Source organism: Anoplophora glabripennis, unplaced genomic scaffold, assembly GCF_000390285.2.
Source record: "Anoplophora glabripennis isolate ALB-LARVAE unplaced genomic scaffold, Agla_2.0 scaffold42, whole genome shotgun sequence".
NCBI lineage: Eukaryota > Metazoa > Arthropoda > Insecta > Coleoptera > Cerambycidae > Anoplophora > Anoplophora glabripennis.
In genome coordinates this window covers 149,021-221,109 of record NW_019416219.1, presented here as the reverse complement: position 1 = coordinate 221,109, position 72,089 = coordinate 149,021, and the positions used below count along the sequence as shown (strand labels likewise).

The 72,089-nt window shown below is 33.4% G+C and overlaps 1 protein-coding gene across 1 annotated transcript; it reads right to left on the bottom strand.

Moving 5' to 3' along the window:
• Positions 1-27,150: 27,150 nt before the first annotated feature.
• Positions 27,151-58,145, bottom strand: LOC108905399. The gene is made up of 2 exons (XM_018708235.2): positions 57,397-58,145; positions 27,151-27,957 (listed from the first exon to the last, which is right to left on the bottom strand). Exons 1-2 carry the CDS (start codon positions 57,848-57,850, stop codon positions 27,848-27,850), a joined length of 564 nt encoding a protein of 187 aa, XP_018563751.1. The 5' UTR covers positions 57,851-58,145; the 3' UTR covers positions 27,151-27,847.
• Between the last annotated feature and the right edge of the window lie 13,944 nt (positions 58,146-72,089).

Below are 72,089 nucleotides of genomic sequence, written 5' to 3'. Positions count from 1 at the left end.
ATGCTGCGAAATACATAATTTTGACCAAATATAATTAATTAAGTGTGATGGAAATGTAATAAATTTTTGTATCGCACTGTACTCCAAGCAATCTTGATTCACATTGTTTTACAGCTGCAAAAGGGACGAGCTAATGAGACTACCGAGTCGTTGAAGTCAAACTGTTATACAGGGAAAGTAAAAAGAGTTACAATTTTTTAATGACCACCTAAAAGACTCCTTTTTTATGTTCTAATGACCACTGTGAGAGTGACGATAGGAAATCTTTGTGGCAGCATCCGCTAGACCTCATAGAAATAGTACAACCATCGTTTACAACTCCATACAATTGAGAAATGCCGTTAGGACTTCCGCTGGAACTAGTTCTAGACTGCAAAATAATATTAAAAGCGATGGGAAATATCGTTATAATGAATTATTTATAATAAATCTTATAGAAATAATTTCGCATTGTTATTAAATATTTTAAATTGTATGTCATGTGGAATTTGTAATATACGCGTATATTGTAACGAATTTGAAATGTTAATGTAGAAACTCAGATGAAAATATTGCCTGACCGAACTTAAAGTCGTATAAAAATTTTAATTATTCACACAAATGTCAAAGCTAAAGGTGACCTTGTAGGAATACCCGGAGATGACCTAAAAAAATATAAAATAAAGAATATTTCAGTAAATAATTTATAGAATTGTAAATAAAAGTAAAAGGACATTTGTTAAAAATGTGTTAGTTATAAGTAGTGGTGTGAAAAAGTGTTTGAAAAGGACATCCAAAGACTGAAAATTTCTGTGCATGGACCTTAAGCAAAGCTAGGAACAGAATAATCAGGAAGGTCAAGAAAAACAAAGAAATTATTGATTGGTTACGGCTTGGGTTTTACAAGATGTTGGGGACGCAGCTCCCGAAAAATTAAAAATAAAACAAGAAGAGAGAGTCCAAGGAAGAAAATGAAATACTTACCAGTAAATCTATAGTTTGGCCAGAGTCCAGATAAGGTTATATTAGCAGCCCATGAGCAGTTTCCAGTGGCCCCATAAATAGTCTGCAAGGCTTCTACGTAGTTTCCAGCGAAGAAAACTACAAATTTCACAACGTAACAGGTACCTTAAAACATAGTGCACTAAAATATCGCCAGCTATTCCAAATAAATCATGCTTTATATCGCATCAAATCTTTGCAAAGTATAAATAACAAACCACAAGACTTACCTGTACAAAAATAAGCCGAATCCAATCACTAATAACTTAAATAATTCACTATTTCGAAGAGCTCAAACAAAATCTGTCAAACGAACAGCCATTTTATTTAAATTCTGACTAATTTTCATTCTTGTTTAGATGTAAGGATGCCCCTGAATGATAGGCAACAAATAATATAAGGAAATCTACTCCAGATTGCATAGATAAAATTAATTAATAGAAATTTTTTAATAAGTCCTTATATTATTTGTAAGCTTAGCAGAAAAAGGCAAATTTTGTTGTTAAAAATATTCTTTATTGTGGAAAACATATTCTATTTTGAAAAGGTATTCATAAATTTGAGTTTATAAAGTCTTCAAGTCAAAATTAATATAACAAAATTTTGAATAAACAATTTATTAAATTTCAAACTCTATTCATTCCAAAGTGTGTTGCATTGTACTAGTTTGTGATAACCGACTCCTGAGAATTTTCTGATATTGTCTATATAACAAGTGTCTACCAACAACTAGCCAGGGATAAAGTATAAGGTAAGACATAAAAAAATATAGAAGAGATTTGTGTGATACTATTTACAATTTAATTAAAAAATACAATCTGAACCAAACCAAAAACACACACACATACAAAATTTATATTCAAAAAAGTTCACGCTCTTATTATTTTTTATAGCATACTGAATATCATGCATGGTTTTTGTCACTCGTTCACGTGTCTTCAATATGTATTAGGAAAAATATATAGAGGGTAACCACAAAACACGAACATTTTCCCAATTTGTTCTGAAATTTATAATACCAATTTACATATAAAAAATAATTCAATTTTCATAAATGGTTCAAAAGCTATAGACAAAATATGTTTTTCCAATAATTCAGGGATCACTAGAAAACTGCAAGGTACCAAAGTCGACGTTCAGACACCTCCCATGACGGCTCCGCAGAGGTCTTGCAACGATCTTCGCCATAGATTTGACTTCGAAGTGGAGCGAAATTTTCAAATTAAATTTATAACTGTTTCTATTGGTACAATGACTCTACTTCAAGAATCTACATTTTTAGGCACATAAAAGACAAAAAATACACAAAAAACTGTTTGTAAATATACTAAAGCGCTGTTAAAAGAAACAACTTGTCAAGGAACTGCCACAAACGACACTGAAAGGCTTCTCTCAATCATACTGACGTATACACAATTAATCTCTGTTCTATTTACTTATCCTCGTGGTACATATTAGATAGAGTAGAATATTATTCTGTAAAAAAACACACATCAGCCACCCCTTAGTACGCTATAATAGTGACATTATCTCGATTACCCACCATGAAGTAACCCTTTCAAAAATTAATAAATAAATAAATAATAACACTTGCGTTTCGTTCACGCTCTTACAATAGACCCACTTATTCCTTATCTCCGTATATTCGAAGCACTTCACAGTTAAGCCTACACAGACATAAATTTTTCGAAGTGGTTGTTTTTGAACTTCGTTACGATGCCCTACTTGAATGGAATGAATGAAAGAAGCGTTCAAAGGAGTCGAACAAGGAAATCGCTGCTTCCTAGGAACCTATTTTTCTGTTTTGTCATGGTTAACATATAGTCTGTCTTTTACGACAAAATATTTTCTTTTACACAAAATGAGCACAAAATAAGTAGTTTCTAAGATCGCCAAAATTTCAAAGGAGTAACGTTTATAATAAAGCATGTTTGGAGCTTGATCATCCTATTTCGAAGTGAAGTATCCCATTCTTTATGAAACACGCTATATATTTGATTAACATTCCTGTCGTCGTTCCGTGTATCGATATTTCGATTTCTCGTGTCTTCTGAAGAGAATCTCGAGATATAAAAAAGAAACAAACGGCAGTGAGAATATTGTAATATCCCAGTGGTAAGGTCATTAGACACATCGCAATTTGAATACAGAAAATATCTACATTTTGCCGTCTCGCTTGTAACCTATTCTATGAATATTTTTACATACATGTTTTAATAAATGATTGTCGTTAGAGTGTACCAATAAACGACAAGTCGTAACAAGAAAATAGATTACCTATGTCGCTGTCTAAGTTTAAAAGTAGTTATATATGCAAGGGCATTTAAAAATTTGGCGCGATATAAAAATATTTCCTATACATACAACAAATTTGAATAACATTCGCGCAATGTAAATGACTAATGTGGAATAACCAAAAATAGGTGACAGAAAAGATAAATGCTTACCAAAAAAAAAATGTTTACCAAATTAGTGTTGTGTTTTGTTTGTTACATTATTCATAAGCTCACAAAATTTAGCACCTTTTATGATAGTGGAAGTGATACATTAACGCAACTGTCATGTAGAATAAAATATTACAGTATTTCCGTAACTGATAAATTTTGACACAATTTTTTTATATGCATGTAGTTTGTGATTAACAATTTATCTGGGTTTTAATCATATAATATTTTAAATTAAGAATATTTCTTTCTATATACGATGAATTCAATAAAAATTGTCATAACCTTAGCAAATATTTACTAACGTTAGTTTTCTTGAAAAATCATTAATTATATTGTTTATATAGGTGGACTTTCACATAAAAATATCGAAGCTGCACAACGCACTAAAATCACTCCGATCGGACTATCCCTGCGCCCAGCGGTCGTGCCCAAATATATGTTATACTTATATTAATTTATATCCTCTATACAACACTAATGCAAACAATTAAAGGGTCAAAAGAATTTTCAAAATTTTTCCGCGATTTTTGACTGCATTTAGGTGAAAAATGGTCGTATCGGGAATTTAAAAAAAAGTATTATGAAGCTCTAAGATTCTAGTTTTTAAATCTTTCGGTCGAAATTATTTAGGAGCTACGGTTATCATGCAATTCTGAGAAATAGAGCGACAAAAAAATAGGCAGAAAGAATGTTGTCCACATGACCAAGACCAGAAAGAGATATTTTTGGCTTTGCCTTGAAAGAGGAATGCAACACTTCCCGTTACCCCCAAATGTTCATCCTAGTTTTCAACATACCTCTCGAAGAACGCCACTGGGCTATCTATTTATTCCAAGTATTTACACTAGAGTTTGCTCTAGTAGGGGAGAACAGAAAAGGACTTAAACGTTGTTCGGTACACAATGACGACAAGCCTCGATAAAACACCTTAATCTATTTCGAGTGGACTCAGGTGCAATTTTAACACCTTTCTGCACAAAGAAAAAGAATGGACGTCGTCTTTACCAGTTCCACAAACACCCCGTCTTTATGTGTCACCCTAGGTAGTCGCGAAATTGGTCCACGTAACCGTATAAACTGTTGTTGGGGGTATCGCATTTCTGGACATACTAGTCCCATCTCCCCTGTTTCGCACATATATTTACTAGCATCCCCACAATAGATACGTGTGAAATTGGCTTTGTGGTCAACTAAATAGCTGTAGTTCGCTACGCGATACCTACGGGGACATGGGAACGGAATTCTTCGATCTGCTCTTTGCTTTTAAAGAAATCCACAGAACATAATATTTCTCTGACAATGTGTACTGTGGGGTTGCCTTTTATTTGGCGTATGTGACGTCACTACTAGAAGGTATAGTTTGTTCTACAAGAATAATGACTGCACGGCAGTGAAGATTTTTAATGATTGTCATCCTGACAAAAACACTTCGCATCGGTACGTCCTGGATTTAGTGCTGTCCTGGGTCACATGACAAAGCTTTGCCAGAAGAGGATGTGTGGTTTCAGCAAGATGGTGCTCCACCTCATTATGCTGTAGCTGTGCGTGATTTTTTTAATCAAATCACTGAATAGAACACAGAGGTTCAATTGAGTGGCCTCCCAAATCGCCAGATATAACACCCTTAGACTTTTTTCTATGGGGACACTTAAAGTCGAAAAATGCAACACGACCGAACTCTCTTGAGGTGCTTCGACCAAAATTTAGAAAGTCGTATGTCGTCGTGAGCAGAATTAAAAAAGCTTTAAAATGAGGTGTCACTCAATATAGGGTGCCCTTTACAGTTTTTTTACACCCCCGAAAAGAAAATAGACTTATCTTAGGTTTTTTTTTAATTCCAATATTTTCCAGGTGGAAAGTTTTAATTGGAATATCCTGTATAATCTCAAAAGATGAGAAAGCAGCGGTTACACTAGTTTTAAGTTTGTCCAGACATACGAAATTTAAACAAACATTTATTAAACCAAATTTATTAGCAAAGCCGCTACAGGTTGAAAAAAATAAACCTACTCTGCAGAAGTAATTTTTATGCAGATGACACATACTTGTACTTTTCACATCCTGTTTTTGAGGAACTAATGCTTCTTAAAAAATAAATACTGATTTGTCATAGTTGGCTCACATAGCTGCAGGGCATTATTTGAATCTGAATAGCGTCAGGTCATCGTTTTTACTTATTGATTCAAAAATATACTTAACTAGGGCTATTAATTCAATGCATGTCCATATTAATATTTATGAACTTGCTATTGGTATAATGAGGCTAAAAATTTTGTTATATTAGTCTCAAATATAAGATAGAAATCATATATTAATTTGTTCTTGAGCATATTTCAATCTAAAACTTTTAATGTACTGGAAGCACGCCACTGGCCTGTTTGGTATTTACCGTTTAAGCATAGATACGTTCCCCTTGCTGGGGTACAACTAGTAGAGAAATTATTACCTCTAATAGCCTAGGGCCTAGGGAAAGAAAATATAAAGGGAAGAAAATAGTCGTACGCTCTATTTGACATTCTATTATTTCCTATTGTTGCTTTCAACAAGAAACGTGCACCTCTGCTCCTTTGTTGACTAGTTTTTGATGTTTAAATCATAGACTTTAAGGGTGTTCCCCTTTGACAGTGCGTTTCATGGTAATTCGATTGTTTTTCCGAGCGTTTGCCACTTATAAACTGTGAATACTGATGAATTGGAACATGTAAAATACCTTGGGAAAACAGTTAAATTTAATTATTTGACAGAAATTGTTCCTACATATGTAAACGGTCAGAAAATTGAGTAGGTTTAAAAAATTATTAACGGAAATTCATTTCATTTTCACACTCGCACAAGATTCTATTTTTGTCATTTATTGCAACTGAAATGTAAACATTGTAATATTTGTACGCTTATGACGCGCACGGACGCGCTCTTATAGAAGCTGAGGGAAAACCGGATTTCAAGAAGTAAATTCACGTAGCCTTTAGTCCTCTCTTTTTGTATAAGACAAGCAGATAGAAATAGCCGCGTTCCAATAAGCACAAGCTGAATACGTTATTATCGGAACTCTATGCAGAATGAACAGCAATATTAAAATACACAAACGTATTTTATTAGATTCCGAAATAGTAAGAATTGTGGTTTTATTTATTTACGCCACTACTGGCCATTATTGTGCTGGTGGTGTATAGAATTGTTGCTGTTTTAGAAACCCGTAATATCACTTAACCACACGCTGTATACCATAAATATAATTTCGTTCAGTTAGCTCATGTTCTGAACCGCTGGTTTTGATATATCCGTTGAGAAATCTTCAGTAATTCGCTTATCAGCTAAACAAAGGCGGTAATTTCTAAGAAATTACTCCAGTGTCTCGGCTAACTCATTTTTAATTGCCTTGGCCACTCGTAACACAGTGCTAACGGTTAACTGTGTTGTTTACTGCTATATAGTGGCTTCGTTCGAAATAATAAATGGCGAGAAAGGCTTGCAAATTCTAATTAGTACGCGGCATTACTCAGATTAAAGAGAGCAAAAAATGTATCTTCAAATAATCGTGACGACGAATAAGAGGATTTAATAAATAAGAGATGTAAAGTATATACAGGGCGTCCCTTAACGCGACATCCAAATTTTTATAGGGTGTTCCTTGGCCAAAATGAACAAGACCTGAATTCCGACAAATATCTTCAATAGCAGTATTTCTTCTAGATTTGGTATCTTTTATAGTCACTTTAATAAAATGTAATTTTTTTACTTTTTTAAAAAATTGTAGTTTACTTAATTCAAAATTATACAGGGTGTTTAGGTTTTGCCCTATAAAAATTTTTGATAGGACGCTTCCCTGCGGAGATACAGGGTGTTAAATGTTTCAAATATTTATATTATTTTTCCTGCGCCTTCACTGGCATAAAAGATTGAGTGATAAAATTTGGGGGATGACATTTTTTTAGTAGGAACTATTTTTCATGGATAACTTATTCCAAAATACACTCCAGTGGCGTAGTTATTGAGGGTAGAAGACCTTTTTTGAAAAAACTAGTTTTTTAAATAACTTTAAATGTTTTTATAATGCACAATCAATTTGTGGCATCAAAGTATTCGTAAAATTTACTGGTCTTTAGATAATTAGGAACTCAAATAAGAAACCTAAAATAAGGAAAACGTTTAGATTTAAATTAAAATTAATTTTCCGACAACTGTATCATCAAACAAAGTCACGTGCATTAACTAGTTGTCTCTTCTCTCTCGCTCTCCAGCAACAAATCTTGCAAGAAGTGTACGTGGGCTGATGTTTGGTGTGGCGCGACACACCCTATTCGACCTTTAAACTTGCCATGCCTTTTAAATAATAATAGCTCATAGAGAATTATAAACTAGACGACGTGAAACACGATCTATTTACACCACATGGTGTAAATTTTGCAAGTCACAGCCTCTACAATTTATTATGGACGTTTAATGGTCCCCTGATTATTTTAATATGTTGCCAGATAGGAACTCACTATACCAGCGTTATAAAAAATATCTTAATTGTGCGCTAATGGCTCAATAAAACAACACGAGAAGGCAATAATTTAAGTTTTCCGTGTTGTTTCTATCAAAGAACGACATTATTTATTACACCGATGATGGCTGATAAGTGCGAAACGTCAGCTTGCCACTGGATGATCGTTAATTTGAGAAATCGGAATAACATATTTATTTTCTGAAACCGAAAACTACTTTAAGTTATTGCCTGTAATATTATTTATTTGTGGCATTTCTTATTTGATTCACTCCTACAAAAGTTGAAATTCTTATTGGCAATAATTGCAGATACCACAATTGATCTGATTTAAAACATTGGCTGACTGAAATACTGATGAACTCATTTCATTTAACGCAATGAGATGGTTTAATTTAGCCGAATTGCAAAAGAATGTTTGGAAAAATCTTTAACATTGACAGAAAGAGGTATTTTTATTTCAGGCATTACATCAAATTTTACTAATCTTTCGAAAATAATTTTTATAATACATATACATAATTTACTAATTCTATGGATGTTGTTTCGAGCCCCAATACCTCTGGAGTTATTCCGTTATGTAGTTAAATTGGTTCAGCGTCATTAAGTGGGGCTAGAAAAATGCGATCTACGAAAGTGACATGGGAAAGTGGTAGCGTAAGGTAATTTGACTTTGTGAAATATTTTAGTGCCCATTGTCCGAGGGTATACGTTTAGTCGTAAATAAGATAGAAGTACTCCATGTACCGTAAGGTAGCCTCGCATTCGAGTGATGGACGGGAATAAGGACCGGATTTGGCTGAATCATAGCTTGAATTTCGTTAGAATATATTTCGAGCGTAAAAGTTCTATAGTCGCCACCTAAAAATAATACATGTCTAATAACAAACACAAATTCATCAAAGAATTGTGCGCAGAAACGTGTTTTTTTATATTACCAAACATTCAAATTAGCTTCACGATGGTTCAAAACACTAGAAACAACTTCAAAATCAATGAATATTTCTTAAAACGGTCTTAAAGTACTTAAAAATTTGTGGAATCAGCTTCAAAATCTTCTGAAGAAAAAAGATGTAAATAAAACAGACGTAAATTGCGTTAAAGTATGTATAGTCTTTCCGAGTCAGTTGAACATGTATAAAAACGCCTGGCAATAAAATTTAACGAGTTTCATAGGCGTCCCTAAAAAAAAGTTTTCTGCTAAAGGTAAAAAATTATAATAATAATTTGTATATAATGTGTAGATAATTTCTGTTACTTATATGTTTATTTGGCTAACAACATATTTTAATTATTTATGTCCTCGAACAATTTTATTATGTTGATGGTAAATTTTGGTTATGCGATATCAAAAAACATTTACAGTTTCATTAAAATATATTACAGTTCGGCAAGAGCCAAGGGGAAGGCATGAAAATATGCTTGCCAGGAAAGGATGAGGAATGGTTGTCAATTTAGGTTAGTAAAGTTATTAAATAAAAATAATCAACAATAAAATAATTCCGTATTGCTGCACTGCACTGCTAGGCAATTTGTCAACAACTGAAATGTATGGCCCAGTCGCCCAGTGCGGCGGTGTTTGTGCTCCGTTTGCTCGCGCGCACATTCTTCAACTGGGTGTACACATTTCTACCACCTTCACTTTTAGTTTGATCAGACCTGTATATGGGTATGGCTAAATAAATATAGGAACAATTTTTTTTAAATATTTCAATGCAGAATTGCTGCATCAGCGACCGAACCCGGTACATACTGCCTACCCCTTTTGATCAGAAAGACTATATAAGCTATGTTACGAGAAAGCGAAACTAAGATAACATTTGTGCTATGCAAAAACCTCGAAAAAAAGGTATTAGGACTCGAGAAATAACGCAAATAAAAAGAAATATGCTGTTTTCATCCATCCATTTTAATATTTTTGAACCCTTAAAGACTGCTTTGGGAGGACAAAGATTTAGAAACAATGACGCGGTTGAAGGAATGGTGTATTTTTGTCTCGAAATTAAACTAAAATCATTTCTTTCTCATTTAGTAAGTTAAAGCAAATGTGTAATTTATGTAAATGACTATTTTTTGTAACTAAATGCTTCATGTAAAATTTTTTGATCGAGAGTTTTATGCAACTGGATTTTTCTAGAATTTGGTACTGCACATTGACCATCAGCAAACATTAAAATCATAGATTTTCGGGTAGTGCGGCTCTGCTCAAAGCCCATCATCCTTTAGATGGCTTCCCATCCTCGCGAAGCTCAGGTGTGTGTGTTTGTGTGTGCACCACAATTTACCATACCTGTTTGGCGTCAACGGACAAATTTCGGCATTGGACCAGCTCTCTTTGCAAAACCTGCTTTTTTCACTTCTTTATTTCGCAAATAGCCGTACTGACACTTGCGCTTATTCAGATGAGATCAAGAGATAAATGCTCTATCTACCGGACTTTTGAATTTCGTAGTAGGGACCGGTTCGACAGGAACCGATGCACGTATTCGCCAATTGAATGGTCCTAATTGTTAAATGAAGTTATCCAGAGCTGATTGTGAGTTTCCTTTATGCTTCATTTGTTTCACCATTTGAAACTTTCTATATATCTTCTAACTACACTGAAAGAAATGCGCTTTACTATTTATTATAATTCTAAATACCATTATAAGAACATTGTATATGTTCCAGAAAAACAGGTCGTATATACTCTTTACGAAATGGTTGCTATAGCTGTTATTTAGTGTTCCATACTCGTTATTCGAACATCAGTGCTAATTAGAAGTTTTATAATAATAAATGTATTAAACTATTGTATACTCTGTATGAGTTAAAAAAAAACGACATTAAATTTTCGGAAATTTTATTGTGAAACTACAATTATAAGCTGATATTCTAATATAACAAACATTCAAGTATTAGTGATGACAAATCGCTCCCGAAACTGTCCAGCTTATCTTCTTAGTAGCGGTGCACCCGTCATCTTGTATTAGACCAGGGAAATAAGGCAAAAAAATCCTTGTTCGGGACAAAAAATTATCCAGGTATCTGACAAGTGTTTTAGGTAATATTGACCTATAGGAAGAAATCACTTTCCTGCCTGAGATTAGTTGAAGTTTTTTATTTATTAACAATTAAGTGCAAAAGATGCAAATTTTCGCTATTTTTGCCTACCATTGCAAAAGTTTATATCCGATTGAAAATATAAAGTAATCATTACTTGAAACATAAATCAAGCTTTAAAATGGCGGTTTATAAAAGTTGATAAATTATTGCTTAGAAATTTGCAAAATAAGGGAAAAATTAAAATTGACAGTAAGTCTTGTAAAAATTCACCTACAAATATGTTATATACATGAAAAGTTGGGTCTTGTGATACTTTACAAACCCTCTAAATTTCAGACCAATCAATCAAATAGTTTAAATTTCCCAGAGACCCTTATTTTGCAATAACATTAGTCAGAAAATAATGAAGATACAGCAATTCTACGGGTACCATAAGAAAGGAGAAGAGCTAAACTATCATTATTAAAAATTCTTTTTTTATTGAAAATTTATGTTTCAAAAATGGTAACATTTTTAATTTATAAATAAATTGAATAACTTTTTCCCTATTGCTCGGAGATAATATTTTATCATATTCGGAAAGCTGGCATTTTTAGACGAATTTAAACAAAAATAATTGTCCTAGGCCAATTTGGGCCAAAGTTAGCTTTTTTTAAAATTAATTCGTAACTAATTTTTTTATAACAATTTTGAAGTTAAAGGTTCAAAGTTTAATTACAAGAATTTTTAAAATTAATGCTCTATAACGAGAACTTCGGTGAAGCTTTAAAAATGATGCGAAAATGAAAACTAGTCGGAGGGTGTGGTGTTGGAACCTAAAAATTGGATGGATTTCAATGTTTCTTTTTTTCATTTGTATGTACTCTTCGCGTACATTACAAATATACAATTCGTTTATAATGTTATTAATAAATGAATGGTCTAATTTGTTTAAACAAATAAAAAAAATTTTTTCCAAAAAATTAATATTTTTTTTATGATTTTTTTTCCTTATCATAAGAATAGGTTTCTAGCACTTTCATTCATAAATACATTGACGCAGCACAACATCGAAAAAAACAATAAAACATTTCTTAGAACTAGAAATTGCCAAGACTAAACAAAAGAAGAGAAAATACGCTACAGACGATAGCGATGACGTATCAACAAGATCTTACCTGCTTATGAGGCTATCCCGTTCGAACATGCGCATTAGGAATATCACGGCTAATGTAAAATTTTTTCTTTAGTTAAATTTAAGAATATTCTATCATATCGTTTTGTAAGTTTTAAGCAGATTGGTGTATCTATTTTACCAAACACGTGTTAGTTGTTTTAAATATTTCTAAATCCTTGCAAAAATAAATTTATTTGAAGTTGTTCATTTTATAGTATCTATGTAAATAGTACACAAGGGTCAGATTCGATCTGTACAATTTCAACTATGATAATTTGTTGCGGGTTGCCTAAATATGTGACGTCACACTAAAAGAGTCTATTTGCACCTTAATAATGAAGCATCCCCTGAAAGGTTGAGTTTCTTTTCTTCTAATTGCATTTGCTCTGGTTGATAGACTTTACTCGTGCTCCTCATTGTCACCGTTAACCTTCTGTTCCTACATAAAGCTTAACATCAGCGCTTTCTAATAGAGCACACAAGATAATAATTTTTAATATTTACACAAGATTCAAATATGAAAAAAAAAAACAATTACAAACCATAAAACAGTTAGCTACTTACATAATATTCCATTTCACAGGGTATGATTATGTATCCCACAAGTGTGTATACTGTCCATCCTCATCCAACTAGAAGAAGCATAATAATCGGTGTCGGAAATTTTATGATCATAACCGATTATGCACCGAGAGGACCATTATAATACACGTTTTACACGTTAAAAACGGAAACATAATCATTAAGAAAACTTATAATTATGATAATACAGCTGTTATACAAGTATATAGATGCGGATATTAGTATTTATACAACAAGTAATTTATTATAATCTTTATTTCATAGATACACAAGGTGTATCTATGAAATAGAAAGTTACACTCATTGAATAATGAATACGAAGTGTTTTTTTTAAATAAAAGTCGTATATTTGTTATAAAAATTTTAATAAGCTTTATACAAATTATACTAAAGACACAGTTTAATAAGCACATTTGTTTCAGTGCAGTTTTAGAGTATAATTGTTGAAACAAACATCTAAGTTCGCAGAGTGAAATTATTGGTATTTATGTATTACAAAAGCTCGTAAAAATGAAAACGCTTATCTCTTTTTTTTTAAAAATATTTCGAGAACCAGAAAAGCTTTTAAATATTTCCCCACTTAAAATTCTCTAATAGTTTCCGAAATGTCAATATTTGCATCAAAATTACGCATCCGGAATGTACAAAAATACCATTTTTTTAAATTAAGAAAAGATCTAAAATTATTAGGTTTTTCTATTCTTGAACCCAAGGTCTTGCCGTCACAATAAATAAATTATGTATATTTGTGGCCATCCTTTTTCTATTTACTTTATGATACGTAATAGAGTGTGCAGATATGCAAATCCAACGTGCGACAGGTACGGAATACATTCCGCGGGACAGACAAAATTCGTTACCTACCCGGCGAAGCTGTCAGCCTTTTGCAAAAAATTGGCCGGCATTCAACCAGGTGTTATAATTTATTTATACTACGCTCATTCTGAATTAATGAGAGAACCGGCCAATGGCGTCGGTTGGCGGGAAACCGAACGAGGTCACACAGTCACTAGGCAAACAAAATGCAAAATTCCATTCAAGTCAAAGCAGGCGGATTTCTTTAGAGATGTAATAGAATTTTAAAGCACCATTCAGTCTTTCACTAACCTACTTCTTTCAAGCGAGGACAAAGAGTTGTATAAAAAAGGTGTGCTGAAAGACGTATCCGTTTTTATTATTTTAGTGGGAAATAATGCACAAGTTGCACCGACGCTACGGTTGTCGCCTCAATGCTCGAACTTTCTTAAAATGAGGTGTTTTCGTTACTGGAATAAGAACTACTAAAAAAAATATTTGTTATATGAATTATTTCAGCCATTATGTACAACTTTCTTTGAAAAAATAGTTAAACACTACAGGGCGAATCTAAAATGTCAGTATGACACTAACAAAAATTAAGGGATATTAAAAAAATACAAAATTCGTTAGCTGTAACTTGGAGGAAATGGTCGTAGAATAAATAAAACGAAATTGAAGCTTCCAAATTTCTAGTTTTCGGATCTGGGTTCTAAAATTTTTTAGAGTAAGCGGTTTTTGAGTAATCATAAAAAAGCCAACAAAAAATTTACAAATTTGCAAAAGGTCTATGGGCTTCAATAATTTGTTTTTGGTAATTCCACCGAAAAGCTCTTTTAGATAATTTAATTCCCTTCAATTTGAGCGGTTCCGGAGCCCTGTACGATGATTTGTCGTTGAGATATCGTCGATCAAAGCAAAAGTCATTTTTGACTTTGACAATCGGGCAATTACACGGGAAATAATGAAAACTGCGAAGTATTCTCTACAAGTCGTAATTATTGGTTTTTGATATAAAAATTTTTTTCAGTGTTGGTTCGAAAAAAGGTAAAAAATTAAGGATATTGACTGCAAATTTTCAACCTCAAAGTGCCCCAAAGAAACCCTGATAGTTTCCAAGGCACGGCGTTTTTTTTCCTACACTAAAAAAATTTCACTCAAATTTCACTCAATTTTACTCAATAATGTATCAACAATATCCATTGTTAATTTCAAAAAGGTAAATACATATTAATAAGGACTAATATTTTTTCTTTTGGCCTAAAACGGATTTAAACGGATGCAAACTAACGCTCATGTTTACCCCCAAAAATAATATTTCCGTAATAACTCGGGTTGTAATCAATATTTTGGAATGAAACAAAATGGAAATTACTTATAAAAAAAACATTTATGGGTTTATGTAATGCGTCAGTTAAATGAACAGTATGACGATATTCCACCAAATAGAGATACGCTTTGGGCACGTATACAAAATATTTGGAACGCTATAGACGTAAATTGGCGCCTTGTTACATTCATGCCAAACAGATTACAAGCCGTTATTGGTTCGGATGGTGGTTGGACACGTTATTAGACTGTTTTGTTTTTCATTGTTTATAAAATTATGTCAAAATAAGTAAATAAGTTCATAACATTATGGGCCCGGAAATGCTTCCTTTCTGATAGATGTAAAATTTAAAAAAATCCTGTTTTTCTAAATATTTCGAAAACGATTTAAGATATTACACTGAGCTTTGGTGTGTAGTACAGTGGCAGTGTAATATCTTAAATCGTTTTCGAGATATTTAGAAAAAACCGGATTTTAAATTTTTTTCGACATCTATCTCAGAAAGGAAACATTTCCGGCCCTTTAATGTCACGAACTTATTTAGTTATTTTCGTAATACGTAATATGTAATTATACAGGGTGGTCCCGAGGTAATGGGCCAAAATTCATAGGTAGATTCCCGAAACAAAAATATTGCGATTTAGCCGAACTTACCTTAGTCCAAAAGTTGATAGTTAAAGAGATATAGGGTGTTAAATGTAAAATATTATTTCAGTTTTTTTTAATTTATTCCTTAACAAATGCAAATATCTACACAAGATTTTGGGGTTTGGGGCTCTTTGGATAGAACTATTGAAATTTGTTCACATTTTGGTTATAGTTCATAGAGGGCGCCAGCTGCCGTAGATTGAAGGTGTTGCAAACGACATATAAATTTAAAAATTCGTATGTATGTTGAGAACCTCTACCTAAATCTAGAGTTAGGTGAACATTCTAGTTTTCAGCAATCTTCCATTGTCATTTATAACTTCTGCGGTGTTTAAAATTTGTAGCTTTGAAATTACATCGATTCGTTTGCATTTTCTGCTGTTGATGGCTTTAAACCTTCGAGGTGACTTATCTTGAAACTCCCAAATCCATAGTGAAGAAACTAGGCTACCTCTAAGTACATATAGCAAAATCCACGTGACCTTAAACCGAATTAATTCAGCCATCGTTCGCAAAAAGATCCGGTACAAAACGGACCGGTTCCGGTTTTTTATCCGCACTGACCCGTGATATAGAATTGCAAGAAGATTCCCAGAGATGGTCGATGGTGAAATTTGCATGTGCCATTGTGTAATCCGCAGGATCGTGAATAGGACACGGCGTAGCACGGATCGAGGGCAAGTCGTTCCCGACCGAGTACAATTGAGAAGTTACGCAATTTCAAGCGGAGCGATGATGTTATCTGGCGCAATCGCCTGCAATTTGGGGTTGCGATTCGCAAATTCATTTTCGGTTTACGAGGTGTCGAGAAAATAGGGGGTGCATTAGATTAAGTTTTGCACGGTAATATGCAAAGGGGGGTAGCTTTTTGAATTGTAATGGAGGGATTTGCGGATGTTTCGCATGGTTTTGCTAAACGAACACTTTTTATTAGTAGTCCAGCATTTTGGCTACCAATTTTTTCGGATGGAATGGATTGACGTGAAATTTGAATTGTAGCTAGGGAATATCCCAAGAAACAAAAGTTATATAGTGCCGATGTGTGCTTTTACCCTAGGGGTGGATGCCACCCCTTCTGGAGGGTGGGATTTTATTTTTATTAAAAATAACCTCACGATTCGATAGAGGGACGAATTCTAAGTAAAAAATGTTCTGTAAGAATTTTTTGTACAGTCAATACTTTTTGAGTTATTTGCGCCTAAACATGTTCGTTTTTGCCCCAAAAAAAGCATGTTTTTGAGCCATTTTTCGCGAATATCTCAAAAACTACAAGTTTTATCAAAAAAATGATCATAAGCAAAAATGAAGGTAATTAAATAGCAAAGAGATTGCTTTTTTATTTTTGTAGGTGGTATAGAACCCGAGTTATGACTCCCAGAAGTTGAAGTCAATTTCGAAGGTAGCTATAATCGAAACGTTCCACGTCCTGTAGCGGAAAAATTAAAGGTTTTTCGAGGAAAACATATATAACACTTATAAAGCTCTTGAAAAGACCTTTAAATTGAGTGGTAAAAGTCGTTAGCATGAAAACTAATGAAGTTACAATCAAAATAAAATTATTGTCTTGGTTCTTGAGAAAAAAAAATCGGTATTAAAATTAATGACTTGACGGAAAAATAAAATTAAACGTATTTCTTCTGCGATTTACTTTATTTATATATTAACAGTAGATTCTGGGAATTTGAACGATTTTAGAAGCTTAAATTTAAAAAATATTTCATTTACTTTTGAATAAAATGTTTCAATTTTTTAAAAAATCGTCTTTTTTCAAAATATTTCAAAAACTAACAAAGTTATAAAAAAAAGTGATAGAATAAGAAATTGTAGGTTTTTTTCTTACAAAACAATTTGCTTTTTTTAAATTTTTGTAGGACAAAATTTGACTGAGTTATGACCGTTGCTTAAAACCAAGCTCCAAGACTGCCTTTCCCGAGCCCTTTTAGCTTACAAATCTAAAAACGAAGGGCTCAAAAAAACTGCAACTTAAGTGCTTTAAATTCCTTACAAAATGTTTTTTTGAGTAAATTTATAACTTTAAAATTCCAAAAGTTATGGTAAAAAAATTAATCGCATTTTTTCGGTAAAATTTTTGGAGCGGGTAAATTACCATCATCTTTGTGTATATATTTTGGAGCACTTGTGAACTGATTTGAGTAAGTATTTTAATAATATACATACACACACGTTTCTGTGTTCACATGTATATGTATGTGTACATTCGGAAAGTGGCCGAGGCCTCGAATTTAAGTTGGCACCAAACGAGAAATTCTGTATACGCACAGGTTGGCAGCATTACTTAGATACTATGTAGGCATGCGCTACATAGGTTTTTTGGATGGCTGAAAAGTTGTAATATATCATAGATCATTTGAAAACCAATAATAAGTTTATAATTCAACACATGCGTACCATTAAAACATCTCAAGCTTTCAATAACATTTTTTTGTTTATTTTATTATAAGGGATGATTTTTAAGGGTTGCAACTTTGTAATGAGTCGTAAGCTTTCTAATGAATAACAAAAGAAATGCAATACATTGTGAATGCACCAAAAGAATATTTTAAACTGTTAAAAACTTTTTCTTTCTATTTTTTGGCCATGGAAGGGTAGTTTTAAGGATTTTTAAGGGTTGAAAAGTAATTAAATATCATAAATTATATTAAAAAACACGAAAAGAACTTTATCCAACATATGAACATGAATTGAATCTATAAAATACGTAAATCTGCGATTTTCGCATTTTTTTCGTACAAGGGTAGTTTTCAACCCCAAATAGAAAAAAATACACATCTAGACAATATAACTTTTGAAGTGGAGGGTCAGATGAGCTTGTATGCAAAATTTCATGAAAATCCATGCTATCCGAAAAAATTTGAAGCTTTTACCTTATTTCCGCCTTAAGTGACTGGACTATAGAGCTACAATTAGGAAAGAATAAACAATCAGCAAAAAAATAAGGGGGCAGAAAAACAAAATGCCTTTGCAATTAATCTAGCAATAAGTCACACTGCGTAAATCTCGTATAACATAGTACTACAACTTGCAACTACGATAAAACTAATTGTATTAGCATTAATTTCCAGTCTGTAATTTTATTCTAACAGCAACCTGGCTTGTGTGTAAACGAGAGGTCGTTCAAGGTTCCAGAAAACAAAATTTGGAACCTGTTGACCTTAAGCGAACCCCATTCCGCCACACTGCATCTAGACATCACAATAATACGCGTACAGCATTTTGGCGCCAAACTACTTTAGATGTGACTTTCGCTTTTAGCAGGCTGCATACCGAAACAACGGCGCAAGATAATATTTCACTTAAAAGCTCACTACTCCATTAAAGCATTAAGATACTCACTGCGTCGTTATGGGGGTTATTAACTTTTTGTGGTTTCGCAGGATTTACATTTCCGTTGCCGATAACTGAGCTATGTGGAAAGCTGTTAAATTCAAAATTATTTGTATCGCCGAAAATGGCACATTTAAGAAGAGAAATATTACTCACTGCTTTGAAAAATAGCCAATCGTCCTTCTTTCTCCAATCTGTTCATAACTATATCAAAATTTTTAAGACTGGATCTTTTCGAAACAAAACTATGATGACTATTGAGGTAATTAGCTAATAAAAATGATAATACAAGTAGTTCTATGATCTTTTTTTCGAATATATACAGGGTGTCTCATAATTAGTGTTCAATAATTTACCTCTTGATTTTATTGCCAAAAATAAGAATATTTTTTCCTATAAACTTTGGTCGAGAAATGCTTCCTAAGGGAGCTACGCTCCCATAATTGGGGCCTCAAAAAATTATTTTTTTTAAAATATATCCGATATGGGTTGAAGGAAAATTATGAATTTTGATACCATGAACGCTCATTAAAAGTCAAAATAAATCATCATTAGGGGCGTCTCAATTGGGGGGGTCGTCGGCTAAAATTTGCCCCAATTCTTTTGCTTGTCGAAATTTTCAAATTCAGAGGCCAACATATGGTAGACCTTCATCTCCTCTACAAAAAGATACTTTTTATTTCTTTCGATAAAATACTCCATTTCCAATAAAAACGGATTTAAATGCTTAGAAAAACACACTTTGGAAACAGTTATAACATATTTAAACCGATTTTTCTTGAAAACGGATTACTTTTTCGATATAAAACAACACTACCATATTTAATAGAAAACTCAGATCTATCAGATCTAAATTTGAAAATACCAACATGTGAAAAATTTGGGGCAAATTTTACCCCCCTTGCTTGGGACGCCCATAACAGGCTTTTCTAAAAACTTTTCACGTTGTTTTATTACAATGTATAATGCTTAGATTGGTTTTTTTCGAAAATGGAGCATTTTATCGAAAGACATAAAGAGTACCTTTTTTGTACAGGAAATGAGGGTCTATCATATGTTGGGATCAAAATTTAAAAATTTCGATAAGCAAAAAAATTGGGGCAAATTTTAGCCGACGACTCCCCCAATTGAGACGCCCCTGATTAAAATTTTTGAAAAATTCTATGATGATCTATTTCGATTTTTAATTATTCACGATGTCAAAATTCATAATTTTCCTTCAATCCATTTCGGAAATATTAAAAAAAGGAATGAATTTTTTCTTGAGGCCCCATTTAGGGGGGCGTAGCTCCCTTAGGAAGCGTTTGTCGACCTATGTTTATATGAAAAAATATTCTTATTTTTTGGCAATAGAATCAAGTGGTAAATTATTGGACACTAATTATGAGACACCCTGTATATTGTCTTATGTAGCAGTCTAGTCCTTCAGCTGTTATTTATGACTTGACCTGTGTATTAAGTTACATTTTCCCGTCAGAAAGGAGCCTTTTACTATGTAAATGGACAGTTTATCTCTCCGCGATGTTATAATAGCGTAAATAATTTGCCTTTGACACTTAACTTTATAAAATCGCACTAAAGTAGAGGCGCTATTACAACCAGTCGTATTCTCTTTATTTGACAACAAAAGCAAATTATACCTGAGCTGCAGTTTATGAATGTGTATTTTAATGGGTTAATTTCTGGATAACCTGTAAATTTACTTTTGTCAAGTTTAATGATTAGAAACATTCCCCAATAATAGCTGGATATTTCGGCGTTACATTATATTTGAAGATTTAACACCGCTGATATTGTTATCTCCAGTTAATTTCTAGGAAAAGATGTTCAGAAGTAGGATACGGTATGTCTAGATTCCAGATAATTCCTGATATCAGCAATATTTCCTATTGCGGTTGATGTCTCCCTAACCACAACTCTGATGAAAGGTGATGCTGATACCGCCATTCGCGTTATGTGGAAAATCAATTAAATATAAAATAATATTTCTTAAGAATAACTGAATAAATATTTCGGGACATTTTACTCAAACATTGTACATTACTAAATAATTAAAGGATGTAGGAAAAACAAATGCAAATCGAAGTAGAACATCGTAGCGGCTAAAGAAGAGGTTGAATTTATCAGATTACGTCGTTTCAGTAATTACACTTTCTACTTTAAATATGTTAATAATACAGGATGCTGCAATTGGCGTTTTTCAAAGGCATAAATATGTAATTTCGAGAAATTTCCTGCTCAGGTGCCCCTGAAATAGCGGGCTAATATTTTTTTAATTGTTAATTGTACATGTTTACTCAAAGATAAGAATTAAGTTAATATTAAGCAAAGCAGAAATTTTAATGTGCCAAGTGTCAAACACCACAAGGATTAAAAATTAGATCGCTTATATCATAAATTCCTTTTAAACAATAAATAAGACAGATGGAAGGAATTAAACAAAAGAAAATTATCTCCGTATATGTAATTAAAGTACCCAAAGATTCACGTCGTCCAAATCATCATACGTATTAAAAATAATTTAGGTAGTTACCAAATAGCAAAATTCTATTTAAACGCACAAGTACAAAACAACCTACAACATATGCTCAAAATGTCCACCACCATCTTCGATGCACGAAGAGAAGAAGAGGAAATAGTAGTACGCAAGAAACACTCCGACACGGTCGAATCCAGATACCAACTGAATTGCGTATTGGTGGTTGCTGGACACATTAGTATCTCGTTTCAATAAACCGCCGCGACGTTGTCACATTGCTCGATATGAATTTTATCGAATTTTAAATTTATTACAACAATATTCCTTAATTATTGGAACTTTTGTACATCAAGACTGATAATTTTTTTCTCGGAAATGGTTGAGTTTAAGACCCATGTCATAGTAGGTTTTTTTTGTTTATTTTAATGCATTCTATCGTCTGTTAAAATTAAGGCAGTCAAACTTCGAACACCCTATATACCTATTTTTAAAATCAATATGGATTTAGTAAAGGCTCAAAATACTTGAAGTCGATCCTGGATATTGATGTTGATATGAAAATTAGTGTTCATTTAGCTGTTTAGAAAGAGCAATCATCGTCAATTTCAAAATTTGTATATGGTGAAAGAACCTATCACTATCATCATAGCTGTCTTCGACTATATAATCTACGGGCTCATAAAGATGTCATAAAACTCTAAGTGAAGTTAAGTTGTAACCTACGATATAACCCTACAAAGACTCCTTAGTTGGCAGCGAACTATTCATATTACTACCATAGCAAATATTGCACCATAATGCTATAAAACCATCAAATATCATTTAGTTCTCTACTGAAATATCTGAATTTTTTGTTGTACATATTTACTAAAAATTAATATTCTTTACTTTTGTATTAAAAAGAAAAACCGAATGTACCCAATTTTAAAAAATTTCTTTGTGATTTCAAAACAGTATATGCAAAAAACGATGAATTTGGATATTTTGTTTTTTTTTTATTGAACACCTTGTACATTTTTACATACAACTTGCCAGAATTCATTTTTTCCGCGCGTTTCAGATGCAACTGAACAAAATGAATTTGGTAAAACAGTATTTGGACATAATGTTTTATCAGGATTACAATGATACAAAGTTTTTTAGATCTATCTCCAATAATAAAGGAGTTGTAACCAAAACAGCCTCTTTTAAACGAATTGAGTTTGTGGTTGATTTCTTGATAAATTGAGTTAAGAAAGATGACAAATTCGTTAATGAACGAACATTGAACACCATTTTCCTAAAAATATTGTAACGTACTTTGGTTAACGTAGCGAATTTCCAACGACACAATACATCCCTAATACTAGCCTTGATTGTCGGCCTCGTTAAAATCTTTAACAATAGAACAACCGCCAGACGATAACTACACGCTCTCGTAAGCATAAGTGGTCCAAGTGGCCGTAGTGGTTGTTGGCTTTATGGAGCTCTCCATCAGAAACGGTCAGGTGACGCGTCCTTGAGGGTCACTTTGGTGTCACATTGGTTGTGGAAACAATGGCCCATAAAGTAAAACAACACCTGTAACCGACTGAGTGTGAACTGTTTGGAGGATATGCGTGCGTATACCGCTTCGTCTGGATTTATTTGCCATTAAATTCTTATAAACATTGCATTTGATTCGTTCCAAGCCACCATAAGTCACGATATCGTACAGCCTTCAGGGATCAGCGTAAACAAATGCGGTTTAAGGACGTCTTTGTTGTGGCAAAATTTGCGTTTGCAATTTTATTGTTTTCGGTTTATCTCAAGTAAATGGAGTTTCATCCTAGGATATTGCCTTTTTGATCGATTTCCCTTAGTGCACCTACCTGGACCAAGTGTGATAATATTTAGATAGAAGTCATGATTAATCCTGCTTTGATTTAACTGAACATAGTAATAAAAGTTGGAACCATCCTGTTCAATGTCAATATTTCAGAAATGTTGGGCGCGTAAGTTAGTAGGTACTACGTAAATTTTATTAACTGACAACTATAGGTGTGTTGACCTTTAAACTTGCACTATAGTCCGCATTATTTTGTTATGAAATTTGTTTATATAACCGATAATAAAAATATAAACAGCTAATTCAAGGCAAAAAGTACGGTAAAGGAAGAAGGCGAACTTGTTTCAGTCTGAATAATTTGAATAATACAATAATGTCCGTTAAAAGTATTATAAATACAATTATCTTTAAAATGAACTGCAAGTTATATTGGTTCTGGTTGGTAGTTTAATTGGATTGGATTTAAGTTGTTCGTTTGCGTATCAAGTCCATCAGTAATTGCTGGGACTGGTTCCTTATTCTTCTTATTAACGAGAATGATTAATGAAGCAGTAGCCCGACAGTTTTTGGTAATTTTGGAAAGGAGCCATCATAATTTGGAAGACAAATTGCTGAAGCTGCCGATATTGAACCACATCCTTCCACATTTTAAAATTAGTGTACATCTTTTCTCATGACACTACCTGAACTTATTTTCATCGGTTGCTACTTCAAAATAATTTCGTAAATCGTTTTTAGTATATATTTTTCGCAATGAGATGGTTTAAATTAGTAAAAAGATTGAAACTTTCCAGTTGTGTTAAAATAAGATCGAGAATAATTACTTCTTGTGCTTTAGTATTTTTAATGATCTTGATACTGTAACAAAAATTTAAAATTAAGTTCTAGCGATCAGGGACACATCATGTACTAACCAGAGATAAAATCCTTGTGCTGTTATCTAATGCCCCCTCCAGATTATGCGTGATTTAATTTATAGTTCGTCAGTAAGTGTCAATTAGATCAGGAAGATATGCGGGATATCCACTAAGAATGGATGCAAAGTAATAATGATTGATTGGATAAAGCTTTTAGACACAAAAAGACCAGTCAGAACCACTTCAAAATTAATTGGAGAAAGCTTTGTGTAATGGGCGTTGGTTCGTTGTTTTGTGATGGGCGAAAGGGTACGAAATGAAACGAAAGAGTATACTAACAAAACGAAGCTATATTTCAATTGCTCCTCATATATTTTTATGTTATTTTTACAACAAATTTACAGTATTTATTTTATCATTAAATCTATAGTTACTCTAGCGCAGAAGAGTTTTGTACTGGGCAAATGTGATATACTGAGCATTCCAAGACCCAGACCAATTAATAAGTGTATATGTTAAACCAGTACAATACAATTCTCCACGTATATATTAATATATAAAAATTATATTTTGAGATCATAATCTAAACATCACAGATGTTGAAAAAATATATTATTTAATATCTCAAAATTTTTACGAAAATATAATATAAGCAGAATTGTCGAGATCCGCAACCCTGCACATATAAGTTTGTCTAAAGATAGTCGAGTATCATACCTCCGTTCCAACAGAAAAATATCAAAAAGGGTTTTAATTTGATGAAAACCGATTCTGGTACTTTTGATATTACTCGACGACAATTCATCATAGCAAACCATCGTTGAAGCCCTAGTCATCCACAAATCCGAAACATGTACGAGTAAAACAGTTTTATCGACAAACGAGCAGGCAAAGCTGCCAAAGAATAATTCTGCAAAATTTTAATACTTTGTACTCAATTTTTCTTTGGGCTATTCTCCAGATAACAGTATTTCTGAGGCAAAATTGAAATATCGAAATTTTCAAAATTCCGAATATTTAACCTAATTTATCTACTCATAATAAAAATATTTTATTAGTGTATACCATATAGTAAAAAATAGGAAATACATTTCCAACTTCCACTGCCTTATATTTTTTTATTATAAAAAAAATCTTTTAAAGACCAAGATTTGTACCTGAATATATCACATGTTCCTTATGTACTTACTGGTCAATTTAAAAAAAAAAGAAATGATAATTTAGTACTTAAGGTTATTAACCAGGTTGTAGCATCAAAACATGTTTTTTTCTTACTAGAAATCATCAAAACACCATTGAAGAATATTGTCAGAAACTATTGACGTCTGAGAGGAAAATTGCAGCTTTGTTTTTAATTAGCAAAACATTTTTCGCTTTATTAAACATGTTTTATACAGGTTCCTTCACATCAAGCGTATACTGACACTAACACAAAATAAGCATGTGATAAAAATATAATAAAGACAATCCGTCTACTTTTTAAATTTTAACTCGACAATAGTTATTGTCAGTATATTTTATATCCGGAGATGGGTCTGTCTCTGGCGTTAACATAAATTTCTTAGAATTTAATTATCTACAAGATTGGTCTCTTGCATTTTCCCGAAACTATTTTCCAGATATTCAAGGTCAGTGTTTCAAAAACAAAGTTTTCTCGCGAATATCTGGCGCCCAACGCATTGGACAGTTGAAACTGTGTTGAATATCTCGAAAAGGCGAAGTTTTGGGGGAAATTGCAAGGGCCCAATCTTGTAGATAATTAAATTATCTTCAAATTCAATATCTTGGGTAGTCATGTTAACGTGACATGTTAATGAACCAACTTTGACGAACATTGAATACCATTTTCCTAAAAATATTGTAACGCTCTTTGGTTAACGTAGCACAATAGTTATTGTCCATATGTTTTATATCCGGATGGATCTGCCCCTGGCGATAACATAAATTTCTTAAAAAATTGAATTGAAATTTTGCCAGAATATGCTAAATATGAAGCTTCATACACCCATATTATTTAACTTAAGATCTGTTTTGATCTTGGTAGCAATGATTACAATGGTAGAACAGTTTGAAAACCTTTTAAAAAAAGTTTAAACTTTAAAGCCAAAATCGCAAAAATCACAACATGGCTAACCAAAATATAGAAGGTTAAAGTTTTTTGCAAAAATCTCACGTTCGAAATCCATAAGGCCACAGTGAAAGTTGTAGAGAATTTAATTATTTACAAGATTGGTCTCTTGCATTTCTCCCGAAACCATTTTCCAGATATTCAAGGTCAAAGTTTCAAAACCAAAGTTTTTTCGCGAATATCTGGCGCCCAACGCATTGAACAGTTGAAACTGTGTCCTTGAATATTTCGAAAAGGCCAGATTTTGGAGAAAATTGCAAGAGACCAATCTTGGAGATAATTAAATTATCTACAAATTCAATATCTTGGGTAGTCATATTGACTTGTGATTTATGCGGATTTGGATTTGACACCTCAAATAACGTTTATGTAAAAATTCAGCTCGGAGGGAATTATGTCGAGGTTTCCTCCCGTTTTCGTTTAATTTCCTTTTGGCTATTCATACCACGCATTGCAAGGACGTGAGCGCTTCCTAGACAAATTGGACACTTGGCTGTTTCTTCAAAGGCGTTCTTTAAAAATATACACAAGTGAAGAAGCCTGTATATTCTACTAATTCTTTAATAAGGGAGGTAATGAGAAAACTAGGCGAAACCATAGGTGTTTTTACTTCTATGAAATTAATTTATTGCCTGTAACCAATCACAATTAACAATTTTGTAGAACATGATAACCAAAAAAAAAATTAGAATAATTTGTCGGAACCGCCAATAATTTCTGAGTATTCATAACAAAAACATATAAGCTGTAAATTTTCTTCTTAAATTACATTAAAATAATACATTGGGTATTCCGCATCTTAGGATGATGATTCAACAGTTCTGTACTTAATGAAATGATGCATGCGAAATTGTGATGGGATCTGAAAACATTTGAACAAATAGTTAACTTCATTTTATTTACAAACGACCTCGAAGGGTCAACCATTGCACACAAGCCGACATATTTGCCCAAAACCAGATGGATCGTGTACGTTCACCTTAACGAAATAAATAAAATATATCCTCTGAAATTTCTGTACAATTTTTTTAATTCTATGCCTTAATATTTAGAGATCGAAAAATAAAAAATACGGTTAAAGTGAACGTACAAAAGCTTATTTTAAATGTCAGGGAGTTTACTTATATATTTTTGTTACTAAAGCGAATTGTGATGTGGCTGAAAATTGCGTAGAAATACATAATTCTAGCTATCGATGACTGAAAGCGTGTGCGTTAGAATTAAAGAAGATAACAATGATAAAATTAATACGTTCCGATAAACCTACTTACAAATTACAAAAAAATAATACGGCTCTCTTAAAAAATACCTTTTTTTAAGTAGAATTTCGGTTGTTAACCTAAAAATAATTTTTGTACTGAATGACGGCAGTTACCCGAATATCACGTCCCAAAAAAATAGCTAGAACTACTACTTCGTGAGCGTTCCAGTGATATTTTGATGATTTCGATACCCACTTTTATGTATGAAATACAAGAAATGAGTCTTAGGTAACCCACATGAAAAACCACCAACAAATGAAAGATTTTGGAGATCAAAAGAAAGAAAAAAAAACTCTACTTTAAAATAAATACATAAAGTCTATAAAAAGACAAACAAAATATAGTACTTAAACTGTACAAAAAACTTATAATTAATTAAATTTCTTTCAAGAAACAAAACTTAAAATTGTACTTTACATTAATATTAAAATAATTTTTTCGAGATCGAGATTTGTAACAACAAAGTGGAAGAAGGTTGAACGCGTTGTTCCGTCTTTTAACTTGTGGTGTCGTGGAGCCTCGGCACTTTCGCCGGCCGCTCCATGGGTGCCCAATCAGGCTTTTTTGTTGGATCGGATGTTGACCGCTTCTTTTCCACCATGAAATCTGGAAAGAAAGAGACATACGTTAACTCGAGAATCATACATTAAAAAAAATAATCGAAATACAATAGAAATTAGTCACGAACCATCGATTAATAGATTTTTAGTTGTTGTGTTTTGTTGCCGCGCTATTGCTCGGTAGATATGAATTCTCGACTCCAGTCGATTACTTGTCTGTGACTGGTTTTTCAAATACTGGTACAGTCTTTCTGAAGTCAGTTGAACATGTATAAAAACGCCTAGCAATAAAATTTAATGAGTTTCATAGGCGTCCCTAAAAAGGTTTTGCATGTATGTATAACAGTTAGTGCGAAAGGTACTAATAAAATGTTCTACGAATTACATCAGGATTATGGAAACATAATTTTTGACATGTAGACAAATATTCCGTTGTTTGTTTACTTTTCTCCGAAAGGTAAAACCTTACCAAGTATGTTACAACATAAAAAAATTACTAGGAAGATGAGCCGTAAAAGTAGGTAATTAAAGAAACTTAAAAACGTTACATTGTAACTTTTATTACGCCACATTATAAAAAGCATCCTCAAACGTTCCATCACGGTACCTGGTTTGACATTTCGGGGCTTCCCCGTTCCCGTCACACGACAGCATTTCATTAGGTCTTTAATAATGTGCATACCGAACAAAACATTTGTACCAAAGATGCACACACGTAAAACGTTGTAGTAAACGAAAAAACGACAATAAAAAACCGACATCTGTGGCACTACGTTGTTTACTATGGAATGTCAACGGCCCTACGGTAGCGCGTATCCCACTGAAAAGACGCAGTGCGTAATTTAATCAGTTCCAGTTAAATGTGCCCTACCCGGATATGAACTAGGTCATATGGTCGGTAAATTATAATACGAGTACGTATTCGAAACGTGAGAACTCAGCTAGGAACCCATGTTGTGAATCCACGGCCCATTGTGACGTCCGAGACGGTGTCAAATTTAACTAACTTTCCAACGGGAACAAGTCCCAATCGCAGGATGGTTTAAGCAAACTAACTATATTCAATGTCGGTCTTATTTTTTTATACATTTCAAAACAATCTTATTGGCGAAGCACTGCAAACTTCGTTAACTGAAGTTTTCTGCAAGACAATGTTTTTTAGAAAACAAATAAGAATTGTCTTTATTTTTGTCTTTGTCCATGCAATATTTTGCGGAAATGTTGTTCATAATCGCCTCAATAGAACCTTAAATTGAACACTCGTCATTTTTCAAAGCAGAAAGAAGATAAAACTCTTAAAGCAGTGATTAATGTTCCAATTACCTAAATGGAGTTCTAGGTTCACATAATTTAACCTATAAAATGAGATATGAGAGTGAAGAGCAAAAGTCAACTATCAAAACTACAAGCAACACGTCTCAGTACAGAACAACAGTTGAAAATGGTAATGTATTATGTTTAATTATACGGAGTGTAACACATTGGTATAACGTACTTTTTGGTTCCTATTTGTTTGACAGACATTTCAACAATATCCTCAATACAGTCCAGTCATTGAAGGCAAAATACGGCGTTATTGTATAATTTTCCTAAATAGCACCGATTTGCTCCGAAATTTGGATTTAGTTTCTACTTACCCTATACTTTAAAGTTGACCCTGAGCCGGGGGTTGTTTTTTTAAAGTAATTATGATGAATTGAAAATTGTCAATCCCTAAAGACCACCCCTATGACAGTAATCATTAAAAAATAATGTTAAAAAATATTATTCAGCACCTTGGAATAATTTAATCATATAGTGACATTAAATTAAGATTTCTTTACTGTTTCAATTTTTTATTATTTATTTATAAGTTTTAACCCTTATAAAAACCACCCCTTGTAAAAAAAACGAACAATTATAGTTAAATTTTCTTTTTAGTTCAAAATATAATACAATATTTTGATTATTTAAAATGTAATGTATTTATTTTCCCAAACCTTAAAAAAACCCTACTGATAAAAATTTGCAATCAAAAATAGGGAAAATAAGAATTTTATTTTTATATGGATTTTAATTTTTTTATTTTTATAACAATTTTTTTTTATTGCAAATAACATAAATAATCCTCTTCACTCTCGTCTTAATTTTCTATTCTATTCCTAAAATTCCTATTTCTATTCCTAAAATATAGCTGTAATGTGTATTAATCAATGCTTCAATATACGTGTTCTGATATCTGCAAAAATATATGATTGGTTTTTTTACCCATAACTCGCTTAATTTACATTTTGTAGATTTTTTCATGGGCTATAAGATCAAATTTCAAATTTAAATATCCTTTCAGCTCTTATTTTTGTAAGGATTCAAAAAAGCAGAACCTACAATTTTATACTCTACAATATTTTGCGTATCATTAATAGTTTTTGAGTTATTTTGAAGAAAAGACAATATTTTCCAAAAATTCTTTTTTCACTTCAAGCCCAACTTTTTTCAAAACTTTAAACCGGTCAAACTTCTAGAGCATATTACAAGTACATAAATAAAGTAAATTGTAAAATGGTAACGATTATTTTCAATTGGGGTGGTAATTAGGAGGTGATTTTCATGTGTTTTGTCGCCGAAAAAAAATTTGGACCAACTTTATTTTCGTCATAACTCGCATAGGTTTGATGACTTTTAATAAAAAATAAAAATAAAGGTTTTTTCAAGCACTTTAAAAAAGGTTCGACGAGTATTCCCTAAAAAATGCATTAGTTTTTGGTTATATCACAATATATCAATTTCAATTAAACATTTTTCACCCCCGAGAAGGGGTGGCATCCACCCCAAGGTAAAAGCAACCTAAATCCAAATTTTTATGAAAATCGGTACTGTTTGGCAAAATTATAAGGGAAACTGGACTAATATTGTTTGAAGGATTTTTGAGCGTCTACATCTCTTGTATCTTCACCTAGCAGCAGTACGCACCGTGAGAACCTGTGCGACTCAGGGTCCGTAATTGAGCCCAACGCCACGTGTGCAGTTATTACCATTATTATTCATGGCAGGGCCGGGGGTTTTTAACTTGTGGCGTGACCTTAACTTGTACGTTGCGCGCCGCATCCCAGCTCAAAGAAAGGAAGGGTGCGAATCGGGTCCCTCGACCAAGATGCTGACCCCTTGTTTGATGGACGTTTCCTCGTCACTTGCTGACAGTTATAGTTTGCGGAAAGGGCGCTAGTAATAGAGGAGAGGGACAATGGGGCTAGGTTTGCAGAAAAAAGATTAATTGCCTCATTGTTGGTCCCGTTTCACGGGTTACCGGTTTGAGATCGTTCTAAGAAAAAGACTGGTGAAACGGATGCATTCGCTTTCGTATTAGTTCGGGAATTCTAATGGGATTCCTTCTCGCGTTTCTCGTTAGTCGTCAGCGGAAAATCCGCGTGGACTTATTGGATAATTCATCTAAAATTCTTGAAAAGGGTATTAAATAATGACAAATCTTTTCACACAAACTTTTACTATTAACATTAAATACAGTGTGTGAAAAGTACTACTAAAAAACATTACAGATTTATCAACAACGCGATAAAGTAATCTTTTTTTTTCATAAATCCCATACCCATACACGATATTTTATAAAAAGAATTTCATCATCAGAAAAAAGATAAGTGTGTTCATACATATTTCTAGTGTCCGACAAATTCTAGCGGTGTTTAATGATATTGCTGGTGTAATCCAATGCTAGTCGGTAGAGTAGTTGTTTCCTGCAATATCATTTCATTTACTTCCTGCAATACCCATATTCCCCCTCCTTGGGATGGGTAATGTGCTTGGAATGTATGTGACATAAAAAAATTAAGTTGTGTACTTACAGTTACTGATATTATTCATTGACCTAGAATTAAATTGCCCCATTTAAATTAAAACTGACTGTCCTTCAAGTCCACTTAATTGAAGCAAACGGTAATGTATACAATACAAGATTCACAATAGTTTTAGCCTCGGTCTTAGCATAAACTATGAAATTTAATACGTTTATACAAGTATAATATTTCAAACTGACATTGATAATACGTAATTTTCGTATTTATGAAATATGTAAGTGCGAATAAATGCGAAATATGGAAGTAATTCTTCTAAATTTTGCAAAAGCGGCAATTCAAGGTTTATAGAGTCCTGTAAATAGTGTTGATGTGGAGCGAGTTTTCAGTACTTACAACATTGTCATCACGGATAGAAGGACTAGGTTGTTGGACAAAAAATGTAGAAACGACAAAATGTTGGCTTTCGATTAACAGTGAGATTATCTGATACATATGGGGCATTCCACGCCAAATCGACCACTTTTCACCCAGACCCCTTTCGATTTGGCTGAAACTTTTTTATTGTTTTCTACCCCATTGAAAATCTCTGAAAATTTTTTCAAATTTTTTCACCCGTCATAAAAAGTTATGAATTTTTGAAAAAAATAGCTTTATTTTCTTTAAATAACCATAACTTTTTCAAAAATTGAGTTATCGGGACGTTGTTTTTTCAAAATTTTTGTTTTAATGTACTTTTTGAAAAAAAAATAGATCAAAATTATCTGGACCTATCTTCATTGTTTTTTACTTCAGTTTTCGAAAAAAAAACGAAAATTTCTTGATTACCAATTTTGATTTTTTTTTTCTTGCAAAAAACTGTCATTTTTTATAAATCCTCAAATTCTTTCACAAGTGGTTTTTTCGTTCTCTATTTTTTTTTTTATTGAAAATTTTTTTTTTTTAAATTTTGTTTATATCACACCATTTTGAAAATGTATACCTATAGAATTCCAAAATTGAAAAAAATTATTCTATGCAGCGATTGATGACAATTTCAAAAAGTCAAAAGAGGATGGTTTCAAAATGATTTATTCGAGTTCAAATGCGTTGCATATCTTTTTTTAAAGCCCACTGTTCGTCCAAAAATGGACCAAATAACAACTTTTTTTTTCATTTTCTTTGTGTAGTTTTCGAAAAAAAAATACAAAAAAATTATTCAAAACGATCTATTTTTTTCTTCTTTTTCAAAAAAAATCGAAATTTTTTTCATGTTTACCACTTTCAATTATTTCTTCCATACATTTTTTTTATTTGAGGATTTATAAAAAATGACAGTTTTTTATAATAAAAAATTTATTTTCAAAAATGGTAATCGAGAAATTTTCGGTTTTTTTTTCGAAAATTGGAAAAAAACAGTGAAGATAGGTCCATAATTTTGATTTATTTTTTTCCAAAAAGTATATTTAAAAACAAAAATTTTGAAAAAAAGTCGCAAAAACAATTTTAGAAGTTATGGTTATTTTTTTTTTAAATTCTCAGCGAGGTTTTCAATGGGGTAGAAAACAATAAAAAAATTTCATTTTTAGTGTACAAATTAAGTAAAATATACTTGCTTATAGTCATTAAAAAAACCTTTACCTCTAGTAGAATTTCTTTTATATTCAATTCTTTACATAATTGTCTTTTCTGTTTTACATTGACAATTTATTGATCAATTAATTGATGAAGTCGCTTCATCAAGAAATTGGACAAGTGTAATGCACCAAATCAGCTGTCAAATAACTTCATCAATTTATTCATGAAGTTCTTGACGAATTAGAGCATGTTCTAATTTTCGTCAATTTCTTCGTGAAGTTCGGAAGTACCAACCCAACAGATTTCCAGCCTCAGATCAGTAATGAGGTTATGTTATTGGAATATGTAAATAATTGTGTGGCGTCGTGCTAGTTTTGCGTTGTTTTTACTGATTTGTTATTTACAAAAACTAATGTTTATATAATATGTGTCAGACGGTACCGCTGTTGTATCACTACAATTACGAGTGGAAAGGTGACATTTTTGAAATTTATTTGCTTCTTTGATTCATTGGAAGAACGGATTCATACGTCAAAAAACTTGACAAAGTCTGTAGCAGTGTAAAACCACACTGTTTACCAATAAATTCGTGAATTAATTGATGAAGAACTTCGACAATTTATTGATGAATAAATTGTCAATGTAAAACAGCTATTAGAGGTTATGCAGTTGAGTGGGAGGGGGAGTAGAGGGGGGAAAAGTAAGAGTTTACATTTATGATTATAAACAAGTGTTTTTACTTAAATTTTACCCGAAAACTGTTATTTATATGATTCTGTACATCAGATATAACAAAAATTAATTTCGGAAGGTTCAAAAAACATATTCCGTATTATTAGGATGAATTTCTGATAGGGCCGAAAACCGGCCTTATCGACCCTTATCGTTTTGTATTTCGGATCATTGTTTTTGCGATATTTCATTGTTATTTTTGCGAAAATTACGTATCCCTAGTAATGACCAATTTTCTTGTATCCATCGTTTGTAAACAGCATATAGCAAAAACAATAACAATATTGTATCGTCTCCGTCGTGTTATTATAATAAATTAAGAAGTTTGTAGTTACAATTTACAATTGGTTATAAAAAAATATCTTGTCGGCGAGAGTGCCCGGTAAGTTGGCAACGTCAATCGGCTCGACTCGTGCCGATAAATTTTTATTTATAGTAGTGACGATGAACCTTGAGAAAGCCTGCTTATCTGTTTGTAAAATTCCCCGCCATGTTGCGACTTGCGACCCCATTTACTATGCCGAATCACTCTCGATACTACAACTCTACAACGCGCGAAAGGCAATGATACATGACTCAGATTTCAATCCGTCGCGTAGTGTTATTATTATCATCGCATCGGCCTCCCGCCTTTTTCGACGTGCCATCGGACTGTGTGTAAAACCCCTTTACTACGAAATTGGGAGGAAACTTGCCCGATAACGAGTTTGTTTACAGGAAACGCGAATAGCAGCGGAATGATTAGTTCCCTGCGCGTCTCGACTTGCTGAAACGAGTTGGCTCGAACTTGCGACGTCTCGCTGTAATGATTTTAATTTTTATCAGCCTAGTTTCTTAAAAATTGAGAAATGTATTTGTTTATGCTTAAATTTGAACTATTTACAATTTTATAAACAAAATAATTTATAGCCTCAGGCCACAACCGTGTACCGAGTGACTTGTAAAAAATGCTATAAATCCGCCATATTTAGTTCGATATTACAATACACAATCACCATTTGTAGAATAATAGTCCATCGTTACTTTTAAATAGTAAAATAAATTTATTATTTATTCCCAAAGCAGTGCAATTCTAAACCTGTTAAAATCCAAACGTGTCATCCTTTTCCCTCGCAAAGCGTCCTCTTTTTTAGGTCAGGAAAATAAGCTGGGTAATGACCATTTCGCGACTTTTTGTTTCGACAAGCTGAATTTATCACTATAGATGCTGAATATTATGTACAATAACATATTAGTTTCCACAATCATAAAAATGGGGGGAAGATTGTATACAGGCTGGTTAATTGTATAATTTTTACGTAAATTTTATAAGCGAAAAACGTGAATTTACGTAATAATTATAGAATTAACCACCCTGTAAACAATCTTCCCCCCATTTTTATGACTGTGGAAACTAATATGTTATTGTACATAATATTTAACATCTACAGGCTCGGAAAGTCCCCATGGTTCATCGGCCGTTACGTGAGAGCGATAAGGTAAGTCATAGAAATCCGTGCGATAGAGAAGGATGGCTATAATGAAGGCGTTTCATAGTCACCGCCCGTTTCGCCCTTCCACAAAAAATAAAATCCACTTCCACTTGTAATTCAGCGACCGGTGGTCATCTTTGTTTTCATCGTTTGCCTTTTCTTTAATAGATGTCACTACTTATACAATTCCGACTTCGTATTCCGATATGTTAATACAATCCGTTAAGAGAGAGCAGCAATTTTGCTTTATTTCTTGGAATTTTTAAGTCATTTTAAAAAGTATACTTAAATAACAACTAAATGAACTTTAGCACTGAGCAGCTGAGCACTATACTCCATTTGAATAAATTCTCAGTAGGGGAAACAAGGTCGCTAGATTTACAAACAGAGGTATCTACTAGCTACTGTAAAATGTTTTATTTGTTACGCGTTGTGCTGCCCTCTGTTAACGGATGGTATTAACATATCGGAATACCGAAGTTGAAATTGTATAAGCAGTGACATCTATTAAAGAAAAGCCAAACGACGAAAACAAAGATGACCACCGGTCGCTGAATTACAAGTGGAAGTGGATCTTTTTTGTGGAAGGGCGAAACGGGCGGTGACTATGAGACGCCTTCGTTATAGCCATCCTTTTCTATCGCACGGATTTCTATGACTTACTTTATCGCTCTCACGTAACGGACGATGAACCATGGGGACTTTCCGACTCTGTATAGTGATAAATTCAGCTTGCCGAAATTCGCGTCCAACTCTATATTTCCTTGCCTATCTTAATTTAGAACAGATTCAGGGCTTTTCTAGAATTTGATAACTCGTAAATTAATTAACACTTGTATATTTTTTTAAAACTTGCTAAAAATGCGGGTTATATATTATTACTTTCCGTCTTTTCAACGGGACACCCGGTAGCATCAAAAACAGCCAAGGAATTTGTAAACGCAAACCTCATTTCATTAACAAATTGCTCTTTGACTCTGATAGATAGATCAATACCAATAAGCCAAACACAAATATTTTTCACGCTCGATTTCTAATACCCAATTAACAGATAATGACACAAATCAACAATCCCATATATCAATCGGTATCCGAGTAAACAGTGTCCGTCTGCTCTACTTCTTCCACCAGTCTGGTTAACTCCACCAAAGGCTCCTTATCTGTAAACGGTGTGACCGGGGCTCGACCTCCACGGAGATAAGGCCTTTTAATTTCGCGAAACACATATTGCGCATCGGATTTCGCCAAGCTTAAATTAATTTAAGGCACTGAAGTGAACATCTGCAGCCGTGTGACGTGGCTGTTTATCACAATTGAAGTCGCGAAAGCGAGGACGGGCGCGTTGGGGTTCGCAGGGCCGGACTGGGTGAGCGGGTCCAAGACAATACAAAAAATATATAAATTATATCCTAAAATTTTCATTTTTAGAACTTTCAGTTCAGTTTCACTCCACAGGGTGTTAAAAGTTTGACTGCCTTAATTTTGACAGACGATAGAATACGTTAAAATAAACAAAAAAACCTTATATGACATGGGTCCTAAACTCAACCATTTCCGAGAAAAAAATTATGTCTACAAACTGATGTACAAAAGTTCAATAAATTAAGGAATATTGACATAGCTTCGTGCATAGCGTAATGTTTATCACGTTTTTGAACTTCTTTATACTTAATTCTAAAAAATAATTAGCGTTGTAATAATTTAAAATTCTATAAAATTCATATGGAGCAATGTGACAACGGCGCGGCGGTTAACATGAGGTACTAAACAGTCCAGCAACCAGCTGTTCAGATTTGTAATATTGATCAAATTACTAACGAAAAAAAAGAAGTGTTTTGATAAATGTCAACTGAAAAACATCAAATTTATGTTTTTAAATAAAGAATATTAATAAAGAATTGGTGGAAAGTATTTAGTTATCTCCACGAAACTATTGGTAGCAGAGCATGAAGTAGTGGAAAGGTAGTTGGTTAGCTCCACGAAAACACCAGCATTACGCAATTCAGTTGGTATCTGGAATTTGACTGTGACGGAGTGTTTTTTTCGTACCACTATTTCCTTTTCTTGAGGTGTTTCTCCTTGCTTTTTTAAAATGTTTACCGTACGTGATAATTTTGAAAAAAAAAACAATTGCGTCCTAGATAATATGAATAATAATTTACTGAAATTGTTTTTCATGAACGAGGCTAAGAAAATAGCCAAAATAATAGAACCTGGTCTGTAGGAAATCCTCATACATTTGCAGAAACAAATTGATAGCCTTTAAATGTTGGCGTTTGAGTAGCGATATTAAAAATGGGTAAGGGTAAGTTCTATGAAACTATAAAGTGTACTTTCAACAAGATGAGGCAACCAAGCGACAATTCGATTTTTAGAAGAATTTAATGAATAATAAATATGACGATATAGCTTCCTAATTTATTATTTTGAATTTATTTTATACTGCGGCGTAATAATGAAATAATGTTATTACAGCAATGTTTTGTAAATTAATCATACAGTAAACTATATGTAATTTTTTTTAAGCTGTTTTATCAATAAAAAATAAAGTTTGTAATAAAATAAATAAAAAAAATATGTGTCTCGTGTTATTTTTTTTTCTATATTTTGTCCATTTCATGAAATATTGATAATTTATTTTTGGAATATCCTAATATTTTTTAAAAAGTACCAAATATTGTACAGGTGTGGAAAAATCTGACGTTGTCTAATTGTAAATTACGTGACATTTAACACCTTTCAAGACAAGCTATAAAGATGTTAATGATAGATAATTGTCCATTATTACGTGCATGGGTGCACTAAGTACATAATACTTTCAAATTTTGTTTGTCGTTTGTGCTGCGACATGTTTATTACAATAATGAAATTGCTAAATGTTAGGCTAACTTTTCCAGGGTCGGCCTAGCAAGTAGCACTTCCTTGACTTGAATATTTAAAATGGAATAAATGCATTATCTCTCATCATTTGTCTATGACACTTCTGAATCGTATCAAATTTCCATTAATTTGCTGTAAATCTGTCTTGTTTTTTTTTCACATCTGTGTTTATTAAGAGATCTCAGTACCACTCTGTTGCAAACGGTCCAAGCTAACCGACTGACGTATCGCTTGAACACGTGTATGCTGCAAACTGTTATGTTCCTGATCTTCGGGGCAATTCAAGGACTATGTACATTGTCATGATGCAACGAAATGCTCTCACATTATAATAATACACCCGGTTTGTACACCCAATATTTAATAAAGCACGAATATGCCCGTATATCCTTCCGTTCCTCGAGATTTGTTCTCGTAATCAGGCCCGGTGATAAGCACCAGCGAAACGAAGTTCTAAGTATCAAATCTCAGCGCAATACGTGGTAAATAAACTGAACCTAGACAGCGTGTCATGGCGGTTTTTCAGCCGAAGCAATTAAGGTCAGAAATAAATTACGTTAATATAAAGCAAGTATTCATGCTGTACGATAAGTTTTATGTATCACGGTAACAACACATTATTATGAGTAGGCTTATTTTAATCATCGAAAAAATTCTATCATCACTTGTTCTTATATCTTACCAAGGTCAAGCTTGCACAAATGAGCACTTTGATAAAATTACAAAGACACGACTTTTCTTTGGTCCAATGTCACCATACTTGGAAATGGAAACGTGTCGATCAATTCATCTACGCTGCAAATTGGTTATAGCAACATATAAGCTGTAAAAATAGTTATTTACACCATAAAGCAGGTAATTTATACTTAACTGCTGCGTGGTGTATAATATTTTATTTAAATAAAGCTACATAAAAGTTGTATTTTGCTGGTTTTGAATTATTATTTCTAAATGAGTGATTTTCAAATAGAAAGTGCAGCAAATGCTGCCTGCGAATTTTTATTACCCGAGAAGTCAAAAGTGCGCTATGGCATATATAGCATATAGAAATTTCAAAGAATGGTGCCAGACTAAAATACTGGTGTTTCTGAAATGTCACTGCTAGTATATTTCCGAGAAGTAAGTCACCAGCGAGTTTGTGGAGTGGATACTCAATGATTAAGTCAACTTTCATAGAGGAGAACGTGGATATATCAAAATACCATAAGCTGTCTACAAGCTTTAGCTTATGTAGATGTTTCCTAAAGCGACAGTGTCCCGTTACGAGTCCTGTCACTCTTCTGAGCCGAATTTTGTTCATGCTCAGTAAATCGTTTACAATTACTTTTCGTCTGGGTTCTGTTTCTCACCTAGAAATTCTCAAGAAATACATCAGGATTAGATTGGAAATTAAAACTGACATTTCACGCTTTTTTATGTGCTATCAAGCAGGAATATGTTACAACCAACGAATCGGCAAGAATACCCTTTCTATGATTCCTACCTAATAAGACACAGTTTTTGAAACTAGAACATCCTGAAACATATACATTCCATTCATTCCGAATAACATCGGCAACGTTACTGGCTAATGCGAGAGTTGATGTATTAGCAATCAAGAGACATGGTGGGTGGAAATCAGCCACAATTGCAGAAAGTTGTGTTGCTGACAGTTTAAGTAACAAAAATGAAATAGCCAACAGGATTCTTTACAATGACACTTCAACTCCAGGTTCTAGTAGTACGTCGCATCATGCTGTTTTAATGGATCAGTCAGATAATATTGAGCCTATGGTGACTGAAATGGGGCAGTCAAATCATTTTGAGAAAAATGTGACAATTAGTAAACGCGAGGGAAATAATTATCCAGATTTTATAAATGTTAATAAATGTAATAACTGGACAATTACTATAAATATTATTCATAATAATTAATAAATTATAATGTTCATCTCAAATATTTCTATTTATTTGTTCATAATAAAATTCATTTATCACTCAAAATCTCATTTTTTCCTAGGGAGGTAAGTTACCACTTCTATACGGTAAAATCCACGTACCTCCTTAAAAACAATGTATTAATAGTCTATTTACTATAGTGGGAGCAGATAAAGTTCTTTACTTGATAGGGTCAATGTAATTTCCGAACGAAGCTACCAATTTTGTTATTTAAGAATTTATAAAAGTATCCGTGACAAAAGAAGCGTTCTTAAAAGCCACAAAAAAAATTTGGAATTCACGTTCATGTAAATGATGTAAACTTCACGCTCACCATCTGTCGTTCGTGGGGTTAAATTATTCAAAACAGTTTACATTTTCGACAGTAACCTCAACAAAACATCTCAGGTCACGGCGACCGCGTCTCTTCATTGTTGTACCACGCAAATTGGCAATTACCTATGCACTTTGTACGGTTGCTTTCACCAACGCAACGTCAACGTAATTGACAAGACAACGACATGGATAGGAGTGTGTACTTTTTGAACAATACTGCATATATACTTTCCTGTCGGTGTACTGTCTATTATCACTCAAGTTACACGCGAAAGGAGTATACAGGAGACATAAAAAGGACAAAAAAAGGCATAAATCTTAGCCCTCATGTGTAGTGACACTATAAAGGCGTATCTCAATATAAAAAGATAAAAAGCCATAGCCTCACAACAGTCAAACTTGGTGATTAGAAAATGATACATATACGCGTAAGCCTATCTAAATGCATATAGCACCTGATAAAATATATAGGTAATATCTAACTCATTAGGTGTGTTTTGAAAACTACAATTATGGTTTTTATCACCAGACATAGAGGTAATTGGTGTAATAATTTTATCTTTGTTTAGAGTTAATAATAGCAGTTACATTGTGCGGTAACTGTTAGTTATCTATTTTGGAACGGGGACATTGCACTTTATCTTAATACTGCACTTAAAAAAACGTTTAACATTATTTTACAGATATAGCTAATGAATTCGCACATACATGTTAAAAGGTCTTAGTGATAATATTTGTACAAGTTCAGTAAGTTTAAAAACATTCGCGATTTTTTTTAAAACCCTCAATTTGTTCATCAAAACTTCGTCAGACGATTACATATTTTCATATTTTATGGATATTTCTAAAAACATGGAGCCAAACTGTAACAGGTACTTCCTATCTGTTTTATTTGGCACCATGTTCTCGAAAAATAATTTAAAACGTCCTAAATGGCTATTTAATAGAACAGATGCTCAATAAACAGCTAATTATAATTCAAAGGACCTACCCATAAACATCTTATTAAAATAGCCATTCTCAGATTTTAAGTACCAGTCTGTATATAGCTTTACTGCTATTTTTTCTGTAAATTAACCGGTGTTTCCAATCCTCAACTTCCACAATACGTAGGCAGCCCTTCCCCGAGACAGAAGGGAGTGTCGGATAATCAAAACTATCTATTTCTGGCAACCCACGGACGCAGGGCTAAATAAGGGTGCAGCGTAAAGGCTGACCGAGAGAGTAGAACGGGTACCAAGGCGAACGGCTTCTGTGTTACAAATCTGGTACCTCAACAGAAGCCGGCGAGCGACGACGGGCACGAGCTCGAGCAACTGCGCCCATACAGAAAAAAACCACGAACACACATGGCGGCAATTACCTCCGCCGAGAGACGTATTTATTTAGACAACGCTCATCTACGGTGCTATTTTCGTACGCGTGCACGGGTGGGTGGGTGGATGGATGGATGCGCTGAAGAAGGTATCCGAAATAAACGGTGTGGGAGAAATTCATTATTAACGCGATTCACATTTCCAGAACTAATAACGTTGTCGTACCGATTCTGGAAAGTTTTAAAACAAGAAAAAAAATGCTGCTCAAAAGGTCAATTTTTTTTACAGCACTGTCCCTCAAAGTAATTAATGAAACCAGAGCGTGAGAAAACGCATATTGTGACGTCATACCACTCGTTAGTGGCTATCGAAAAAAGATAGATTTTTCAGAGCGTTGACTATAATCGCAGACCCTGGTGAATGAAGACTTGTCCCGTTCTTGCACTAGTCTACATCACCTACTAGTTAAGATTCTATTAAACCTATAAATTTGCACCTGACGAAAACAGTACACTTTTAAATTCACATCATGCAGAAATATCTTTAAAAAAAATTGACTTTTCTCGTTCTCGCACCAGAATCTTCAGCTGAAGTGCGTGACTCAGTGATGTGTATTTTTTCAGTTATTTACCTCCTTGTCTACTTTTTTCAACGTTCAATTCTTGGTTAGGCAGAAATAGTGTCATAAAAATAACCCTCGACTAATCCGTTTGGCCACTGGTTTCTTAGTATAAGTATTTAGTGTTTCCTCACAAATATGTAATGTGAGAGAGAGCTAACAGTACACTACTTTGACCATGACAAATTACTACAAAAACAGAATGGAATTGTGACTAGGGTTAATTCTAAAAATTCTATAGTTAGCATGGGTGTGCCTCAGGGATCAGTTCTGGGCCCCATACTGTTTATATTATACACGAATGAAATTTGCAGTTTGATACCTGATGGCTATGTAACATTATATGCAGATGATCAATCCCTGACTTTTTCTAATAAATTAGATCTTTTACTGAAGCGAAATTGTAATGGCGCTTTGAACACCTTTAATAACTGGTACTGTTTCTATAAACAACATTTAAATGAAGGAAAAACTAATTTTGTGAGGTTTAGATATCCAAATTGCAGATATTGTCTGGGACTTAAGGTATATAATTATTTACCAGAGAGTATTAAGAATATCAGTAACTTTGTAAAATTTAAATATGAACTGAAGTCTTATCTGACCGAGAAATGTTTTTATACGTTGAATGATTTTTTTATATCCTAAATTAATATTTGTGACTATTCCTATACAGTATGTTACTGTCTCTGAGGAAAATAAATGTATTATTATTATTATTAAACCGCCAGTCGAGTGGTGTGACGTCACAGGAGCACTATGCAAAAATGGGGTACACTATTGTGTATGATGATGTATGTACTAACGACTTGTGATCGTTTTTTGGCAGAACAACACAATTAATGACCTCTGATTTTACCATTCGGTCCATTAGCAAATCACCGAAGCAGGCCCGGATCCAGAGACTGGTTTTGGTGGTGGCGCAAAGCACTTCTTTCAGATGAGCTTGACACTAATGAATCCTTCTACTTGCATTAATATCGACTAACTGCCTGTTGTCGTTTGGAGAAATTGAAGATCTTTAAAAAATGTTGTGCTTTGGGCGTGGCGATCGCCACATCGCCACCCCCTCTGGATCCGGGCCTGCACCGAAGGAAAAACTACAAAAGTAAACCTAGAACCGAACCGAAAATCCATTGATACGTCCCGAGAACAAATTACATACATTAGCGCTATCAGGGAACGGTATCCGATTCAATTAAATCTGCTCGGACAGATCCCAACCGGTCTTACTCGTTCGAACAAAGCGTGGTCGNCGGAAAATACATAATATAAAAATATTGAATATAAGCACCAGTACTACATTTATTTACGATTTGCATACATAATAAGCTTTTATTACTCTCTTTCATTTCTAAACAGACTATAATAACGTATCGATTCTGGAAAGTTTAATGGTGTTAAGTCCCTCAAAATAATTAATGAAACCTGAGCGCGAGAAAACGCATGGTAGCCATGTTATGACGTCACACCACTCGTTAGTGACTATCCGGCAAACTTGGCAGGGCTCCGCATACATCATATACCTCAAAAGCCTTGAAGCAGACAAAGACAAATGATAACGAAAAAAGATTGATTTTTCAAAGTTATTATAGTTCAGATTCTATTAAGCGTATACAAATTCCATATTTGCACCCGACGAAAACAGTACACTTTTAATTCCACATCCCGCAGATATATCTTTCAAAAAAATTGACTTCGTTGATCTCGTTCTTGCACCAGAATCAACTGAAGTGCGTGACCCAGTGACGTTTAATTTTTGGTTAGGCAGAAATGGTGTCATAAAGAATAAAGATAACCCTTGACTAATCCTTTGGACCACTGGTTTCTTAGTATAAGTTTTTTAGTGTTTCTCACAAATATGTAATTTGAGGCAGAGCTAACAGTGCACTAAACCGACAGTCGAGTGGTGTGACGTCACAGGAGCACTATGCAAGGAAGGAGTACACTATTGTGTATGATGACGTATGTACTAACGACTTGTGACCGTTATTGGCATTGCCATCTATCTATACGGCAGGACAACAGAATTAATGACTTCTGATTTTCCCAGTCGGCTCATTAGCAAATCACCGAAGGAAAAACTACAAAAGTAAACCTAGAACCGAACCGAAAAACCATTGATACGTCCCGAGAACAAATTACATACATTAGCGCTATCAGGGAACGGTATCCGATTCAATTAAATCTGCTCGGACAGATCCCAACCGGTCTTACTCGTTCGAACAAAGCGTGGTCGCCCCTCCCTCGACCCCTTTTACCCTCCCACACAATACGTACGCTTCTCGAGAGCGCGAGGACCAAGGCGAAACGGAGCGCGTCGAGGTCGCTTCTGCGGGTTGTAGGAGTAGCTTCCAGTTCTTTTTTTTTTGCCTCGGAGAAGAAGCGAAATCCGTGACTAGTAACACGGAATGTCAACAATATTTATACCGCGGTTTGCAATTATGGCCGAGCCTTACTACTCTGTTGTGGCGAGCAACTATGTGGGACGTGAAACAGGCACATATTTTTTGTATTATTTGATTCAGCTACAAGAGATGCTCTATCAGAAAGCATTTTGACAGTTAATGGAAAGGGTGGCCCAAAGTTCGCGTCGCGGGCCCATAACAGACATACGAAAAACGACAGTAAAAATCTGTTTAGATGGCATGAATAGTGACTCGCTTTTATAAGTGGAAACGGTAAAGGGGCTTATAATAAACGAAAAAAATAAATACGTGAGCAGGGGCGGCGGAGGGTTGATTTGGTGGGTTGAAAAGTTATGAAAAATTGTATCATTGGGATTTCTGGCGAAAGTTGACGTCAAACAAAAAAGTATCCGATACAAAAATTATAGATCATGCAAAAATCTACAACTTTTGTAGAAGTAATTTTTTAACATAACCTCAAAATTTCCGAGAAAAATGCGAAAAACAGGTTTTTTCAGATTTTTTGTTTTTATTTCTCATTTCCGCAAAAATAATTTAATTTTAACGAAACTTGGTGAAAGTATACCTTTCTCTGTCTTAAATAACCTCAATTTTTTTTGATAAAAAAATCAAGAAGTATCCGATATATTAATTTTTTCCGGCCTAAAACACTTTTTTTCAAAGAAAAATTCTACTTAAAAAAATTATCGTACAGAGTTCTGCCGGTAAAAATTTTTTTCGTTTTGACATACTTTTTGGTGAAATAAAAAAATTCGTAATCACAGTTCAAAAACATGCTCAAAAATGCAAAAAAGTAAAAAATGATTTGCAGCAATGAATTTTTCAGTAATTATTGATAATTTGTTTAAATTTAAAAAAAAAACTGATTACACCATTCAATTGTACGGAAAAAAATAAATAATATAAAAATTAAAAAACGTCCACAAACAATGAAACAGTTGCCATCATTTAAATTTATAGTGAATGTCAAAAAAATGCCAAATGAGCTGCTCTAACTTATATCATGAGTGATATCCACAACGTCAAGCTGTTAACCCAAAAATATTTCGCAGATTAGAACTAATTTTGCGTGCTAACGAAAATGCATTTTCATAAAGAAAAGGGAAAAGGAAATTCAAAATCAATGTATAGCGATATTACCGTAGCTAGGGCATTACAATATTTTGAGGAAAATCCTAGAAATTCTATACGACAGGCCACTTTTGCATTAAATTTAAAAAGAAGCTCTGTGCAAAGAATTTTGAGCTCCAATGGTTACCATGACTATAGGCCAAATAACTTGAAGTACTTATACATACATGTTGAAAAAATACTTAATTATGTAGCCCAAATATTGGTTAATTTGGAAATAGATAATAGACTCTTACAACACATTCTTTGGACCGATGAGAGTCGTTTTATAGATAGTGGCAAGGCAAATAAAAGAAACGAACATTACTGGACCACTGAAAATCCACACTATGTTAATCCCATTCAAAATCAGGGCCATTATGGAATAAATGTTTGGTGTTCCTGCAGCTCAAGTTGAATATGTGGTTGCAACACGATGGTGCTCCTCCACATAAAGCTAAAAGAGTTGCAGACTATTTAAAAAATACTTTCGGAACTAAGTGGATTGGAATTAACGGACCTGTAGAATAAGCTTCAAAGTCTCCAGACTTAACGCCCCTAGACTATTTTTTATGAGGAACATTCAAAAATCAAGTATATAAGACACCCACGAGAAGTTTGGAGCATTTAAAGTAAAATATTCAACATGTTTGTGAGAATCTTTCATGAGAAACGTTGTTTCTACAAGGGAAGTTAGGAAAAGATTAGATAAATGCTTAGAAGTAGGAGGCATGCATAACGAAATTTTTTTTAAAGTAATAATCATAATGTTCTATTTTGTTTTGTGTTTTTTTATTAGTTATTGTTATATTTATTAGTTGCAATTGACATTGTTTAATATTTTCTATATTTTGTTATCCTATTTAATCGTCATTATATGTATTGTTCTATTTTTCTTCGTGGAGAGACCTTTTTTGTTGATTAAGTAATGACTAGTTCCAATACAATAGAATAAAATTTTGTATAATGGTCGTTATTATAACTTTTTAAGGAGAAGAGACAGAAACAATTTCTGCATACAAAATGTCTAAAAAATAGATAATTTTAGTTATCATAAAAATCTTTCGTTGCTATTTCTCCCTTTAACCTGGTGCCTTCTAATCATGTCTTTGGATCTTTGAAAAACAAAACATTTTCTCATTTAATACTACTGCAGAATGATATTCGCAACAGTTGCAGCATCCTATTCCGAGTCTCTGAAGTAGATTTGCCTACCTGCATCGCATGAACGCGTCCGCAAGCACACGCACATGCAGAAGTACGCACCGAGACCGGTTTGTACTCCGAGAACTACTTAAATTTAAAAACCAGCCAGTCTACATTAGTCCACATATCAAACGCCACAACACGTCCGGCCAGGCCATCGATGGAGATTGCAATATTGTATACACTATGTTATACGCAGCAACCTGACGACGCGACGTCACTATAATTAATCGGAAATTGCACTCGGATCTGCGTGCCCTTAAGCCCATAATTTAACTCATGTTATTCGTGCGCCCGCGCGGTCAGCACCTTAGTTTCAAACCGTATCGAATTGGGTCACTATTAAGTGACACCCACTGTAAAAAAAATTGTCGATTTTAATAAAGTAGTAACCTCGCCCACATATAACTGTTTCCAGAGACGTGTTGCTTACATGCTTGTTCTGGTGACGTGACCAAAATACGTAGCCCCTCTATCTTGAATCTTTATAGATGCTACTACTTCACGCACTAAAAAAGTTGTAGGTAATTATAATGGAGATGTTAACAGCCGCGATTAGTTGACGGAACCAATAAGAAGTGCTTCATTTCGTTCCCCAAGGTCGTTGGGCAGTTTTAATGTACGTATTTAACGCATCGGGAAAATGAATATTTACAGTGGATACGCTATTTAAAATTTAATACATATTGACGTGGAAAAAGAATAATATATCCGTACTAAGTTTGCATAGAACTGTATATAAAAATGACGATTATATTATACATTTTTCCTCATAGAGAAGAATAGATTTTTTTATATTTCGATAGTGAGATAAATACCTAATTATCAGCGGATGGGAACGCGCATTTGTGCAGTGTTTCTTGTGATTAATGTTAAAATACCGCAATAGCATAATTCGCTGGTAAGATTCCTTGGTATAAATACTTCATAATCATTGTAACATTCGCCAATAATGACTAATTTGTTAGATAATGTTTTTGAGTAAGGGTTTCCAAGTTTTACTTTTGTTGCAAGAAACATCCTCATTTGTACCGATTAGAAACGATAATCACAAAACTATCTGTATATGTTTCTAAAATGTTTTTAATGCATTTTTAATCCTCCAATTGAAATAATGGCGATTAGTTTAGTCGTTATTAATCAACTTTCTAAACCTCCTAAACGCTGATTGGTGTCAAACTGCACTAATAGCTTTGCAACTGTTGCGACCGCGTCCATTAGTTTTTTTCCCATCACTGGAACCGCGGATACAGCGCGATTTGTCGCAATATATCTTTATTAGTTTTTGAGTTATTTGTTACGCCTTAACGTGTAAAAGATTAATTTTATTTTTTTAGACCGACGATGCTGAAATCGCCGACACCGCCGCAATCAACACATAAAACGAACTCGAACTATTAACCGGTATTAGAAAAGTACCACTATGAGGACTGAATACGGCTAAATCCGTCAGATTCGCTATAAGACAAAAAGTTTTAGACTGCTTAACGACACTATCATTACGACCTTGATAAAAAATTCATTAGTACATAGATGGGGAAGATACAATTGCTTTTTTATCACTCAAGAGTTTCAAAATGCCCTCCTTCATTAACTTTAGATTATCTCCTCGGTCTAGCCTCAAATTTACTCGATTTAAATTTCCCAAACAAAGCGAAGTTTTAGAATAAAAAATTAAATTAGACAGCAACGCGCATTTGCAATTATTAGAGACTAAAAATACCACAAGTAGTGACGTCACCTAGATGTCGGGCTTTGTGATGCAGGTTGGCAATGACACTATGCGCAACTTGTTACCTCTTACCGCTGCCGCGTGTTGAACGGCGACCATCGAATCGGAATCGCCCTGTACGCGAGCGAGCCTCCTCCGTACCACATCCACCGACTGGTTGCAGAAATCGTCCGAGAAAAACCCGCTCCGCGCCCGAACTATGTATTTACACACGCACACACACTCGGCGAACGTAAACCATATGCTTTTTCAATAAAATCCACGCCTGATGGCACACCGAGAAGGATTGGCCCCAAAGAAAAGTTGAAACATGGTCACTGCCCTCTACGTTGTCTTCTGTGTTTACAGGCGGCCACGCCAGGTCGTTCACTTCTAGCGCTTCTATAAGCACAACCACAAAGACAAGCGAATAAGGAAGTCGTACATGGATATAAGGATCCCGGGGCTGCGAACGGCGGTCGGTTTTTTTATTACGAAAACGTCGTCGCGCTGCCGCAGGGCAACGAAAAAAAAATAACATGGTTCTCTCTCGTAGACCCGGACGCGAACGTGTAATTTTCTGTGGATGGGAAAAATCGGCAACGAGGAGTCCGCACGAAAGGTGCGCTGTAAAAAGAAGACCCATCACCTTCTAATTATTATACCTACGTCCAATTTTGTAGTCATTCAAGCATAAGCTTCCAAACAATATACCTATTAGCTATAAATATTACCTATACAATAAAAAATTATGGTCTGCAAAATGTGAAGCGAGATGTGAAGAATTCCCATTGGTATAGTCTTTCCGATTTCAATTAAAGAACAGAGAGGTTGGTAGTACGTACCAGGTTCGGTCGCTGACGCATCAACTCGATATTGAAATATTTGAAAAATTTGTTCCCGTATTGATTTAGCCATACCCATATACAGGTCTAGTCGCCCAGTTGAAGAACGGGAGCGCGGGCAAACGCGGCACAAACGCAGCCGCACTCGGCGATCTGACCATAAATTCAGTTGTCGACAAATGGCCTAACGAAAATATTATTTTATATTATTTTTTCCGTCGACTACACGGAAAGTACACAAAACTCTGCGCCCTGCTGATTGCCGGACTGATCTAGAGTTCGGGAGGTGTGGCTCTAAACAGAGTCGTACTCGGCTCACTCTCTCAGTTTTTATTTCAGTCCTTCGCTAGACTTTGCTCGGCTGTTTCATGATTTTGTTTTTATTAATACGTCTCCATACCACTGTACCAATTTATAGATCCAATAAAACAACAACGTAAATTAAAAATAAATTAAGCCCAAATATTTTTTAACAAACCCTAACAAGACACTTATTTTTTAAATATTGTATTAATGATCTTTATCATGTTATTCTACACCATTCAAAATCTCACTGCTTGAAATTCTTGTAAAAAAATGTAACAACTTCTATTACATTTTCATTTTACTTCAATAATATCATTGCATATCTCCGAACCCTACGATCACTGTTTCTCGAGTGGGAATGTTGACTGGTTAACGTATTTGTGCCGATTTGTTACTTTCTCGAGCGGTGTTTTTCTTTTAAGTGTATTTAAATAACATATTTAGTGAACTATAGAGTATTTAATATGATAATTTACAACAATACTGAATTCGGCTAAAATTGTATACGCGAATTGATACGAGAACAAACAAACATTCCAAATGACCGTTAACTTGATAAATATGGTAAAAACCAAGAGGTTTGGTTGGTAAAGGTGCATCTAGTACAGTTGATGCACCTTTACCAAGAAATGAAATATGGCTAACATGTAAACGTAAAAGAAATTTAAAGAAATATGACAAAAGTTGTACAAATTTGGTGTGCCTTCATATTTTATAAGCAAAGCAAAAGCTCAATATTTGAATAGGTAGAAATGTTTTTGGTGAAGATATGAATGGCAGGGGGATTTGTTTGACGTATCGTGTAAAAAGATCCTTACTGATTTACATTTTTGCTTCCAAATTCATTTGAAAAATTACTTACAGTTTAAAAGTTCTGTGCAGCACCAGCAACTCATAGTTATTAATCTACGTTATGCTACTACACAGTGTAATCAGTGGTTCTCAACATGTTTTCTATTAAAAAATAATGCATATTTATTTATTTATTTATTTTTGGTTAGATTTTTTACTCCTTTTCATAAAAAACTATTAATTAGTGAACTGTACCGCTTCTTAAAATATATGCTCACATTTACTACGACTTCGGTCTTTATTGCGCTACCGACAAAATGAACAAATATCCTCTAGAGCTAGAGCATATACTAGAACGGGACAATTCGTGTTGGCAATATAATACTAAGCAATCTTGCCAACAACGACTTCATTGGGCTACCTGCTGCAACAGTCATTAATTTAATTGGACGGTGAGAGAAAGCTGCCTTAAACATGCCTCCCTTTTTCTTTTTAATTTGCACCGATAATCATACTACTTTAGGATTTACTTTTAAATCGATTAGATATGGGTTAATAAAAAGAAACAAATGGTACATTCTAAACAACATACCGAATACTGAAAATATTTCAGCATAATTTTTCACATAGTTAGGCACATTGCACTTAACAGCTCGACACCTAGACGTCAATATTTGAATTGTTCTAAATATTTACACCATCAATATTTATATTTACTGTTTGAAATACAAAACAATATTTTATTCATGTGGCCAATCCTTTTACAAATGCAACGGTAATTTTATTTATAGTAGGTAGGTACTCGCTAAAAATTGTTAAACAGCGGCGCATAAATACCCACATACCACAAAATTTTTAACAATTAAAGGATGGAAATTTATGCAGCGAGATTATTTGAACGGCATACCTCTATAATTACTACTGGTAGTAGCGAAAGTGCATTCGAGTAAAATGGAAAAACAAAAACCGTATACCCGATTCAGAAGGAAGTAAAAAAAAACTGTCTCGTTTTAAGAACCGTCTCAACCTCTTAGCCGCATTAGAAAACAAAGGTAAACAGGAGGAAACTAGTTCTGGTACGACGTCCTTTTAATTTATCATCATCAAAATCTCCAATCCGGAATGGTTAAATACGTTCTCGCCCCGTGGCCGGAGGGGTTGGAGAGGTGGGCGGTGGGAAGAGGGAAAGCTGCTTGTCTGTAACATGTAACAGTGCGTACACGCATAGAGGTGGATCACCTTGGGTAGTGCATTCACCTTATGTCCAAAACATATATGACCAGCATCTTTCTACCGCTTATCAAGAAACTGGATCGAAAATTTACACCGGCCGATATCTAATGGTTGAATTAAAAATAAAATAATATTTCGACAGGCCACTCATCAGAAATCGACACGGAGGACGTAGAAATTATGTCATCTGATACTTCTAATCGCCATAACTGATGACCAAATAAAAAAAGTTGGTAGATATAGTCGTTTAAGTATCTCCCATAGAAAAATATACTTTCTTTTTTTTTCTGGGTTGTTCATAAACTTACTTTGGAACATTATCAAAAAACGGATGTAACAATGAATAGTGTTCGATAAGCGCAATTTTGGAGAAGAAATAGAATCTAGGTGGTATTTCTTGTTAAATAAGGTGACCATATCCCTGACCTAGAAATAGTGAAATTTCTGGCGTTTTTAGGTACTGAAATCTTGAAAAGTAAAACGTGTAGAACAAAAGTAAGCACAAAAATAAAATCCTTGATATTCTGTTTATTCATTGTTACCATTTAAATTTATTCAAATAAAATAATAACTAAAAAAGCGTTTGTAAAACATGCATTTTCTGTTATCATAACCCCACATTTTAAGAATTATTTTCACGTACTTAAAAGTAAACAATTTTATATGTAAGACTAAGCAACATGTGAAGTTATATATAAAAAAGTTTGTATTTTCGTAGATTTCAGTACCTAAAACCTTGATGGTTTGATCGTTTTTTGCATCTGTTTATTCGTTTTACTGCAGCGTCTTTGAAAATACTCAGGTGGCATGACATAACATTCCTATTATTTGATAAGCTTTAGATTATTCAGTTATTAAATGTTTGAAATTATTTGTCTTTGTGGACAACACTAATTAAAGAATATGACGCCCTTAACCATATTGTTATCCTCATTTGTTCAGATTCAATTTTTTAAGAACTACCAAATAAAAGGAACACCCTATATATTATTGTATTTTATAATCTTAGCACCATATTTTCACAAAAAGGTATTGGGTCTCTGAGTTTTCTCGGTGCTAGTTGATGTCTTTTTTATGACCTTTCAATGGACCAAACCTAACTGTCTAAAATATTTGGATACGTACTTTTATACAGGGTGTCCCAGGATAATGTGTACAATGGAAGATGAAGACCACAGATTCGTGGACTCAAAATAGGCAGATTTAGGCTAATTCACCTATATTCAAAATCGCTTCGTTTGGCCGTTAGGTGGCCTCAAAGTTTGTGGAAATTTTTTGAATTTTGTAAATAACTCGAATAAGTATTGTTCGATTTTGATTATTTTTGGGGTGTGGACTTTTGCTTTCAATTTAGACATTTTGGTGTTATACAGTGTTTTTTAAAACTTCCAACCCCTACAAAATTGATGTATGGTGATAATAATTTATAACTTTTTCCTCTTTCGAGCAATAATGACAACTATTTTTTTTTTGATAGGTGATACTATTTGGAAGTTTTTGGGCCTCTTATAGAATTTTGATTAAATGAGCGGTTAAGTTTTAAGTCCAAACTATTTTTTAGCAATGTCAATTCTGGATTTCAGGACAATCAGATCATCAGCATGCCTTGTATTATAATTATGATTGTCATAATTGTGTTTAAGCTCCTTTATGTTACGGTGAATGTTGAGTAATAACTCCAGTATATACAAACAGGGTAATGGAAGAATTTTTAGTTTTTTAAATAATGGCTGACAATGAGTACTTGGAGAAGAATTACGGATAATGCGTATAGCCGATTTTTGCAAGCAGAATATACTCTCTTAAACGACGTTGAATTCCCCTAAAATAAAATCCCGTAAGTCAAGTGGCTATTTATTAGAGAGAAATAAACAGATCTTAGAATATCATGAGGCAAGCAATTTTTAAGTTCACTAAATGAATTATCCGAATCTGCCTATTTTGAGTCCACGAATGGTCTTCCGTTGCACACTTTATTCTGGGACACCCTGTAATGTTTTCTTGGATTATTTATACAAGGATAGTTAATTTGTTTATTCTCTTATATGTATGTGCTACTGTCATTTACCTTTTTAACATATAATAGGTTATATTTACCTACTGCTGGCAAACCTACGCCGCAATAGTATTCGTCATGTAGAATAGTGTATCAATTAAAGATTTATAAATATTTTTGTATACGATTGTACGTGGTCAATAACTTCTTAATATGCTAGGCTAGGAAATCTTCCAATTTTGCTGAATTACTTAATACAGGTAAGTCATCGAAATTGTATATTAAAAAATTCATTCAAAATAATAACTTCATGAAACTATATATCAATTTTAAGGTAGCCCTTTAAGGTAGTTTTTCAAAAAAGTATATTCATTACACTGATCTAAAAGTATTTTTTTAAATACTTTTCCCTTATTAGAAAATAATTTTACCTATTTATTCCGTTGCTGAAATTGATTTTACCAAGTGCGCTGCCACTTTACGCTCGAAATTAATATCTGGGCTCAGGGCACAGCTGTTTATTGTTGTGCTGGGATAGCAGACAGATGCAAAACAATCAACGAATTAAGGGCCCTAGGGTCCGCGCTTTCTACGGGGGTGCCGCTTCCATCATGATGATATATGGCTAGGCTAAATAGAAGAGGGTGTCGTAACGGTTTTGCCACCCCAAAATCAATATCGACACAATACAGATAACCGACGTAGCCGTATAGCACGGTAATGTAACGATTCTCGCAAAATCATATTCTAAATTAATAACCATGATATACAGGGTGAGCCGGTTTCGGATTCGTTTTTCTGCCATTGCCATCTCGTATCCACAAGAGATGCGAACTAGGTTAAACTAGAAAAAAATAGCATTTATTTATTTATCAAATACCATCATACTCAAATGTTACTCAAGCTTGTACGACAATTTATTGCTGCGGTGCCCAAGTCGTAAAAAGTATTTAATTTAGTTGCAAATTTCGAAAAAAAAAGCAGGCAGCATTTAAAAAAATATCTGAGTTGGTTGAGTATCCAATTACCTCTACCAACAAAAAAAATATGGCATAAAACAAAAGACTGCTTAAGGTGTACTTAGCCACCTCTATGATTTATGCGAAACATAAGTCATATTCATATCGACTACCCCAAAAACTACACACAATTTTCATTTGAAATTACACTTGAAGTGTTCCTTTCGTTTCCGAACACCCTGTATATCACAAAAACAACAAACATTAATTAACACACATAGTATATGGACAAATAAAGGCAATAGAGAGAGACACACAAAGTACACATTTGATACCTATAGAATAGAAGATAACATTAATTTACAATTTTTGGTTTCTTTAGTGTTTGTGTAAATCTCAAAATTTTGAGTTTTAGGTAAGTTAAATATGTTATACTCTTGAAGACGAAACAAAAATATATTATTTATGCCCTTCAATACAAAATAAATGATCAACATTTTTAAATTTTCTTAAAGAATATGAACTTTTTATTTTGTGTAATAGAATATTGCCTCAAAAATAAGTAATCCACTGTACTCAGTTGTTAACTATTAGAAAGTATGTAAAAAGGAGGAACAAATACTATTCTTTATCATTAATTTTTCTAAAAAGCTGATAAAAGGTTTCCATTTTTTTTTTGTGGGCAATAAATTACTTTTTAGCTGAATTGTATGGTTTTAGTCTAGACCGAAATCTACGAAGATAGATTTTATCTGGTTTTCAGTGTAATATTGTCTCATGATTATAAAAAAATATGAGAAATAGAAAGTGTCTTATGTATAAATAAGTTATCTATATTTTTCATTTTTGGACTGAAATAGTTGGTAAGGACCGGCATTAGAACAATATGCCCCAACAACTTTTTTTATTACAAATAATTTTTTTTGTCATATAAATTTATATTTATACACAAAACATAGAAAGAAATAAGAAAAGTGTTACTTTATAAAAAAAAAATATAATAATTTCATGGTATTTGCGATGGATACATAAGAAGAAATTATTACCAACCATTTCTATAAAAAAAAATACCTAAACCGAGACCTAAAACTTATAGATGTCTATAAAATACCCTGCATTTCCCATGTTTGCCTATCTTTCTAAGGCTAGTTAACTACACTTCCCACTAAGAAAATAAAAGTTTGTTTCGTAGTATTTAAAAAAAATCGTTATATTAAAAAAATTAGGCACGTGATTTTTACCACGCGAAAATGCCAAGTAAGTTTTTTTACTATGCAAAGCACTCGGCAAAACAGTAAATTTGATGATTTGGCCCACATACTCCACAAAAATATTTACATATGTAGATACACAAAGTTATCTACGACAATAAAATCGTTTACAGAAGTCTATTCACGAACATCTTTCAATAACAGTGCTTTCATTAATAAAAAATAAGAGTTAATATAGATAATTTTTCTTATCTGCAATACAACCATTGAGGAAATGATATGATCTTGGTATTGATGCGAATTTCTATAGCAAACATGTTGATGCAGAAAAAAGGAAAAACAAATTTTAATTGGTTTGTAAAATTAAATGGGTCAACTACCCCAGAACAGATTAGTATAATTGAAGGCCAATAGTAAAATTTCGTATGAGGCCGAGATAGTAAAATAAGTAACTATTAATTGCACGAAAAATGCAGTTTCAAATATGACGCTTGTAAAATACAAATACGAGAAACAATTATATCCTATGAATCATGACTACACATACTAATGGTGTATTATTCATTACAATTGTAAATGCAATTATAATTGTATATCTGTGCAAAACTGCAAATCAATATTCTGGCACGAGTCGGATTTGCCAAAATACCTATATGATTTTAAATTCAACTAAATTTTAGCTATTTGTAAATAAATTCCAGTGATATTTAGCACCTTGTGGGTAGATATGTAATCAAATGTGTAAGATACTACTTTATAAAATCACGCTGTGCAGACTGCATGTTATTCATTTAGTTCAAAATAATCTATGAGGACTTACTTACGGTGATGCTACACGAACGCTATTGACGACTTGACACAGTTTTGCTGACAAATCTGCCTACGCAGTTATCTCTAGATACACAACAACTAAAAAACCACTTATAACAATAATGGTTCAGATAAAGCTTTAACAAAGTCACAAATATTTACACAGCCATCTTTATAAATCGTGACGCGAAAAGACGGCATACTTTCTAAACTGATGGTACGAAACAACGTTTGGAGGATAAAAAAAAATGTGCAAAACTTACCGGTGATGAGGCTTTGTGGCTTTTGATTTTGGTTTCGGGCTTTGTGAGTTGGTTTCGGAGGAGATTTCATTTCCTCCTCCTCAATCATTCTTACTGGAGTAGGTCTGATTACTTCCCCAGGTTCTCCGTATAGTTCCTCTTGGATGTCATCCTCTGGACTTGGACGTGTCTTTACCGGGCGCACAGTCTTTTGCGGTGTAGCTGGTCTCCACTGATACTGACCATTCGGATCCAAGGTTTGCTCCCGTTTAAAGTCAAAGTTCCACTTTTCGGACTGTATCACCGCAATTTTTGACAACTCCTCTTGAACAAATTTTTTTGTCGCGATGTCGTCGGACGGCCCGAAAAGCACTCTTTTAACTTTACGGACTTCTCTATTATTATATAAAAACATACTATTTGGCATTCTGGAGCAGAGCGTCAGTCCTAGTGGATTGTGAATACTTATACTCATTTTTGCAGTCTTTTTTAAATATAAATCTTGTTTATGTTCAAGTTATGCAACCAAATGTACACTGTGAAATAGCCACGCGCTAAAATTTATTCACTATTATAAAGCGGTAACTGCACTATTATTCGGAAGTTCCTTACTCTAGTTCTCGTTTTAAGTTGTATTCTAAATCTATCAATGGTCACCGTCTTTTTCAGATGAAAAAAATGTCTTTTGACACTTTCAAACCAGACACATACGCACTATACGGCGGAGAAATCGCGACTGAGGCAAGAAAATATGACAAACAAGCGCAAAGCGTACGCGAGCTGGGACGCCAATCGTTGTGGACTTAGCGGAGGACGCGAGGAGAGACGAATGCATTGGTTAGGTCCAATCTTTGAAATAAGGGGAGTCCGTATAAGTTTCAAAGTGAACCGTTTGCCTTGAATTTGTACACCAATTTTAAATTTAAAATAATTCCACTGATTAAAAATTAAGTACAACGCAATGCCTAGTTTAACAGAATTTATTTTAACAATATTATTATTTGCGACAAGTTTAATAGTAAATACGTATAAAAGGTTGCCATAAAGAAAGTTGAAGTTTATAGGTTGGTAGGTAACTGTGTATGTATGTTTACAAATGCACTTTCACTTTGCCACCATAATTTCATGTTCATGTTGTTAAAAGATAGGTAAGTAGGTATAAGAAAGAATGAATTTATGTCCATATGAACGTCCTTACCTATCTACCTATTTAAGAATTGATTGTATATCTCATCTACTCTTTAAATTAAGAAGTTTTGCAAATTGTAATCATAGTCAGGTACAAACGTTATACCTAATTAGAAATACTTAATAGGTATCCTTCTATTTAACTAAGTAGATGCCTAGGCATAGGAAAAAATCATACAAAAATTAAAATCTCATCGAATTTTTCTTCTTCTTCTTCTTGCAAACAAAAACTGGATAGGTATAGGTAGACCTACGATGCACAAAATAGACGCTTTTCGATGGGTAGCATTCAATGTTTTTGCTCGATTTTTCCTTGTCTCTTGCTTACAATTAGACATGTACCGGGCATTAGGTATTAAAGCTAATATTTTTCAAAAATCCTCAGAAAAGTCTATATAGACACTCCTTTGAAATCTATAAATTTTTAATTTACTACCTACCCTACCAATTTAACAATAATTTTTTTTGTTGCAGGAAAGCTACAGCTTTTTTATTGCAGCTTATTTATAATGATAGGGCAACGGATAAAAAAATATTGGTATTGTTTCTGAATGTAAGATATGTATCTAATTACCTAATTATTATAATCTCAACTTGACGCAACTACGCAACCTTGAACTGGATTCCTCTAATTAAGCATTAAACAATTTATGATAATTAAAGCATTACTTCTCGGAATTGGAATAAAGTTATACATCCTGCTAAACGATGTTCTAAAAAACTTTTCAGGAAGTTGGATACTTAGACGGGTGGTGAATGCAGTGAATGTAGTAGGTAATTATTGTTTACGATCGACAAAGATTTTAAAAGATTTTTATGACAAATAAAGATAAGTGGGTACCTACCTACATACAGTTTTGTTACATACAAAATTATGGTGGATATTGCTACTATTATAATGCTAGGTAAGTAGGGATTTATTAACATTTACTAAAATTGCAGTATGAATGAGCCACGAAAAGAAACAACATTTCATTCCTCGATGACTAAAAAAACAAGTTCAGAAAAAACATTATTTTGCAAATGAAGATCTTTAGATTCTCTGTCTGGTACTTCTAATTCCAGAGTATACTCTTGACTATTTTGAACAAAATCAGCTAAATAAGATTGTTTTTTAAATAATAATGTCATCATAACATTAATTAAAACACTAAATTTTTATGAAACTTTCCCACCATTAAATTTAATTACTTACATCAAATAGACAAAATTTAAAACATTTTTATATAAATTTTTCTTCTTTCTACTTGAAATGTTTAACTGTAGGTACGCCAACCAAATTAACAGAAAACTTGAAGGGTCGTTACTGAATCGTGACTAGATTGAAAGATGTGGTTTATCGATTATATGCATGAGAACCTTTATACATACAGAAAAAATCATTTATTTTGACCGTTTATCTTACACCTTTCGTTTATGGGAAAAGACATTGGCAAGATCATTTGTTGAAGGACACAAAATTTTTATTGTACCAGTTATTTTTTTATAAAAACGAAGTGTTTCAGTTCGACTGAAGAAACAAAAAAGAAGAAAATTATTCATAATCTTCGGCTGAAAGTAGGCCATTTGAGGGGTAGAGTTGTGCAGTGAAAATTATTTTGATTGCAGCACCAAAACCAATAAACCAGTTTAGTAAATTTCAAGAGCTGTCAATATTTTTCCTTATAGTTAAACATTTGATAGGACCATGAATCATGATTGATAGATCTACTTAAAAGAATTATTATTATCTAAAAAAAATACAAGAAGTAATTTCGATGTTTACATACAACTTATGATTTCCCAATATTTCCACATTTTTTTAAGTTATCGTCAGTTGATAAATTAGTGCATCGTTTTCAAAATTCTAGACAAAGTTTAATATCCAAAATCTATTTTTATGGTCTTAATACAAGACTTATTGGATTTGGATTATGTAAGTACTCTGCAGCCCATTTTCTAAAGTATCTCGCGTTTTTTCTAGAGAAATATTCAAGTCAAAACAGATTTTTGATATATTTTATTAACACGTTATATTATGTTTGTTATATTTTTATCTTAGAAAGTAACAAGTTTTGCCTAACCCACCGAATATATGATTTTTTTAGAAAACACAGAGTACACTACATGTTCTTAAAATTACTTTATCACATTTCCCATAAATAAACAAATTAAAATAATCCTCATTAGTATAATTTAAACGATCCCCAGGCATTTTTATTTAAATTTTCGGCAAAAACTATTCAGACAAAACAATAACTTGCCAACTAACTTGACAAATGTCATGTTATTTCAATTGTTTCTGGTCATGGCCAATTTGACAACAGGTCTGATACGAGAAAAAGTGCCCAAAAGATAGAAAATTGCAAATATCTCTAAAAGTAGTAACGGTAACCTAACAATGCTTATATGGCTTGAAAGGAAATTTCAATCTGCATACGACAGACTAAAAATACAGGGTGTTCCATGTAAGTTAACAAAGTTATAGCTGTTTGAAGTTATCAAAATGTAACAGCAAAAACGAAACACCTAGTATTAAAACTTTGAATTTGTTGATATACCATAATACCATACCATAATTTAACGTTACCTATGCCCTTTACAGGCACCAAAAATCCGCTTGATATCACGCTCCTGAAAAGAGTTACTAGCATCTCCGCGGACCCTTGCATCTGTCACTTTTTTTCTTTAAAAATTAATGTCTCAAAACCTATAACTCTAGGTATAGAGAATATTTATTATATAAAGTGGCCCTATAAAGTAGAATCCGAAATTGCAATAATATGTAGGGTGTCCCATTTAAAAAAAAAAAACAGGTTGGTGTCTATATCCGGAAGTGCAGGAGAGTTCTAGATATTTTAGTTGTGTTCTCCCTAGGGATATTGCCATGTTGCCAAATTTTCAAATTTTTCGGAGCAGCACTTTCCTAGATCTCGATCGACGCAGTTCCCGGCGGGACACCCTGTATATTTTTACAATGTTTACATACAGTACTTATAATTTTATAAGAACTGAAATATATATCCAATCATAAATTGGAAAGTATTAGAAATTGTCAAAGTAATTATGTCACGATGTGTTCAATCAAATGATCATAAATCATAATCAGCTACTGACTAACATAATCTTGTTTATCTATGTATTAACATGTTGACATTATACATAGGTATAAATTAATATCTGTGGAAACAAAATACTTGTAATTCTTATAATTGTCAGTAATGGCAATAGTTTTGTTTGTAACTATTTTAGAGTCAAATGTGAAAGGCCTATTACCTTTTTATATACGAGGTCTATTTAGAAAATAACCGAACTCTGTTTTTTTAAACTTTTTTATAAATTTTATACATTATTGGTCCTTATCTTCTTTAAAGTATTCCCCTTCAAAAAGTTCGGTTATTTTCTGAATAGACATCGTATATCTTCTAAACCAAGCATTTTTAAAAACAAAAATTATTCCTAGGTTATTTACCGCGTCCTTAATTTTTGTTATACACCTTATATATTTTTTTGCAAATTTAAATTATTTGTTATTATTGCCTCTATCACATAAAGGACAGATATAAATCAGATCATAAACTGGGGTATCATTAGAAAAAGCATACTTAACATTAATTGGCTTTGGAACCGTAAACAAACCCATAATTTATTTAAATACAGGTGTCGTTTATAACTACGGAGGTTCACCGAAATAAAAAATTTATTCATATCGCTCACAACTATCAAATGTAAAGATTATAGATATTTACGTGAATCGAGAGTGGTGTAAATGGGCGTTATGGACTGGAATAGGGGTACAAGTGTTGTAAACTATATATTTTCCATTATTAGCTGTTGTATTTTTACTTTTATTTAAAGACATTAAGCTAATTCGAATTAATTTTAAAATTGGTCTATACATCTTAAATCATACATATTATTAAAATTTTTAATCCCTACATACCGTATAAATTTGTAACACTTATCCATTAACCCCCTATACAAGATGTGGCGTGTATAATCTATAAAAATCAAACTACAGCTTCCTAACGATATTTGTAATAGAAATGTCTTATACGAAATAGTTCTATTTTTGCGTTTTTTTTTTTCGTAAATTAAAGTTCAATTATAGATCAAAATATTTTCTCTGGAACGCTCCTGTCCGTGAAAGATAGAAATATACTTCTCAATTTTTGTGGAATTTTTCAACACAAAAGTACAATCTAAGAAAAATAGATATTAAAAAAAATTTATATTTTCTTATTATAATAATTAATAGTAATTACTATCTTAAATGTATTGTTGTTACTACAAGAGTTCGCAAACAAAACCACATCCGTAAACATCTGTAGTTGCCAACTGCTTGCACTAAACAAACTCCATTAAAATATGGAACAAAATGAAATAACCATTTCTACCATTTCTAGAGAAAATGTTGAAGTTGATCCCCATTAGCGCGAGTACAGGCATGGCACCGACCAATGATTTCAAGTCGGGTGACCGAGGTGGCCACGGCACAGAACCAAAGCGTCTAATCGCTGATGAAACATTTCATTCAAAAGTGTCGTTACTTCTCGAGTACTGTGTGGAGGAGTCCCATCTTGAAGATAAAACTTGGGTGCCCGAACTTGTAATGCCACATCGTCCAATAATTCAGGCAACCGGTTCTCCAAAAAGTCAGCATATGTTGGTCCATTTAGTCGTCCTTCAAAGAAATAGGGACCCACTAGTACATCGCCTATTAGGCCAGCCCAAACATTTACCCAGAACCGATGTTGAAAATGAGTTTCCCTAATCGCGTGAGGATTTTCATCGGCCCATATGTGCATATTATGGAAATTCACTTCATCACGCGTAAATGTTGTCTCATCTGTTACACAAACATAAGCAGAAAAGTCTACTTGATTGGCATATTGCCGTAAAAACCATCTACAAAAACGCATTCGTTGATCACAATCCGGGAGAAAAATCTAAAAAACTGGTTGCAGGGTGCAACAGCTGGCGCCTTAAGATGCCATGTACGGTATGAGATGAGGTTCCTACTTGCTGTGCGAGTCGTCGAGTACTAATTGTGGGGTCTTTATCAAGATTTTCCAACACTGCATCTTCAACATTAAGGTTCATTTGCCGACCGCGTCCTTCTCCTCGAGGAATAACACTTCCCGTATCTCGCAACTGCTGAACGCACTGTAGGATTGTATTTGCACATGAGGGGTGACGTTGTGGCCATCGTTCCCGGTATAACCTAGTCGCCGCGAGCGCATTTTCTCCGACTGCACCATACACTAACACCATATCGACACGTTTGGAAATAATAAATGCATTATTTTCTCGGTTCATTGTAAAACTAGTTTGTGCACAAACTAAAAAATTAAGCAAAGTAAGAAATAAGAATCTCGTTTTTAATGTAATCGGCAGGCTATTCTTATTTTTTACTTCTTTATAAAAATTACACTGTCACTATCGTGAAATTACAAAATAGAAACTTTTGTCTGGAATCTTTCACTTTTTAACACTGAAGGTTCGATGGACGATGCTTAATATTTAATAATTAAGTGCAAAATGCATTCAATGCAAATACAAAATTAGTTGAAAATTTTTTGACAATGTAACCTAACCTACTTTAGTATTACTAGTATTAGATTATACCGACTTAAATTATAAGGTTGCATCTCGGGTCGCATAAAAACATTTCCATAGTTTTTAATAAATAACACAGGTTCGGCCTTTATTTTCGTTGAATAAATGAACTTTAATTTACAAAAAAAAAAAAAACGCGGAGTTAGAACTTTTTGGTAGATATAAGACTTCTATTACAAATATCATCAAGAAGCTGTAGTTTAATTTTTATAGATTATACCGCCACAGTCACACCCTGTATATTTGAGCAATCGAATTTCCAGCCCAAGTTGCTGGCTCTATGAAGATCAAGAAATACATTCTCCTCACTTTGGCTATATTATTTAAATTTAAATGTGTAAGCATTTGAATTAGAAAATTATGCTAAATAACACATGGTCTACGATTTAACTTTTTATTGCTCTGACTTTAAAAGTGGTCCAAGGGCGTCTCGTACGAAAAAGGCGCGTGGGTGTCAAAATGACTGGAACATTTGTCTCAAATTGCATAGAGAGAACAGATTCGCATGCATCAACGGTGTTCCTCACATAGTCGCTTATTTACAGTCTGCATTTAATATAATCTACCACTTGTTCGTGTAATTAAGTTCATCATATTTGCAATTATTTTTGCAGCTCAGGACGCCATGTTCCTCGGTTGATAAGTGGGCACTTCATATCGGTTTTTAGATACAGAAATAGATATCATAAATTATTCGAGTAATGAGAACGGCCGCGCAAATTATTGAGAGGACCAAAAATGGACTTGAGCGGTGCGACCACTTAAAATTTATGCATTTGCAATATGTAAGCCATCCATATTTTTAATGAAAGTTTTTTTTATTGAGAAATGTAACCGTTATTCTTTTTGCATGCAATTATACGAGGTTTGGTAAAAAAGTAGAGGGAAGTTTCAAATTCCGCGTCCTGTCTATCGAGTTGTTTTCTTTCTTGTAAATTGGTAGCACTGTCAGTGACGTACCTGTCAATTTTTAGGTGGCTGTCACCCTTAGTTTGTGGACAGCGAGCGAATGAGTAAGACCTACTTTTTGTACGGATTTTTGTACGGATCAGAGAGTTTGTCAGGATTTTAAAAAGCTTCAACGACATAATTAGGAAAATATTAAGAAATTATTTCCTGAAGGAAATAGTGTATTTTTTTGTACGAATGTAAACATATTTGCTGATGTTCTGAATCTTTACGGACGCTACTGAATGCTCACTATTTGGCGAAATTTGACACTGATGTATCTGACCTGAGAGAGTTCATGAATTGCGGGCCATTTAGCGAGTCAAATCAGCACCATTTTGGCACGAAATTGAATGAAAAATAACACGAACTGTAATAAATTCTATTTTTTTTTAATATAGGGCGTTACAGCGAAAGCGATCGAAATTGATCCTCAAATTTTGCGAGTCTAAACATTAGATACAACAGAGTAACAGTAAAATTACTGTAAATAAATCAGTTACTATACAGGCTGTTACAAATTCGCTTCTCACTACAGAGATCTCGGAAACTGTAAGAGGTACGAAGTAATAGTTTAAGTAACTAGATGGATTTCACAGGGTCTAACGACACTTACAGTGTACGATAATTCAATAAACAAAGAAATTTAGATAAAAAATTTAGATAAATTTGGAATTAATACACTGAAGATGAATTTTTCGAGACAAAACGTCTAAATCTGGTTCGGGTTGAGGCAGTACAGTATTGGCGATCATGTAAAACATGGAATAAAATTTCTAGGGTCGTATTTAAAAAAATTAAGTTGATGATGGTCCTGGAGAGACGAAACGTTACACATAAAAATTGATTATTGATAGAGGGCAAAAAGTGGCCTTGAGAAAGTGTTCTTCTTTTTCCAATATCACCTCAAATAAGGCTGAAATAAAACAAACCGATTTCCAAAATTTCAGCTTTTTTCAAATATTTCGAAAACTAATCATGATAGCCTTGATTTTTTACAGGCATAATGTTGGTCCCCTGATTACGCAACTTTGCCCCCATTTAAGCTACTTCGTACCTCTTACCGTTTCCGAGATCTCTGTAGTGAGAAGTGAATTTGTAACAGCCTGTAGGTATATCAATTTGTCAAAATGAACTGTTAGTTTTGATTTACTTCTATAATAGAAGATTAGGAAAAAAAAGATTTTACTGATACTTTCATTTAAAATATTTCCAGTAGCCTAAATAGTGACAGTGCCTGTTTTGTATCTATCAAAAAAGTGTACATGTTCTTCTGCTTTATTCCATGTTAAGTGGTCCAGAAAGATAAAGTGAAACGAAGAGTACATAAATTCAGTAATAAATACGGAAGTACACTGAAGTGAATGGGGCATATAAGTATCAGATTATCTTTCTACAAGAGCTAGAGGAAGTCATTAGAAATCATAGGAATGCTTTTGTTAACACATGCCTAACAAGCTTCATGGTATTAAAAGTGTGAGAACAAAATCGAACTCTACATAAAAAAAAACGATAAATCTATCCTTAGAAATAAAAATGGTCTGTAAAAAATCTTACTTTAATTTAAACATTTGGCAGCATTTCCTGTACGCGACACAGGTTAAATTCCTGCTCCTTTTGTAGTACTGCGACGAATATTTAGAAAGAGGGTTCAAAAGGTTACACATCCGTTTAAGGCAGGATATTCTCACCCTCAAACCAAGTCAATTTCCCTTTTAGCGCAGGAAATATCCGTCAGAACATATGCAAAACAACTGTGCGAAATAATCAAACTTTATTGCCTTTTTCTGGTGGATGTGTCGAATAAACTGATTTGTAAAAATCACTTTTATACAGGGGGTTCAGTAAACAATGTGACGTACTTCCTAGGGTCAAAATAAACCGATTTAGGTCGAGTTACCTTATGTGAGAGGATTTTTGGCATAGCCAAATATGAATATGAGCTTATTTTTTAAATAGAACATAAGAACACCAATCGATCTATTACGAGTATAATGTGACTTTATCCCGTCTTCTTTCGATATAAGGAGGTACTAGAAGAAGAAAAAGCTTTGCTTTGACTGTCCAATCTTTAAGATCGTCACAATGGAGGCACCGATTGAAACACTCGTTAGTCGTCAGCCTGTCTGGCATGGGACGAGTGAGTCCCTATCTTTACTTTATCAAATGTTTATATAATTCTCAACATAACTCAGATTAAGTGCAGGTAGGAGGCCCGTCTTGTTTATGTATGATGTAGGTGTCTAATTTTAGAGCAGGTATTGTGACAATGGGAAAAATCTTATCAGAGGGATTGCTTATTGTCACACGCCGTCTACAGATGCAATCTGGCTGCTCACGAAGTTACAAGAAATGTCTTTTGTGTGGCTGCTGATGACTGATACATACATATATAAAAAATTTTGAGTTGTTCGTAATTCGGAAGGTTGTGAAAATGCAAACCTGATGCTAGTTTTTTAAATGGCATGTATTATTTATGGATAAGTATAATATTACGGCTATAAAATAATTATTTAAAAATATTAAATACAGTGTAGATATAAACTGCATAAAACTGTTATCGAAATCCGTATACATTCCAGTGTAGTCAGACACCATCACCAATCACAGAATGAAATCAATAAATAAATGACAAACACGTAAATTAAACAGTAGGATGTTTTATTTCTGGGTAGACGTACCCCAGCATAAAGGAAGTTTATAAGTTGTCTAGACAGTCTATGTTACAATAGCATCTAAAATATAAGGTATGCTTTAAGGAAGTGGCAATAAATTAATAGTCGAATATATTAATATTCGAAACATAGACAAAATTTATATTTCAAAAAAAAATCTGTATGAAAGGACATACGGAGCTTCCCGTCAAAAATGATCGCCTGTAGAAACGTAAGACAGTTTTTCTAAAGTGGAAAACTTCTTTGCATTCAAGAGGTAGTGTACAAACCTCTGTTCTATGTTTAAGAAGGTCTTGTTGAAGTGTTGTACAAAATAGTAAAGGGTTTGCTACATACAGGGTGTTAATGAACTTATGTAAAAAATTTAAAGGGTTGAAAAAGGAGCAAATACTGAGTTAACTGATATCACGAACTTGTATCGGAAGTTTAAGGTCATAGAGAAAAAAGCTTATTAAAAATTTGTTTAAAACTGTTTTGGGACTGCTGAAATACATGTATTTTATCGCAGCGAGTACTTACAAAAAATTCGGTAACACTTTTTACGAGTTTGTAGGTCCCTTATGAAGCCGGACTGTATTCGGAAGTCAGTTTGTAATTCATTGTTGTAGTGATTGCTGTGCTGTTTTTCGAGAGTACATTTAATAGCCGTATTTCCAAGTTTTCTTTTGAAAATGTCGCATTTATTTAGCAGTCTCTAATATTATGATATGCTCATAATTTCTGGCGAAGCAAACGAAAATGCCCACGAGCTTGTCAAAGTGCTTGAGTTTATGGATGATCCTAGACGTTGGCAAAATCTAAGTAAATAATAAGTTTAGCAGCAAATGGTAAAAACCAATCACTGATACGCTTTAAGAGAGACACAAAACCATGTGGTCCGTTTGGAATAACGTTCGATGGCACTCATTAGAACATGTCATGCTCATAATTGGCATGGCCGATAATTTTTACAGTCCATGGGAGTGACAGTTAACAAAGTTTTGCAACGCCAAATTATTAAGTTGAAATTTTAAGTATCTAGTTTTCCTTCAATTGGCCTTTCCAGTGAATTTAAAAAATATAAAAACGAGCTGTAATATAATAATCCTGTTGACAAAAGTGATTCGAGAACAGATCAAATTTACTGAAATTACTACATATTTTGCATCTAAATTCGTTATATTATTATTCATGAAATAAACAATTAAAAATGACCTGTTTTTATATGTTAGATAAGAACGAGCACAATTTACTAACAGGTTTTTTTACCATGCACGTCCAATGTTTTGCAACTATTACTATCCTATACAAAGCTCAATGACAAGCTGCTAAAGTTATCAAAGCATATCATCAATTTTTTTGAGGCTATATTTAGCCATCATTATTAGTCATTAAAAATTGGGTATTGTGTTTGAAACTCCATAGCTAACGTTTAAAATGTAATATGCATTTATATTTATACTCTACTTTTTCGGTGGGAAACGAAGATCGAAATGCGTAAACAACCTCGTAAACAACTAAAAAATTCCACCGCCATCATCAAATCGTTTCTGAGGAATGCATGAGAAAATATTTGAATGGCTTAGTATTTAGGCACAGTGGAGGACATGCGAAAGGAGCTTTTAAGGGCAGACTGTAAAGGAATCAAAACAAACTTTGAGACAATTTTTGGAGTACCAAGCGAATAATATCTTCATAATTTAATTTTAGGCCAAAAAGGGCTTGTAAAGGCAGAGTTGGCTTCAATCTCACTATTGCCACATTATAACAAGGATATACCTACTTTCTTCTAAAAACATCAGTGGGAGAAATTTTACTTCAAATTGAGAATTATTAAATGAAATTTAAGGATTTGTACAGATCTAAAGAAGTAGATACGATACATGCAAAAAAATTGTTATTGTTTTATATCCGTATTTGAGTATTACATACTGTGATCTAACTGTACAAATAGGTATTCTGTAAGTAAGTATGCCGTTAGACGTAGGCCCACAATTACCTAGGCATTTACGTAAAATGAGCTGCTATACTTCACTTGGAAAGCAGCCGGAACTAATTCCGATCTTCGATAACGTTAGTACGGAACTTAATTTGTGATGTTTTAAGCAATTGAAACTTTAATTAATGAACAGGTGTGTTCTTTAAACAATAACTGTTGCGAAACGTATCAAGATACAAACATTGAGCTAAGCGATTTAGGATGCAAAGCTTTCTAGGAGTTATGAAATATATGGTTATATATTACGCCTGCAGCAGCCTTATAATCTGTAATGTGAAAGCTACCTGATCTTATAATGTTCGCAGCATCTGTAGCACCATATGTGTATTGTGGGTTGCAAACATTTAGGAAATCAAGTTCAATAAGATAGATTCTATTCCAATTTTTATTCAGGCTATAACTTAAAATTAATACAAAAGAATTAAAATAACTTCAATTAAAAAAAAAAACATTTAAATTTCTTGTTTTTTTAGCCTAAAGACTAAATTTATTATTTACCATATTTACATCTTCGTTTTTTCTTTCTTTATTCTATCACTTCTTAGTCTATATATTTTTTCTATAAAGATGAAGACCTTCTTCAAATCCTGTACCGCTGCATTCATGGGAGAAAGAAGAATTTTTGCAGAATCAAATTTATTTTGCTTTTTCATTGTATGCATTCACACACGACAAAGGTTTACGTATCATGTAAGTAAAAATAAGGCAGAAACCTGCCCGAAGAACTACAAAATGACTGTTGTGGACAGTCAGTGGTTTCCGGACAGGAAATTCTGCCAGCGAACAATAAAAATCGCGCCTACTTCGCTTACAAACTTCCATTGTGATTGTGGGAAAAATCTCACAATATTATTCACATCACGTCAATTCCTTTACAGTTAAGAAGGTCCAGAAGAAGTCAACTTTGAACTTAAAGTAACAATGAAGAATTTAGTAGGTACTTACATTTATAATTTCTTGTTAGAGATACAGAGTGTGCATAGTTGCAGAGTTTTAAGTATGTTTGAATAAAAAAATAAAATTGTAAGATGCAGTTGTAGTGTTTTTTGTTTTATTTTGCGATTGTTGACTAATTATACACTCTCTTTCTCTCTCTCTCTCTCTCGCTTAAATGTTACCGGATTTGATGTTCCACGGACAAAGGCGAGTACTTAAATAATCAGTATTATGATTCACTGTTATTTACAAACAAGATTCAACTTGTTTGTATCCAAATCGTGGTTAAGGACAGGAAATTAATTAGTTTTATCTTAACCACTCTCTAGTCATTTGAATGTTATCTGAATAAAAGACGCAAAATATTTGCACAAACACTAAAAAGTAGTTTCTATACTAGATAACGGAATTATTTCATTTATATAAACCATTAAAAAGAAAGTATAATGTACCTATTTACATGAATAGCTACCTAAGTACAAATGTCGGAAGCAAATAGTTTTGAAAATAAACCTTTATTTTTATTAACCTGCAAGTGGCTTAATAATTAATTAATTTTTTTACTTTATTTTGAAGATATTGTCGTGGATTTACTACTTCCCTACGCATATTATATAGATCCTCCTTAAAATTATATGCGGTTCTGGGACTCTCGCTAGGGCTGACGTTCGATCACCTTTCTTGATGCGTCCGTAGAGATCCTGCAGCAAAGTCCGCCTTAGATTTGGACAATTGACTTATGCGAAATCTTTGGATTTAGTTTCTGTTACAGTTTCAGTAATTTAAAGGAAATTTTAACAAAAGCCAAAAGTTTCGTTGTGCCGTTGTCGAAATGCTACCGAACTATTATTTATTGTTATTGTTATTACTGTTACGACCCTTTCTTTTCTCTCATTTGAAATTCGTAGCAGGAGGATGTACCGTTCAGAACGTGGCACAGGTGTATTTACATACTATGTCCATATGCATAAATAACAAAGTTTACCTAATTATACAACAATCCCTTCACTTTTAACGTTATCTAGAAGGTCAGTAACAATGTAGTCGTTGGTGCATGCACAAACATTTATTTTTAATCTAAAAAAAGTCAGTACTATCTTTGTCATTAATTCAAATCTAGGGAAATTTATTAACGACATTATCTAATGTTACACTCCTATTAGTTGCAATTGTGAGCAAATAAGAACTTGCATTAAGTACCACGTGATTGACATTTGCAATTGAACTTGAAAATATTTCCCTCTAATACTGAATGATTTTCATAGTACTGACCACAAACCGCAACGCTCCCCACGAAAATCATGAACTAAACATTGAATTTATAACCTGAATTTCAGGACACAGGATAATGTTACCTACCGAAAAATATTTAAAAATTTCCTTGGCGCTCT

Coding starts and splice junctions, on each gene's coding strand:
- LOC108905399 (XM_018708235.2), bottom strand. CDS start 57,850: ATGAGTATAAGTATTCACAATCCACTAGGACTGACGCTCTGCTCCAGA. Junction 27,958..57,396: donor GCCACAAAGCCTCATCACCG/GTAAGTTTTGCA, acceptor CTTTCTTTCCAG/ATTTCATGGTGGAAAAGAAG.